We start from the raw sequence: 72,089 nt of genomic DNA on the forward strand, positions 1-72,089 counted from the left end.
GTGTGAGTAAGATTAGCGACCCTAGTGGCCGACACAAACACCGGGCCCATCTAGGAGTGGCACTGCAGTGTCACGTAGGATGTCCCTTCCAAAAAACCCTCCCCAAACAGCACATGACGCAAAGAAAAAAAGAGGCGCAATGAGGTAGCTGTGTGAGTAAGATTAGCGACCGTAGTGGCCGACACAAACACCGGGCCCATTTAGGAGTGGCACTGCAGTGTCACGTAGGATGTCCCTTCCAAAAAACCCTCCCCAAACAGCACATGACGCAAAGAAAAAGAGATAGTATACTCGTAACTAGTATGTATGTATAAAGAAAGAAAAAAAAACCACGGTTAGGTGGTATATACAATTATGGACGGGCTGCCGAGTGCCGACACAGAGGTAGCCACAGCCGTGAACTACCGCACTGTACTGTGTCTGCTGCTAATATATAGACTGGTTGATAAAGAGATAGTATACTCGTAACTAGTATGTATGTATAAAGAAAGAAAAAAAAACCACGGTTAGGTGGTATATACAATTATGGACGGGCTGCCGAGTGCCGACACAGAGGTAGCCACAGCCGTGAACTACCGCACTGTACTGTGTCTGCTGCTAATATATAGACTGGTTGATAAAGAGATAGTATACTCGTAACTAGTATGTATGTATAAAGAAAGAAAAAAAAACCACGGTTAGGTCACTGGTATATACAATTATGGACGGGCTGCCGAGTGCCGACACAGAGGTAGCCACAGCCGTGAACTACCGCACTGTACTGTGTCTGCTGCTAATATATAGACTGGTTGATAAAGAGATAGTATACTCGTAACTAGTATGTATGTATAAAGAAAGAAAAAAAAAACCACGGTTAGGTCACTGGTATATACAATTATGGACGGGCTGCTGAGTGCCGACACAGAGGTAGCCACAGCCGTGAACTACCGCACTGTACTGTGTCTGCTGCTAATATATAGACTGGTTGATAAAGAGATAGTATACTCGTAACTAGTATGTATGTATAAAGAAAGAAAAAAAAACCACGGTTAGGTCACTGGTATATACAATTATGGACGGGCTGCCGAGTGCCGACACAGAGGTAGCCACAGCCGTGAACTACCGCACTGTACTGTGTCTGCTGCTAATATATAGACTGGTTGATAAAGAGATAGTATACTCGTAACTAGTATGTATGTATAAAGAAAGAAAAAAAAACCACGGTTAGGTCACTGGTATATACAATTATGGACGGGCTGCCGAGTGCCGACACAGAGGTAGCCACAGCCGTGAACTACCGCACTGTACTGTGTCTGCTGCTAATATAGACTGGTTGATAAAGAGATAGTATACTACTAATATTATATACTGGTGGTCAGGTCACTGGTCACTAGTCACACTGGCAGTGGCACTCCTGCAGCAAAAGTGTGCACTGTTTAATTTTAATATAATATTATGTACTCCTGGCTCCTGCTATAACCTATAACTGGCACTGCAGTAGTGCTCCCCAGTCTCCCCCACAATTATAAGCTGTGTGAGCTGAGCAGTCAGACAGATATATAATATATATAGATGATGCAGCACACTGGCCTGAGCCTGAGCAGTGCACACAGATATGGTATGTATGTGACTGAGTCACTGTGTGCTGTGTATCGCTTTTTTCAGGCAGAGAACGGATTATAAATAAAAGTGGTGGTCACTGGTCACTATCAGCAAAACTCTGCACTGTACACTACTGAGTACTCCTAATGCTCCCCAAAATTAGTAAATCAAGTGTCTAAACGGAGAGGACGCCAGCCACGTCCTCTCCCTATCAATCTCAATGCACGTGTGAAAATGGCGGCGACGCGCGGCTCCTTATATAGAATCCGAGTCTCGCGATAGAATCCGAGCCTCGCGAGAATCCGACAGCGTCATGATGACGTTCGGGCGCGCTCGGGTTAACCGAGCAAGGCGGGAAGATCCGAGTCGCTCGGACTCGTGAAAAAAAACATGAAGTTCTGGCGGGTTCGGATTCAGAGAAACCGAACCCGCTCATCTCTACTACTTACATCTTAGTTGTATTATGTCTTCAGAATTGTGGTGCTCTTTGTTACCTGTACTCTATTTCTGTTATTTATTTACTGTAATGCTATGTTTTGTCTCCCTGTACTGTCCTTTGTACAGCGCTGCGAAACACTTGTCGCGCCTTATAAATAAAATGTAATAATAATAATAATAATGACCGATGGCTGCGATCTGAGATGTGATCGCCTCGCAAATGCAGGGAGGAGATGGTATGCACCGCTTCCTGCATTTGCATTGCTAAGCACTGCAATTGCAAGGCTACTGTGAGCAGCTTTGCATTTGCAATCCTTAGCGAATTCGGCCCCAAAATCACATTTCTTTGCTAGTAGTTTCAATCTTGCAATCATGTCCTCAATGGTCCAACCAATGCATTTTTAGGTGTATGTCTATTTTCTGGTCTTTGTAGACCAGGCCTGGCCAACCTGTGGCTCTCCAGCTGTTGTAAAACTACAAGTCCCATCATGCCTTGCCACAGGTTTGCTATTAGGGAATGCTAAAACTGTGGCAGGGCATGCTGGGATCTATAGTTTCACAACATCTGGAGAGCCACAGGTTGGCCAGGCCTGTTGTAGACGGTTCAATTAAACTAGATGTGCACCAAGGTTTTGGAGAAATGGAAAAAAGGGAATTCACTATAATTTTATTTCACTTAATTACACTTTTCTGGTTTGTTTTCCCCTCATTGATATACTGCTAGGTTATTGTTACGCACACCAGTGCTAACAGGAGTATACCGGTGTATGAACAGAGAGGGAATCGAAGCAAACGAACTCACAGACAGTATAACATAACATACACAGGAGGTGATGAAATAACTAATAAACACAAAGTGAACGGAGAAGCCCAAAGGTTCAGGAATTGGGTGTCTCCCTAGTGTCAGGAATTGCTCAGATGGAATAGAGCGGACAATGAAGCGATGTGTAGTGATTTAACATGTGGAGCACCTGAAATGATGTTGCTAAGAGCAACAGAAAAAAAACCAAAGGGTTACCAACGGGTGTGGGAATAAACTCCTTGGTCAGAGATAGAAATATAGACACAAGGAGAGTATCCACAATCCTAACCCCCACTTGCAGGGCACAGGTTCAGCTTACTGCCACTAAACTGACACCTGGACGCCCTGCACAGTGAGGGAGGATTAAGCAAGCAGGTCTGAGAGAACAGCCGCAAACCTGCTGGGTTCACAGAATAGCAAAAGAACCCCAGCAGGTCAAACAACTGACTCCAGTCTTATTGCTAGGTCCGGATTGGCAGAATGAAGTACCGAATCCCAAGGCCTATTCGCAGTAAGCAACAAGTAAATACAAAGTCACACAGTACTAGCTAACTCTCTGGAACTGACTAACAAACAAAGATTCAGCAGCATTTGCCTAGCCTGAGAGGATGGTTTATATAGCAGGTGCTGTCCACGCCCCACTCAGACCTCACAGACTGTGAGCACAAAACCAGCGCCGGATTCCCTGCCGTGCACAGAGCCTGTAACCACTACACAGTAAAAACCCGGACCGGAGTATCAGCTGCGCTCAGGTTACTTCGCTAACACTTGCCTCCCGGTTGCCATGGCGACGTGGCAGCACAGAGCAGGAGATCCTAACCGTTATGGCCTACGGCCTCAATTAATTAAAGGGGCAAACTTATTATTATTATTATTATTATTATTATATATATATATTTTATTTTTTTTAACAATTATTTTTATTGTAAGAGCATGAAAACAGAGAATCCAAAAGGTACCCAGTAGCAATTATGAACAGGACCAATGTCCAGGAAATAATAGGACATTGATGGATGCATAAAAAATATATTGAACACGGACACACATAAACACACAATAACAACAAGAAAGGAAAAATAAAACAGAAAATGAGAAAGAAAGAAAGGTAAGTCAGAAAGAAGAAGTGGAGGACAGGGAAGAAGGTAGGCCAAATTACTGGGAGATTACTGTAAACACTAAGTCAAAGCGAGAAATGGAGAGAAACTAGTACCGAGATGCAGTTCACAAAATATTTTTGTGCACTAAACAAAGCACAATCATATATAGGCACAGATCAAGAAGGTGTTTGCGCTCCATTAAACAAGTTGGTATTCTGAACAGGGGTAATGGAAATGAAAGAGTAATACATCTTAAGTGAAATATTAAAGATAGCTCTACAAGTAGCCCTAACCTAGATCTCTGAAGAGAAACTTCAGAAGCCAAAAGTACTATTAGGAGGATAAGAAAACCATCGACCCCAGATACAGGGGCAAACTTATTTTACATTACTCAAAGTACAACTGAAGGTGAGGAATTTGTCCATTTCCAAGTATTGGATGTGGGTGAGATCCAGTCCATGCCCGTTTAGAGTTAGTGTTAAATATGGTGTTTTGGCAGGCTGAACATGGATGTGTGCCTTTCTGCAAAGCCAGGAATGCCCCCACCCCCCCCACCAAAAAATAATAATTAAATACTGTACTGTAACCTCTTTTCAAGAATTCTGCCTTTAAAGTTAAATTTCACTTTTATACTGCCCAACCCAATTTGTTAGATCCAGGGTGTCATTGCTCCTATTGACTGGTCTATACTGGAAATCTAGAAGCAGCAGCAGAAATTGAAGTACATGACACCATTAAAAATGGTTTTGTTCTTTGCCTTAACCATTTTACACTTCATAACCGAGGCCGAGTATTTTTGGTAGAAAAAGCTTATGCTACTGCTATTAAATAAGCTATTTGATATCAACAGTGGAAGCAGTTAGAAAGAGAGCAGAAGGTCATGTGTTAAATGTGTGTCTGTCTATAAATGCCAGTCAGAGGAGACTCTAAGCTGGATAAAACATGGGACACTGAAGACAGGATCAAGGGGTTACGCCAAGTGTAGAAGAGACAAGTTGAAGTTTATACTGTACTACAAATGCCTGTATTTGAAATAAAGGTTTATTTGGAATAAATGTATTTAGACGGTTTTTAGATTTTATCATTTCTTGATGTTTTTATATTTTATCATTTCCTAGAATTTTTTTTAAAAGAATATTTTAAAATACTTTTTAGTAAATAAATTAGTTAACAATGTTTATTTTCTATCAAAAGTATGGTTGGTGCGCTACTTCCCTTTTTAACCAGTATAGTATATTCAGGAAATGTCTTAGAATTATCAAACTTGCACTCTGGTTCCACAGGATACCCTGCAGACGGCAGCTCAGTCCTTCGGGGTGTCACTAGGTTTAGTGGCAAAAGAATCTGGAAAAAAAAGGGGGAGGACAAGCGCCTAATAATGCAGTATCTTCATACCAATCTTGGTTATTTACGATAAAATGTCTATAGGTAATCTGCGTACCGGAAATTTGATTTTTAACAGGCACATCAAAATTATAGCGGCTGATTCCTCCAATTAGTTATCTGCACCACAACTGGTCACCAGGTTTAACGTAAGCGGGTGTCTCAAAGAGGATGTCTTCCAATCGGTCTATTCGCAGGACAGCGAGGTCTGTAATTAACCAGAACGAGAGATGCCTCTCATAGTGCAGAATTTACTTATCAAATATATTGGGGTTCACATAAATCGATAGGTATTCAGCGTACCATAATATAAACACCAAACAGCATTTCATTAAAGGTCTTTTTCAAGAGTGATCGTCCTCCGTGGGGATATAAAATACCGTAGTTCGTGATTCGCCGTGTGTAAATGAAAATCATAGGCTAAAAGACATAGATTTTAATTCATGTGCTAAGAGTGGTCATAAAAATAATTTTTAAAAAAAGAATAAAGTTCATAAAGCTTATCTGGATAATCCGATGTTTTTTAGGCAGTACGGGGTATGTCCACAGTGAATGCCCGGGTCAGGGGTGTTCAGAACAGGTCCTCAACGCGTTTCACCTATCAAGGCTTCCTCAGGAGTGTCTATGTAGATAGACACTCCTGAGGAAGCCTTGATAGGTGAAACGCGTTGAGGACCTGTTCTGAACACCCCTGACCCGGGCATTCACTGTGGACATACCCCGTACTGCCTAAAAAACATCGGATTATCCAGATAAGCTTTATGAACTTTATTCTTTTTTTAAAAATTATTTTTATGACCACTCTTAGCACATGAATTAAAATCTATGTCTTTTAGCCTGTGATTTTCATTTACACACGGCGAATCACGAACTACGGTATTTTATATCCCCACGGAGGACGATCACTCTTGAAAAAGACCTTTAATGAAATGCTGTTAGGTATTCAGAGTACCATAATATAAACACCAATCGATTTATGTGAACCCCAATATATTTGATAAGTAAATTCTGCACTATGAGAGGCATCTCTCGTTCTGGTTAATTACAGACCTCGCTGTCCTGCGAATAGACCGATTGGAAGACATCCTCTTTGAGACACCCGCTTACGTTAAACCTGGTGACCAGTTGTGGTGCAGATAACTAATTGGAGGAATCAGCCGCTATAATTTTGATGTGCCTGTTAAAAATCAAATTTCTGGTATGCAAATTACCTATAGACATTTTATCGTAAATAACCAAGATTGGTATGAAGATACTGCACTATTAGGCGCTTGTCCTCTCCCTTTTTTTTCCACAATGTTTATTTTCTGTTATTAATTTGGGCCTCATCCTCATCTATATGTCTCCAGTATTGATTTGGGCTAAGAATGAACTATCTGTCTATTACGATATTGTTCACAGCATCATCATATAAACTCAGTTAGTGATCTAGGGAGACCTTATAAGGCCATCAATGTCTTTAAGGTTTCCTTAACACTAAGAAAATGCTCTTAGATAAGTAACATCCTAATAACCCGGATTAGTCATTGTTTCAGCTTTAATCAAAACTTGAATAGAATAAAAGGTGATAAAAGTAATAAAACCTAATTGTTCTCTATAGTATTCAATTATGCAGCAGTTATACATAAACACATCTTGTTTATCAAATTGGATATTGATCTTTGATACATAAAAACAGGCAAATAAATAATTAATAAATAATATAACAACAAAACAAATGACACTTGAAAATACGAATGAGTTGAAATGAAATAATGAAAATGAAAAATATATACTGTAAAACAAGGACAAATATTGACATATGGTTAGCGTTACCGTAAAAATAGCTTGTTAACAATGTGACCATGTTGTGACTTCATGCTGAATGTCGACATGTTGTCTGTCAATATTTTCTCCATTATGAATGACGACGTGGTTACTGTTTATCTAATACATCAAACCCCATCATACAAGACATTTGGAGTGTCAGACCACACATGACTTTGAAGGCCACAGGAAAGAGTTCTTCAGCTCTGTGCGGTGACAGGAACATTACAGCCCTTCTCCCTGAATTGTCAGGTAGCACTTAAAGAGAAGGGAGAGGACATCAGTTCCACACATGCACAGAACTTACAGTGTTTATTAAGTAAACATAGATAATCAGTTCTGCATGTGTACAGGTTGTTGAGTAATGCCTTACTTCAGAGGTTTCCAAACTCCACCATTACAGTCCTAGTTTTTACCATATGCCTGGTTGTGCTCAGAAGGTTAAATCAATTTGATTGACGTACTAATTAAGGCACCTGTGCTCAAGCATGGATATCTTTAAAATATGGACTGTAATGGCAGAGTTTTGGAACCATGCCTTACTTAATGCCTTAAATAGCACACAAGTGCTAATTAAGGTTTAAGAAAGAGACCTTAAAGTACAGTAGCTAAGGTAGCTGATCTGTATAGTGCATGTACAATTGTATTTACTCATCTCTTAGTTAAATAGGGTGCACTTATAAACCTTTACTCAATGAAGAATAAGTATCTGTGGCTAAGTACTTCAAGAAAGCATACCACTGTTCTTGCACAGATATGAGGATTCAATATACCAGATAAGATTTGCACTACCAATAACAGAGATTCATAGACAAACGTATTGATGGTACACTAGTAACACAAATACAGATCCAAGAGGTTACACAAGGAGCAGGTTAGGAACAGACTGAGTTATATATGATTATCAGGGGACTAGGGGGTCATTTTTCTAAGCTCAGCAAACACGAGAGTGTTTGGTCAATTTTTAGAACATGTAAATTTACTTAAGAACAAACATGGGAGTGTGTAGTTAGGTATACGACACATGAGTGGACATGGACATGCAATCAAATACACCATCATCCAAGCTTGGATGTAATTTCCATAGACAATACTGGAAAGTTGAAATGGTTAAAAAAATAGAAAAAAAAAACTGTGTTATATACATTTATACAGTACATGGACAGGAAAAAGATTATCTTGTAAGTGCACTAGAGACCTTTTTATTTTATTACAATTATTATTTTATTGATATACATTAAATATCTCTACTGGATTTCTGTTTTCATTGGCGAAATATGTTAATATAAAGATAATGGCCCTCATTCCGAGTTGTTCGCTCGGTATTTTTCATCGCATCGCAGTGAAATTCTGCATAGTGCGCATGCGCAATATTCGCACTGCGACTGCGCCAAGTATCTTTGCTATGAAGATAGTATTTTTACTCACGGCTTTTTCCTCGCTCCGGCGATCGTAATGTGATTGACAGGAAATGGGTGTTACTGGGCGGAAACACGGCGTTTTATGGGCGTGTGGATGAAAACGCTACCGTTTCCGGAAAAAACGCAGGAGTGGCCGGAGAAACGGGGGAGTGGTTGGGCGAACGCTGGGTGTGTTTGTGACGTCAAACCAGGAACGACAAGCACTGAACTGATCGCACAGGCAGAGTAAGTGTGGAGCTACTCTAAAACTGCTAAGTAGTTTGTGATCGCAATATTGCGAATACATCGGTCGCAATTTTAAGATGCTAAGATACACTCCCAGTAGGCGGCGGCTTAGCGTGTGTAACTCTGCTAAATTCGCCTTGCGACCGATCAACTCGGAATGAGGGCCAATGTGTAAAGATATGGAAATTGTGCGCTGAAATTATTTTCAAACCTGTGACTGCAATCTTATTCCTCTGTTATTTAGTATAATGTAAAAGACTAAGGGGGTCATTCCGACCTGATCGCTGGGCTGCAAATTTTGCTAACCTGCGTTCACGTAGTCACCGCCTCTAGGGGGAGTGTATATTCGCCATGCAAGTGTGCGTTCCTATGTGTATGCCGAGCTGCTAAAATTAATTGTGTGCAGTCTCTGCGCAGCCCAGGACTTACTCCTCTAGTGCGATAGATTCAGGCTGATCGGGGTTGGAGCTGACGTCAGACACCCTACCTGAAAACGCTTGGGCACACCTGCGTTTCTCCGGACACTCTCTGTAAACGCTCAGTTGACACCCACAAATGGCCTCGGATTTTTTGCACCATCCCGTCACTAACCGGCGGTTCCCATTGTTGTCCGACACACGTGCACATTGCGGTGGATACGCATGTGCAGCAAGGACCTGATCGCCTGCTGTGCTAAAACGCACAGTAGCGATCAGGTCTGAATGGCCCCCTAATTGCCTTCATATGTAATATATTAATCCCTTACTGTATGTATTTATTTATTTATTTATTTTTAATCTAGGATCCACACTACCAATCTTTTATATAAATAATGTGAGTTCTGCTATCTCACAGTGAGCCAGAAGTACTAAGCTTGGAAAAGTGATAAAGTGGAGATTGATAAACTAGCAACCAATCAACTCATAATTGTCATTTTTCAAACAGGGCCTGTGACATGGCAGTTATGAGCTGATTGGTTGATAGTACTTTATCACTCTCCACTTTATCACTTTTTAAGGCTTAGGTACCAGTGGTCCTGTGACAATGGGGGTAATTCCAAGTTGATCGCAGCAGGATTTTTGTTAGCAGTTGGGCAAAATCATGTGCACTGCAGGGGAGGCAGATATAACATGTGCAGAAAGAGTTAGATTTGGGTGGGTTATTTTGTAGTGATGTGCACCGGACATTTTTCGGGTTTTGTGTTTTGGTTTTGGATTCGGTTCCGCGGCCGTGTTTTGGATTCGGACGCGTTTTGGCAAAACCTCACCGAAAAATTTTTGTCGAATACGGGTGTGTTTTGGATTCGGGTGTTTTTTTCAAAAAACCCTAAAAAACAGCTTAAATCATAGAATTTGGGGGTCATTTTGATCCCATAGTATTATTAACCTCAATAACCATAATTTCCACTCATTTCCAGTCTATTCTGAACACCTCACAATATAATTTTTAGTCCTAAAATTTGCACCGAGGTCGCTGGATGGCTAAGCTAAGCGACACAAGTGGCCGACACAAACACCTGGCCCATCTAGGAGTGGCACTGCAGTGTCAGGCAGGATGGCACTTCAAAACAATTGTCCCCAAACAGCATATGATGCAAAGAAAAAAAGAGGCGCACCAAGGTCGCTGTGTGACTAAGCTAAGCGACACAAGTGGCCGACACAAAGACCTGGCCCATCTAGGAGTGGCACTGCAGTGTCAGGCAGGATGGCACTTCAAAAAAAATTGTCCCCAAACAGCACATGATGCAAAGAAAAATGAAAGAAAAAAGAGGTGCAAGATGGAATTGTCCTTGGGCCCTCCCACCCACCCTTATGTTGTATAAACAGGACATGCTCACTTTAACGAACCCATCATTTCAGCGACAGGGTCTGCCACACGACTGTGACTGAAATGACTGGTTGGTTTGGGCCCCCACCAAAAAAAGAAGCAATCAATCTCTCCTTGCACAAACTGGCTCTACAGAGGCAAGATGTCCACCTCATCATCATCCTCCGATTCCTCACCCCTTTCACTGTGTACATCCTCCTCCTCACAGATTATTAATTCGTCCCCACTGGAATCCACCATCTCAGGTCCCTGTGTACTTTGTGGAGGCAATTGCTGCTGGTGAATGTCTCCACGGAGGAATTGATTATAATTAATTTTGATGAACATCATCTTCTCCACATTTTCTGGAAGTAACCTCGTACGCCGATTGCTGACAAGGTGAGCGGCTGCACTAAACACTCTTTCGGAGTACACACTGGAGGGAGGGCAACTTAGGTAGAATAAAGCCAGTTTGTGCAAGGGCCTCCAAATTGCCTCTTTTTCCTGCCAGTATACGTACGGACTGTCTGACGTGCCTACTTGGATGCGGTCACTCATATAATCCTCCACCATTCTTTCAATGGTAAGAGAATCATATGAAGTGACAGTAGACGACATGTCAGTAATCGTTGGCAGGTCCTTCAGTTCGGACCAGATGTCAGCACTCGCTCCAGACTGCCCTGCATCACCGCCAGCGGGTGGGCTTGGAATTCTTTGCCTTTACCTCGCACCCTCAGTTGCAGGAGAATGTGAAGGAGGAGATGTTGACGGGTCATGTTCCGCTTGACTTGACAATTTTCTCACCAGCAGGTCTTTGAACCTATGCAGACTTGTGTCTGCCGGAAAGAGAGATACAACGTAGGTTTTAAATCTAGGATCGAGCACGGTGGCCAAAATGTAGTGCTCTGATTTCAACAAATTGACCACCTGTGAATCCTGGTTAAGCGAATTAAGGGCTCCATCCACAAGTCCCACATGCCTAGCGGAATCGCTCTGTTTTAGCTCCTCCTTCAATGTCTCCAGCTTCTTCTGCAAAAGCCTGATGAGGGGAATGACCTGACTCAGGCTGGCAGTGTCTGAACTGACTTCACGTGTGGCAAGTTCAAAGGGTTGCAGAACCTTGCATAACGTTGAAATCATTCTCCACTGCGCTTGAGTCAGGTGCATTCCCTCTCCTTTGCCTATATCGTGGCCAGATGTATAGGCTTGAATGGCCTTTTGCTGCTCCTCCATCCTCTGAAGCATATAGAGAGTTGAATTCCACCTCGTTACCACCTCTTGCTTCAGATGATGGCAGGGCAGGTTCAGGATTGTTTGGTGGTGCTCCAGTCTTCTGTACGCGGTGGCTGAATGCCGAAAGTGGCCCGCAATTCTTCGGGCCACCGACAGCATCTCTGGCACGCCCCTGTAGTTTTTTAAATAATTCTGCACCACCAAATTCAATGTATGAGCAAAACATGGGACGTGCTGGAATTTGCCCAGATGTAATGCACGCACAATATTGCTAGCATTGTCCGATGTCACAAATCCCCAGGAGAGTCCAATTGGGGTAAGCCATTCTGCAATGATCTTCCTCAGTTTCCGTAAGAGGTTGTCAGCTGTGTGCCTCTTCTGGAAAGCGGTGATACAAAGCGTAGCCTGCCTAGGAACGAGTTGGCGTTTGCGAGATGCTGCTACTGGTGCTGCCGCTGCTGTTCTTGCTGCGGGAGGCAATACATCTACCCAGTGGGCTGTCACAGTCATATAGTCCTGAGTCTGCCCTGCTCCACTTGTCCACATGTCCGTGGTTAAGTGGACATTGGGTACAACTGCATTTTTTAGGACACTGGTGAGTCTTTTTCTGAGGTCTGTGTACATTTTCGGTATCGCCTGCCTAGAGAAATGGAACCTAGATGGTATTTGGTACCGGGGACACAGTACCTCAATCAAGTCTCTAGTTGCCTCTGAATTAACGGTGGATACCGGAACCACGTTTCTCACCGCCCAGGCTGCCAAGGCCTGAGTTATCTGCTTTGCAGCAGGATGACTGCTGTGATATTTCATCTTCCTCGCAAAGGACTGTTGGACAGTCAATTGCTTACTGGAAGTAGTACAAGTGGTCTTCCGACTTCCCCTCTGGTATGACGATCGACTCCCAGCAGCTACAACAGCAGCGCCAGCAGCAGTAGGCGTTACACTCAAGGATGCATCGGAGGAATCCCAGGCAGGAGAGGACTCGTCAGACTTGCCAGTGACATGGCCTGCAGGACTATTGGCTTTCCTGGGTATGGAGGAAATTGACACTGAGGGAGTTGGTGGTGTGGTTTGCAGGAGCTTGGTTACAAGAGGAAGGGATTTAGTGGTCAGTGGACTGCTTCCGCTGTCACCCAAAGTTTTTGAACTTGTCACTGACTTATGATGAATGCGCTGCAGGTGACGTATAAGGGAGGATGTTCCGAGGTGGTTAACGTCCTTACCCCTACTTATTACAGCTTGACAAAGGCAACACACGGCTTGACACCTGTTGTCCGCATTTGTGTTGGAATAATTCCACACCGAAGAGCAGATTTTTTTTGTATTTTGACCAGGCATGTCAATGGCCATATTCGTCCCACGGACAACAGGTGTCTCCCCGGGTGCCTGACTTAAACAAACCACCTCACCATCAGAATCCTCCTTGTCAATTTCCTCCCCAGCGCCAGCAACACCCATATCCTCATCTTGGTGTACTTCAACAGTGACATCTTCAATTTGACTATCAGGAACTGGACTGCGGGTGCTCCTTCCAGCACTTGCAGGGGGCATGCAAATGGTGGAAGGCGCAAGCTCTTCCCGTCCAGTGTTGGGAAGGTCAGGCATCGCAACCGACACAATTGGACTCTCCTTGGGGATTTGTGATTTAGAAGAAAGCACAGTTCTTTGCTGTGCTTTTGCCAGCTTAAGTCTTTTCATTTTTCTAGCGAGAGGATGAGTGCTTCCATCCTCATGTGAAGCTGAACCACTAGCCATGAACATAGGCCAGGGCCTCAGCCGTTCCTTGCCACTCCGTGTCGTAAATGGCATATTGGCAAGTTTACGCTTCTCCTCAGACGCTTTTAATTTTGATTTTTGGGTCATTTTACTGAACTTTTGTTTTTTGGATTTTACATGCTCTCTACTATGACATTGGGCATCGGCCTTGGCAGACGATGTTGATGGCATTTCATCGTCTCGGCCATGACTAGTGGCAGCAGCTTCAGCACGAGGTGGAAGTGGATCTTGATCTTTCCCTATTTTAACCTCCACATTTTTGTTCTCCATATTTTAATGTGTGGAATTATATGCCAGTATCAATAGCAATGGCCTACTACTATATATACTGCGCACAACCAAAATGCACCACAGGTATAGAATGTAGATGGATAGTATACTTAATGACGACACAGAGGTAGGTACAGCAGTGGCCTTCCGTACCGTACTGCTATATATAGTATACTGGTGGTCACTGTGTCAGCAAACTGCAAAACTAAAATGCCCCACAGGTATAGAATGTAGATGGATAGTATACTTAATGACGACACAGAGGTAGGTACAGCAGTGGCCTTCCATACCGTACTGCTATATATAGTATACTGGTGGTCTCTGTGTAAGCAAAACTCTGCACTGTACTCCTCCTATATAATATTATACTGGTGGTCCCGACTCCCCAGTCCCCACAATAAAGCAGCACACTGAGCACAGATATGGAGTGTTTTTCAGGCAGACAACGTATAATGGTGGTCACTGTCAGCAAAACTCTGCACTGTACTCCTCCTATATAATATTAATTATACTGGTGGTCCCCAGTCCCCACATTAAAATAAAGCAGCACACTGAGCACAGATATGGAGTGTTTTTCAGGCAGACAACGTATACTGGTGGTCACTATCAGCAAAACTCTGCACTGTACTCCTGCTATATAATACAGCTGCTCCCCAGTCCCCACAATTAAGCAGTGTGAGCACAGATATATATGCAGCACACTGAGCACAGATATGGAGCGTTTTTTTCAGGCAGAGAACGGATAACTGGTGGTCACTGATCAGCAAAACTCTGCACTGTACTCCTCCTATATTATACAGCTGCTCCCCAGTCCTCCCCACAATGAATTAAGCAATAATGCACAATCAAATTCAACAATAACGGAGAGGATGCCAGCCACGTCCTCTCCCTAACATTTGCAATGCACGAGTGAAAATGGCGGCGACGCGCGGCTGCTTATATAGAATCCGAATCTCGCGAGAATCCGACAGCAGGAAGATGACGTTCGGGTGCGCTCGGGTTACCCGAGCCATACGGGAGAATCCGAGTATGGCTCAAACCCGTGTAAAAAGGGTGAAGTTCGGGGGGGTTCGGTTTCCGAGAAACCGAACCCGCTCATCACTATTATTTTGTTTCTGTACAGGGTAAATACTGGCTGCTTTATTTTTACACTGCAAATTAGATTGCAGATTGAACACACCACACCCAAATCTAACTCTCTCTGCACATGTTAAATATGCCTCCCCTGCAGTGCACATGGTTTTGCCCAACTGCTAACAAAAATCCTGCTGCGATCAATTTGGAATTACCCCCCATGTGTGTTCAAAATGACCCAATTCCCAGGCTCTGATTCTCAAGTATTAATACAGCATTCTACTTTTATCAGATAACCCGTATACCTTTATACTGTCTGTGGCTAAAGGATTAGAATTATACTTATATGAACAAATATTAGGTGTATAGTGTTAATATATTAAACAACCATTCAACAATTAAGGTGTAATCAGAATGCTGTTCATCACAGTTATCCCTTTATGGGGGTCATTCCGAGTTGTTCGCTCGTTATTTTTTTCTCGCAGCGGAGCGATTAGTCGCTAATGCGCATGCGCAATGTCCGCAGTGCGACTGCGCCAAGTAAATTTGCTATTAAGTTAGGTATTTTACTCACGGCATTACGAGGTTTTTTTCTTCGTTCTGGCCGTTTTATGGGTGTGTGCGAAAAAACGCTACCGTTTCTGGGAAAAACGCGGGAGTGGCTGGAGAAACGGAGGAGTGTCTGGGCGAACGCTGGGTGTGTTTGTGACGTCAAACCAGGAACGACAAGCACTGAACTGATCGAACTGGCAGAGTAAGTCTCGAGCTACTCAGAAACTGCACAGAGAAGTCTTTTCGCAATATTGCGAATCTTTCGTTCGCAATTTTGATAAGCTAAAATTCACTCCCAGTAGGCGGCGGCTTAGCGTGTGCAAAGCTGCTAAAAGCAGCTTGCGAGCGAACAACTCGGAATGACCACCTATATTCAGAAACGTGTCTGATCTCATATAGTGTTCTCCTTTTTAGACCAGTCAGTACAGAAGTTAAATGATCAAGCGTTAGGAAATCATCTAGATTTTTATTAAATAGTGTGGTGGCATTCTGATAATCCAATATCTGCTCTAGATCTTCTGTATATGAAATCCTTTTATAACTTAATACAGATAGAGGACTAAGTAAAAATCTGTTTTTCACAGGGAATTTATACTATTATAGTTGGAAACAATATATATGAATCTATTCTATGCATATCTTTCATTAGTAGCAGTGTGATTTTTAGATACATTCAATTTGTATAAATTCACAGCTGTTCCTGGTTGATCAGCAAACAGGAGTGGGGACTTAAACCAATGGAAGGAGGAAATTGGGTTGATGCCTTGATAAATCAGCCCAGGGGAAATGTGATTCGGAGATTCTGTGGCTGCTGTCGGAAACCCAGTCTTAGTACCCACACATGTAGCAGGCACTAAAATACAGCACTGAGCTGATTAGAACAAATGCGTTCACAAAAGCATGGGGTTAACAAAAGTAAAACAAAGTTTAAAAAAATTAATAAATAAAATAAAGTAAAAAAAAAAGTAAAAAAAAAAAAATTATAATTTGTTTTTACTGTACTGTTCTGTATTGTACTGCACCCCAGTATGCTGTACCCAGTATGCTCTGTACCCCAGTGCACGTGTCTGACTTCATACAGTGTGAACCAAGCTGCCAGTTAAATAAAGGGAAAAAATATATTTTTGTATAATTTTGACATCTGGTCGGGTTTAAAAGAATTGCCTAAAATTAGTGACACCTCTGCCGTAACTTCATCTGATACTGTCACCATCCAAAGAATGGTGGAGGATTATTTCCATAACACCGCACAAATAGACATGTCACAGAGTCCCTTTGACTATTGGAAAGAAAAAAAGGCAATTTGGATGCCCTTGTACAAACTGGCTATGCATTACTTAAGCTGCCCACTCTCCAGTGTGTACCCAGAAAGAGTTTTCAGCATAGCCAGGAACTTTGAGTGATCGGCATTGAAGGCTACTTACTTAAAATATGGAAAAATTATGTTCATCAAAATGAACTACAAATTCCACAGGGAAGAGCTTTACCAGCAATTACATCAAAGTACAGAGGCTTCTGTAATGGTGGATTCCAGCGGAAATTATTTGATATTGTGTGAGAATGATGTACAAATAAGGGTGATAAGTAGATAAGGTCCTCCTTAATACCCAACATAGGGTGGGTGGAGAGACATGGTTTACTGTGTAAATGACTTGCCACATTAAAAATATGTGCAGACTCGCACAAAGGAGGTAATTCTGAGTTGATCGCAACAGGATTTTTGCTAGCAGTTGGGCAAAACCATGTGCACTGCAGGGGAGGCAGATATAACATGTGCACAGGGCCGTTTCTAGCCAATTTGGCTCCCAGTGCAAGATTTAAAAATGCGCCCCCCCCCCCATTCACATAAGAAAAAATGCGCCCCCCCCCATAGATATAAAAAGGAAACGTATGCAAGGGGGCGTGACCTCGTTAAAATGGGCATGGCTTTGTTAAGATGGGCGTGGCCTCATCTGATCTCATCATCACGGCCACCACAGGATCAAAAAAAAAAGTCCTCATTTTACACAGTACAGCAGGAAAGTGTCCCCATTTTACACATTGCGGCAGGCACGTGCCCCCATTTTACACATTGCGGCAGGAAAGTGTCCCCATTTTACACATTGCGGCAGGCACGTGCCCCCATTTTACACATTGCGGCACGAAAGTCTCCCCATTTTACACATTGCGGCAGGCACGTGCCCCATTTTACACAGTACAGCAGGCAAGTGTCCCCATTTTACACATTGCGGTAGGCACGTGCCCCCATTTTACACAGTACGGCAGGCACGTGCCCCCATTTTACACAGTATGGCTGGCAAGTGTCCCCATTTTACACATTGCGGCAGGAAAGTGTCCCCATTTTGCACATTGCGGCAGGCACGTGCCCCCATTTTACACATTGCGGCAGGAAAGTGTCCCCATTTTACACATTGCGGCAGGCACGTGTCCCCATTTTACACATTCCGGCAGGCAAGTGTTCCCATTTTACACATTGCGGCAGGTGGGGGGGGGGGGGGGGGAGAGAGGGAGAGGGGCTAACTTACATTTGAAGTGGTTCTTCCCGTTCTTCAGCCGCCTCTCCCTCGTCTGCGCAGCGTGGGCCGGCTTGGCTCCCCCTTCTCCCTCCTCCCGAGTGCCCAGCTGGGGGGCGGGGTTTCGCGGAATGATGCGATTGCGTCGTGACGTCACAACGCAAACGCGTCATTCCACGAAACCCCGCCCCCCGAGCTGGGCACTCGGAGGAGGTTTGAAAGTGCTCAGGAAGTGCCACGGCAGGCGCCCCGTGCGTTTGCACGGCTCGTCCGCCGCAAGAAACGGCACTGCATGTGCAGAGAGAGTTAGATTTGGGTGGGTTATTTTGTTTCTGCGCAGGGTAAATACTGGCTGCTTTATTTTTACACTGCAATTTAGATTGCAGATTGAACACACCACCCACACCCAAATCTAACTCTCTCTGCACATGTTAAATCTGCCTCCCCTGCAGTGCACATGGTTTTGCCCAACTGATAACAAAAATCCTGCTGCGAACAACTCAGAATTACCCCCAAAAGTCCCGTATCTCCTGCTGCTTGCAGGCCATTACATTTAGCCTGTCAGCCTTTTAAAACAGATAGCAATAATATCATGCTGGACATAGTGAGTTAATCATAATTCTCAAATCTGTAACTCTTAATTTGATTCCACTAAACCTCTAAAAGTGATGGCTATCAGAAATCTGAATTCTTTGAAAATATACATTTCAGTCCTCAATAAAAGATGTACGCTTGACTTAACCCTCATGTAGCAGATACAATAATACCCATGTGCTTTCCTGGAGAGAGCAGCATATACTAAAAGGGTTAAATTGTTCAGTTATTAATATTTTTGATTAGAATGACTTCACATTCAGCTGTGACAAGGGAATCATTTCCCACACCTCCTAGCTCTCCATCCGAACAATCATTCGGTGACAATAAAAGTAATCACGTTCACATCGTAATCTTTATCCACTGCCTGATGTAAATCTCATAGTAACCTGTCAGCTTTTCTGAAGCCTGTCAAAAATCAAGAATAAATTAATAACACTCGGCTAGTGGGGAGATGTCAGGACTATTTTGACTTTATCAAATGCTCTCAAAATATCCTGGGAAAGCTTCACTCAGTGTCCACGTGTAGATGTGAACTATTAACAGTTCAGATTTTCAGAACATTTTTTGTGGAATAAACCGACACCCATTTCATACAATAATAATTTTGCTAGTAGATACAGTATGCTGAACATTTTAATATTTTTTTTTCTTTGCTTTAAAACATTTTTCTCAATGTTGTCTCTATTTACCTGTTACCATTTTACTTATGGTCTTTTCCCTGCAACATTCATTCCAATAAATGTTCCGCTCCAGCGTTTTCTGGCATTTTGAAAAGAATGAAATGTCGTCATAGTAGAGCATTGCGGATGGCACGCATTTCTTCACTATAGTTCATTTTTAGGTTAATTGTCATCTGACCATGAAGCATCATACATGCCTACCCTCCCTGAAGCTGCTGGAGACTCCCACATTTTGGGGTAGTCCCATGGAGCCCTGGTAGAGTATGCGACTATCCGGCATCCTTGCCATTAACAGTGAAGTGGGCAGGATGTTGAAATAATCACTGGAAATCACAAGGCCATGAGAAGGGGGTGGGGCCAAATGTCAGGCATTATCATTTATCTCTGCCCCTTGCCGAAGACCCGCAAATCGAGGGTGTTTACCAGTGTTGGGACCTAATGATGAGGCCATTTGGCCCCACCCCTTGAAGTGACATCAGTATCTCCTCTCAGGGGCAGAACTGCCAGAGACAATGGAGTCAGTGTCACCAGGCTCCAGTCCTGAAGTAGGCACTTACTCCATTGTCCCACATTCCTCCATTGTCCTCTGTGTTCATCCCACAGATTGAGAGAATCCGCCGTGCAGAGCGCACATCCATCACGGCACTCCTCCCCCATCACCTGGTCTCACTGCTCTGATTGCGGACATCACCTGACACCTGACATGCGACCCACGACCTGAGCGAGTGAGCGGGGAGCTGGAAGAGTGTGTGGTGGGCGGGCTTGGCACACAGGGGGAGGGATGTATTAAAATACCGGGAGGTGACGTGTGCTGGGAGTCCCGGGGCTCCTCCTCCTCCCCCCTGCAGCTGGAAGCAGAAATGGCTGTGCTGCAGGGGAAGAAGGAGCTGGGGGATCGTGCAGCGGCACCTGGACATATGTGAGGGGGGGGGGGTTGGCGGGTGCGGCACCGGTCGGTGGGTGCGGCACGAGTTTGCGATTGCGGTGCTGGTCGGTGGGTGCGGCGCGATTATCAAAAGATAGGCTTCTATAGGGTATCACCATAAAAAGATGGCGATAACCTTGGCGGCAAAAACGGGGGTTTTACTGTATTTTCCCTTTAGTACATCCTACCCAGAGAGCAGCTGTCACTGTCAGGACTCGGAGGAGCCAGATGAGAAATACTGGAAGCACAAGGTAGCCAGCGTTCTTGTTAGTGCAATTCCTATGGAGCTGCGGTAGTTGGGGCAGGTTTTTTTTTTTTTTGTGTGTTTTTTTTTTTGGGGGGGGGGGGTACTGTGCATCCCAAAATGTTTCTTTTTTTTTGAGTTATGCTCATGATGCTCTACATTGCAAACACACAACAGTTAAATTAAAATGAAACATTTGTGTTCCCTACAGGAAAAGGCAGTCTGGTGGACAAAGGGGTATGGCCAGTATATATATATATATATATATATATATATATAATGTATTTACTTTGCTAGCACTGGCTGGAGGTGCATCTTTTATATCATTATATCATAAATATGTTATTACATTATATTTCTTTTTAAAGATATCATGACAAAGTCTACTGTATTTAAAGGGCAAGATAGTGTGATAAAGGGGCTGATGTATCAAAAATATGAGAAGTTTAAAAAAAATGTCACTTAAGTATGTATTATTTTTTTTTTATCTGGGATTACGATAAAAGCCCAAAAATGTGATAATTATCTCAATCTACTTTTCGCTCATTTTATCTCATTTTTAAAACATTTAATGAAGTGCGCATGCTCTGTTTCAGAGCCGGACATGCACGCTGAGTTCCTTGGTGGCATGCAGCACATACCTGACCTACAGTAGTAAAGAATACAGTAGCTAGTTTACTATGGGAACACTTATTAGAAAACTGAAAGGGGATTCTCTCATATATAATATATATCAGAGAATTTTTATATGTATATAATATAAATTTCAGCAAACAACATGTACAAAATATTAGTACATTTTTAGTATGCTTTAGAAAAAGGGAGATATTTTTAGCATATTCTTTTTGTCAAAAAAAGTACATTTTGAGGTGGAACTATAAGGACAATCATGGCCTATTGCTAAACTCGCCAGTGAAAGCTGACAAAAAAAGATATGAAAAGTTTATTTTCATGATAATCCTATGATAAATAAGATTCCCATTCATTTTCAATAGAAGTTGGAAAAGTTATAAAAAAAAAACCCGAAAAGTATAATTTAACGAAAACAAAAACGCTAAATAAAATCGAAAAATCTACATACAATCAGACGATACTTAAAAAATGCGAAAAGTATAGAAAAGTGAAATGTATGGATTTTCTTACGCAAATAACTTGATACATCAGGCCCAATGTCTTTATGACAGACAAGGCCTCCAGTGCTACTAAATGAAATATATATATTTTTATATATATATATATATATATATATATATATATATATATATATATGTATAAAAGTCAAGCAGTGCACTCCTCCTTAGTGAAAACAACTGCTCCTAGTGCCCAGAATAACAGTGGTGTCTTTTCTGGCAGTCACAATAATGCTCTCCGTATTGTCTGGTGGTCACAATAGCGCTCTCTGTCTGGCGGTCACACTAACACTCCCCGTATTGTCTGGCAGTCACAATAATGTTATTAATATTGTCTGGTGTGTATTGGTCACTAATATGCTCTAAGTGTTGTGTACCTGTCACTGATATGCTCTTAGTATTGTGCAGTGGCCACTAATATGCTCTAAGTATTGTATAATGGTCACTAATATGCTCTTAGTATTGTGTGGGAGTCACTAATATGCTCCTAGAATTGTGTAGCAGTCACTAATATGCTCTTAGCATCGTGTAGCAAACTGCTACACGATGCTCATAGTATTGTCAGGTAGTCACAAAAATCATCTCCGTATTGTCTGGTGGTCACAAAAATGCTCTCAGTACCCATGGGTTAATGCTTCATAGGTTAGCAGGGAAATTGTCTGTAACTTGACAGGGTGTGCAGAGTCACACAATACAGCTTATTTTCATAGGCAGTGCTTAAAGTGGTCCTAGAGAGGTGGTGGAACTCATCCCCCCTCCCCCCGGCGCCCATGCAATAAAAGTATTGTGCACGCCCCCCAAAAATGGGTGTGGTCTCAAAATGAAAGGGGCGTGGTCACACAATAGTAATAATGCCCACAGTAGTAGCATCCCTAATACACATAATGCCCACAGTAGTAGCACCCAGTAATACACAATGCCCACAGCAGTAGCATCCCTTTTACAATGACCACAGTAGTAGTGCTCCCTATGCAATGTCCACTGTACTGGTAGTGCCTCTTATATAGAGCCCATAGTAGTGGTGGCCCTTATGCAATGCCCCCAGTAGTAGTGCCCCTTATGTCCCCAGGAGTGATGCCTCTTATGAAGTGCCCCCTTTACAATGCCCTCATTAGTAGTGCCCCATTAGTAATGCCCTTAATGGTAATGCCCCTGTGTAGTATTGCCCCCAGTAGTAATGTTGCCTGTAGTAATGCCCCCAGTCGTTTAGCCCCCTGTAGTTTAGCCCCAGTAGTTATGCCCCAGTAGTTTAGCCCCCAGTAGTAATGCCCCTGCAGTTATGACCCCAGTAGTTTACCCCCACTTTAGTTTAGCCTCCCAGTGGTAATGCCCCCAGTAGTTTAGCCCCTGTAGTTTAGTCCTCATGTAGTTTGCCCCATGTAGTTTAGCCCCCAGTGTTAATGCCCCCTGTAGTATAGCCACTGCAGTTATGCCCCCAGTAGTTTAGTCCCCCAGTAGTAATGCCCCCAGTAGTTTAGCCCCATGTAGTTTAGCCCCCAGTGTTAATGTCCCCTGTAGTTTAGCCCCTGCAGTTATGCCCCCAGTAGTTTAGACCCCCCCCAGTAGTAATGCCCCCCAGTAGTTTAGCCCCATGTAGTTTGCCCCAAGTAGGAATGCCCCCAGTAGTTTGGCCCCTGTAGTTATGCACCCCTGTAGTTTGCCCCCTTGGAGTTTAGCCCCCCTGTAGTTATGCCCCCAGTAGTAATCTGCCCCTGTAGTTATGCCCCAGTAGTAATACACCCCTGTAGTTTGTCCCCAGTAGTTTGCCTCCTTGTAGTTTGCCCCCAGTAGTTAGCCCCATGTAGCTTGCCCCAAGTAGTAATGCCCCCTTGTAGTTTAGCCCTGCTGTAGTAATGCCCCTGTAGTTTGCCCCCAGTAGTAATGCCCCTGTAGTTATGCCCCCAGTAGTAATGCACGCCTGTAGTTATGCCCCCAGTAGTAATGCACCCCTGTAGTTTGCCCCCAGCCGTTAGCCCCATGTAGCTTCACCAAGTAGTAATGCCCCCAGTAGTAATGCCCTCTGTAGTTTGATTTGCCCCCTTGTAGTTTAGCCCCCCTGTAGTAATGCCCCCTGTAGTTTAGCCACCCTGTAGTTTAGCCCCCAGTAGTTTGCCCCCTTGTAGTTTAGCCCCCCTGTAGTTTAGTCCCCAAATAGTAATGCCCCCAGTAGTTTAGCCCCTGTAATTATGCCCCCAGTAGTGTACCCCAAATAGTAATGCCCCCAGTAGTAATGCACCCCTGTAGTTTGCCCCCAGTAGTTTACCCCTTGTAGTTTGCCCCTGTAGCTTGCCTCCAGTAGATGTGCCTTAAAAAAAAACATACTTACCAAGCCCTGCTCCCGCGTCCGACCGCTGTGATCTCCTGGAATCCAGCTCCCTGCACTATGAGAGAGACGTCATGACGTCTCTCTCATAGCGCACACTAGCGCCGGGAGCCAGAAGCAGGAGCTCAGTAGTGAGCTCCTGCCGCCGGGCATCCACTGTGCAGGGAGAGCCGGGCGCCGCTGGTAACAGTGGGCACCCGGCATCTCCCTGCGGCGCCGGTACACATTGGGTGAGGTGTGCCGGAGGAGGAGGAACTGCGTTCTGTCTCCAAGTGGAACTGACGGAACACAGTTCTGCCCCTTTCCGGCTCACTTTAACCCCTGTTCATAGGATTGTTACGGACATGTTCAATTTGTGAAGTCAAAGAGTTGGCATGGAGGGTGTGGTACACTGAATTTTTCTTGTGTCTGGGTGACTGGGATGAATTTACCCCATTGCCTCCTCTCCAGGCTTCTCCTGGAGATTAGATTCAAAAAGTAGGTGAGTATGTGAACGATGCATAATTGGAATGTAACAAGCTATTTCCCCCCCCAAAGTGCAGTTAAATACAGTACTTCAGGCATATGCAGGCCCAATGATTACGGTAAGCTACTTACGCGATTCTCTCTCTGGTGCGATGATTGAGCACTCAGATCCACAGACACACCTACCATCCTGGAAGCTGTGAGAGGCTACCGATTTTTTTGGGTAGTCCCTCGCAGCCCAGGAAGGGTAGGTGAGTCTCCCACATCCTACAGATTCCTGCCTGCTTCCTAGTAAAGCAGGCAGGATGGGTTAAAAATGAATAACCTCTCGGCAGCTGTGTGTAGAGGCGGGGCTATTCACATCATTTAGCCCCACACTATACCAACGGACCAGCGAAACGCGGAGATTTCCTCATCTTATGGGCGGGGCCTTATGACATTTTGCATTGGAAGATGAGAGGGTATATTAGACTAAAAATTGATTTTGGTCAATGTTTAGTCAGTTTTTGATCAATTTTGTGTTTAAGGGTCTAAATCACCCATTACTAACAGATGATTTTTGATATCGTTTAAAAATAAATGACAAAAATCATCTGTTAGTGAATGTGGACTTTAGACCCTGAAATCCAAAACTGACCAAACATCGACCAAGAATCGACCCAGATCGATTAGTAAATATACCTCTAAATCCCACATTTACTAAGCAGCAGACACGGCTTGGGAAAAAAACGTTGTGTGTGAAAGCTCCCCTTCACACACACGGTCCACTGCCATCAAAGACGGCATGGACTCGGCACGGCAGCCGGACCTTCCAGTGGATATTTCCGGCTGCAACCCGGCAGCCGGGCCGGGGCCGTGCAGTGTGAAAAGGACCCTACCCCTCACACTGTTAACTACAATACTGGCACGGGAAAAAGCCATCCGGCTTTTTCCCGGCCGATAAAAGCCTGCGCGTTTTTCAGCCCATACGCAAATCCGATGGTTTGCATACTACTCTGATTAGAAGATCGGCGTATGCACAGTATCTGTTCTGCTCATGCACCATTCTTCTACTGTGATATCGCTAGCAGTTACCCAAAGCAGCTGCAAATTTCCCACTAGGCAAGTGAGGCATGTGTCTAGGCACTTGCAGGGGGGCAGTACACCAGGCTAAAAAGGACCAGGTGATTCTTTTTTATCATCATTCTTTTTTATCATAATTTTTTTAATATATTTTATTTAGCAAATGTTGGGGGTGGGACAATGGGCAGCAAATTGTGGTCCAGGTGCTGGAAATAGGGTGAGGTTGGGGCTGGTTTGGTGGTCTCGAAGCATTTGGACTGGCGCCCAAAATGAAGGGGGCAGTGACGTAATGGAGGGGGGGTGCCAATAATGAGCCTAGGGGCGGCATGATCCTTAAATCGCCCCTGACCCAAACCCACAGCAGTTTGGCAGGGATAGCCAGGGTTCCAGAAAACAGGCGTGGGGAGGGGATGGGTGCCCCTGTTTTCTGGGAGTGCCAAGGCTGGGGTCTGCATATTCCACGGAGAGGCCAGGAGTTTAGCAGTGTCCCGCGGTGGGGGGGGGGGGCAATTGGTGGGCTCACTATCATGCGCTGCTCTGCTAAGTTCACAGCGCTGAATGTACCCCACTGTGTCGAAAATGGGAGGCAAGGCTCTCGATCGCGGCAGTCACACCCCCTTTTCAACAGGTCACACATCCCTTTTCGGCGGTGCACCGGGGGTCCCAACTTCAAACCTCCGGATGTTGGAAGGTATGACTTACCTGTTTAACTTACATTCACTGCTGCTTTAAACCATCTGCAATTAACCTAAGGCTAACTTGTATGACACACCCTGAGAGTCTATCTTATATTATTTAGTATTTTTTACTATTGTTACAGTATGTGAGTGATGCCATTTATGGCGTCCAGTGTTTTATAACACTGTTTTTTGTTTGTTTGTTTGTTTAATCGAGGTCATTAATAAAATACCTAGTATTAGTGCTTTCTTTTTCTCATTTATTTCTTGTCATGTAAGGGTTGTGTAATCCCTTTTTTGGAAAGCTGCAAAGTAATTAGGTGTTTGCACTGATTTAATAATCGCCAGGTCTTCCCTCTATCCCTCCCTTTTCCCTCCCCCCCTTTCTCTTTTATTGCTGGATCTATTACACAAACATTCAAATAAAGTTTTCTCATAACGACCTGAAAAAGAAACTGTAGACACATAAGAAAACATTAATATATCACATAACTGGGATTCATTCTTCATGATAGACACATCAGCAAAAGTTCCCTCACTGACAGCATGGACCACTACAACAGTCTCTTGGCTCACGAACTCAGGACTGCTGTCACTCTCCCGATTCTGGGTATTCCTTGCTTGTGACCTTTAAATTGTGCACAGTCCCTTTGTCTAAATGGGATGTTTATTCACACCAAGGGAAGTAGAGAAGGAGGTCTGGCCCAGGAAATACAGGAGGCATGGCCTAATAGCGGGAACCAGTGTGATCGCATCGTTATCCGTTCACATGGTCGACCATGTTATGGTCGACAGTCATTAGGTCGACCACTATTGGTCGACATTGACATGGTCGACATGGACACATGGTCTACACATGAAAATGGTCGACACATGAAAGGTCAACACATGAAAAGGTCGACATGAGTTTTTTAACTTTTTTTTCCTTTTGGGGAACTTTTCCATACTTTACGATCCACGTGGACTACGATTGGAACGGTAATCTGTGCCGAGCGAAGCGGTAGCGGAGCGAAGGCACCATGCCCGAAGCATGGCGAGCGAAGCGAGCCATGCTAGGGGACGCGGTGCACTAATTGGGGTTCCCAGTCACTTTACGCAAAAAACGACAGCCAAAAAAGTAAAAAAAAACATGTTGACCTTTTCATGTGTCGACCTTTCATGTGTCGACCATGTCAATGTCAACAAATAGTGGTCGACCTAATGACTGTCGACCATAACATGGTCGACCATTCATACCGGAACCGATCGCATCCCCCATGACCCAACCAAAGAAAAAGGAGCACTGCCGTAGCTCCTCCTCCGCAGCGTCCCCAGACTCATGCAGCTCACCAGCATGAGCTGCCTGCAGGGAAAAGAGATGCTTCTGCCAGATGGCACTTGAGGAATGAGGGGGGGGGGGGGGGGAAGCAGACCCGGCCCTTCCAGCAAGCTCAGGCGCAGGTAATTTTACCCACTCCCCCTCCTCTCAGCACCTCTGCTCACTCCAAATATATTTTTATTGTCAGTTTTGGATATCGTGATGCCTGCTGAATGCATTATTTGCAAATCACATAGGTGGTTTGCGATATTTGTTCTTTGGTTAAACTTCCAGCTTGGCGGTCTCTAGTTCAGATACATCTCCAGCTGTTGGCATGTCCAGTGACATGTATTGTTCTGTGTATCAAATTCCAGCTTTTCTGTGACTTGCGCTGTTTTCTTTGATTATGACATCTCTAGACTTGATGAGCTATTTGGTAATTGGGTTCCATAATCGGTAACCTTTCCATTCATGGCTGAAGCCAAGCATCATGCATTTTGCTGAGTTTGAATCCAGCTTGTGTCTTCTTTCTTTTGGTATATACATGTAAGCAATACTTCCAAAAGTTCTGAGTTTTTACACATGTTTTTTTTCTTCAATAGGTGTTATGTCCTTTAGGGCAACTACAGGAATTTTTGAAATAAACTGCTGCTTCCACCCAAAACTGTCTAGGCCTGGGATCGTTAGCATGCTGTTTTCTCCACTAGTATACAGTTTGCTCGTTCACTTACACATTTTTGCTCACGAGTATAGCCAATGGTCAGTTGATGCTCTATCCTAAATAATTCCACCTCTCTGTTTAGGTATTCTCCACCATTTTCAGATCTCAGAGTCTTGATTATGTGACCGGTTCTATTTCTAAAGTCTCTTTTAGTCTGCAATCTTTTTTGCTACTTCAGATTTCTCTCTGATAAAGTACACATGCATCATTCTTGTGAAGTCATCTATGTACGTCACAAAATATCTGTGGGCCTAATTCAGAGTTGATCGCAGCAGCAAATTTGTTAGCAGTTGGGCAAAACCATGTGCACTGCAGGGGGGGGGGGGGGGGGCAGATATAACATGTGCAGAGAGAGTTAGATTTTGGTGGGGTGTGTTCAAACTGAAATCTAAATTGCAGTGTAAATATAAAGCAGCCAGTATTTATCCTGCACAGAAACAAAATAACCCACCCAAATCTAACTCTCTCTGCAAATGTTATATTTGCTACACCTGCAGTGCACATGGGGGGTCATTCCGAGTTGATCGCTAGCTGCTTTCGGTCGCAGCGCAGCGATCAGGAAAAAAATCAGCACTTCTGCGCATGCGTATGCGGCGCAATGCGCACGCGCATCATACTCTTACAACGACCGATGTAGTTTCACACAAGGTCTAGCGAAGCATTTCAGTTGCACTGCTGACCGCAGTGTGCTTAACATGAAGTTGGCGTTTCTGGGTGTCAACTGACCTTTTTCAGGGAGTGTTCGGAAAAACGCAGGCGTGGCTGGGCGATCGTAGGGCGTGTTTGTGACGTCAAAACAGGAACTGAACAGTCTGAAGTGATCGCAATCGCTGAGTAGGTCTGGAGCTACTCTAAAAGTGCACAATTTTTTTTTGTAGCCGCTCTGCGATCCTTTCGTTCGCACTTCTGCTAAGCTAAAATACACTCCCAGAGGGCGGCGGCTTAGCGTTTGCACGACTGCTAAAAACTGCTAGCGAGCGATCAACTCGGAATGACCCTCATGGTTTGCCCAATTGCTAACAAATTTGCTGCTGCGATCAACTCTGAATTACCCCCTCTATCCATTGGTCCACACGCATATGTATGTATTATCTCATGGGTTTTGTAGCTCTACTTGCTGATTTGGGAAATGGCTGATGCTTTTATTTCCCAATATACAGCTCTAACATCTGGGTTTTTCTGTGTTAGTCATGGACATTCCTGTGACCATTACTGCAGCTGCAGCTGTCCCTCTCCTTCCACATAGGCTGCCCGCCGCCGCTGTGAATGCTGGAATGCGCTTCCCTCATCACAGTGGCGGCCAGCCTATGTGGAAGTAGAGGGACAGCTGCAGCGGCGCCTCCACCAATTACATTGCGCTGCTGCGGCTCCCTTAGTCCCGCTCCCTCCTCCTCCTTCTCCCCTGCCTGGGATCTGCCAGAAGCTGCACCGAGGAGCCTGACTGCCTGAGCCAGTGGAGACAGTAAGTACCATCCTTTCTTTCTTTCTTTCTTTCTTTCTTTCATTCTTTCTGTCTGCCGTAATGTGTAAAACTGGACGCAGTCTGCCATAATGTGTAAAAAAGGGGATGCTGTCTGCCGTAATGTGTAAAAAAGGGGGTGCTGTCTGCCGTAAAAGTGTAAAAAGGGGGACTGTCTGCCATAATGTGTAAAAAAGGGGGACTGTCTGCCGTAATGTGTAAATAGGGGACGCTGTCTGCCGTAATGTGTAAAAAGGGGACGCTGTCTGCCGTAATGTGTAAAAAGGGGACACTGCCTGCAATAATGTATAAAAAGGGGACAATGTCTGCCGTAATGTGTAAAAAGGGGACGCTGTCTGCCGTAATGTGTAAAAAGTAGAAGCTGTCTGCCACAATGTGTAAAAGATGGACTCTGTCTGCCGTAATGTTTAAAAGGTTGGCTTTGTCTGCCATAATATGTAAAAAGTGGACGCTGTCTGCCGTAATGTGTAAAAAGGGGATGCTGTCTGCCGTGATGTGTAAAAGGTGGACTTTGTCTGCCGTAATGTGTAAATAGGGGACACTGTCTGCCGTAATGTGTAAAAAGTAGACGCTGTCTGCCGTAATGTGTAAAAACGGTGACTGTCTGCCGTAATGTGAAAAAAGGAGACTCTGCTGTAATGTGTAAAAAGGGGACGCTGTCTGCCGTAATGTGTAAAAGGTGGACTCTGTCTGCCATAATGTGTAAAAGGTGGACTTTGCCGTAATGTGTAAAAGGTGGACTCTGTCTGCCGTAATGTGTAAAAAGGGACGCTGTCTGCCGTAATGTGTAAAAGGGGATGCTGTCTGCCGTGATGTGTAAAAGGTGGACTCTGTCTGCCGTAATGTGTAAAAAGGGGACACTGTCTGCTGTAATGTGTAAAAAGTAGATGCTGTCTACCGTAATGTGTAAAAAGGGGATGTTTTCTGCTGTAATGTGTAAAAAGGGGACGCCGTCTGCCGTAATGTGTAAAAGATGGACTCTGTCTGCCATAATGTGTAAAAGGTGGACTCTGTCTGCCGTAATGTGTGAAAAGGGGACGCTTTCTGCCGTAATGTGTAAAAGGTGGACTCTGTCTGCCGTAATGTGTAAAAGGTGGACTCTGTCTGCCGTAATGTTTAAAAGGTTGGCTTTGTCTGCCATAATGTGTAAAAAGTGGACGCTGTCTGCCGTAATGTGTAAAAAGGGGATGCTGTCTGCCGTGATGTGTAAAAGGTGGACTCTGTCTGCCGTAATGTGTAAATAGGGGACACTGTCTGCCGTAATGTGTAAAAAGTAGACGCTGTCTGCCATAATGTGTAAAAAGGGTGACTGTCTGCCGTAATGTGAAAAAAGGAGACTCTGCTGTAATGTGTAAAAAGGGGACGCTGTCTGCCGTAATGTGTAAAAGGTGGACTCTGTCTGCCATAATGTGTAAAAGGTGGACTTTGCCGTAATGTGTAAAAGGTGGACTCTGTCTGCCGTAATGTGTAAAAAGGGACGCTGTCTGCCGTAATGTGTAAAAGGGGATGCTGTCTGCCGTGATGTGTAAAAGGTGGACTCTGTCTGCCGTAATGTGTAAAAAGGGGACACTGTCTGCTGTAATGTGTAAAAAGTAGATGCTGTCTGCCGTAATGTGTAAAAAGGGGATGCTTTCTGCTGTAATGTGTAAAAAGGGGACGCCGTCTGCCGTAATGTGTAAAAGATGGAATCTGTCTGCCATAATGTGTAAAAGGTGGACTCTGTCTGCCGTAATGTGTGAAAAGGGGACGCTTTCTGCCGTAATGTGTAAAAGGTGGACTCTGTCTGCCGTAATGTGTAAAAGGTGGACTCTGCCATAATGTGTAAAAAGTGGACGCTGTCTGCCGTAATGTGTAAAAAGGGGATGCTGTCTGCCGTGATGTGTAAAAGGTGGACTCTGTCTGCCGTAATGTGTAAATAGGGGACACTGTCTGCCGTAATGTGTAAAAAGTAGACGCTGTCTGCCGTAATGTGTAAAAAGGGTGACTGTCTGCCGTAATGTGAAAAAAGGGGACTCTGCTGTAATGTGTAAAAAGGGGACGCTGTCTGCCGTAATGTGTAAAAGGTGGACTTTATCTGCCGTAATGTGTAAAAAGAGGACGCTATCTGCCGTAATGTGTAAAAAAAGGCTTTACCTGGTGTAGTGGCCCTACTGTGTGGCGTAATCTGAATAATGGAGACTACTGTGCACAGTAATATGAATTGGTATTATTTTGTGGCCACACCCCTTCCCCATGCAGCCATGCCCCTATATTTTTTGCACGTGCCTACGGCGCGCTCTGCCCCTATTTTACATAAAGGGGGGCACTGATGCCGTTTCTTGCACACAGCGCTAAAATATCTAGTTACGGCACTGTTGCTAGGTATCCATTTCCCTGGCTCTAAGCAGGTCACCCTCACCAGATTCTATCCAGCACAGTGCCCCCATTGCATCCAAATAATCACCCCCCCTCTCCACATCCTAAATCTAGGACACATTCACATCCTAAACCTGAACGTATCCCATCTGTATGTGTATCTCTACCCTGTTATGTCATACTTTGCATCCCTGAGTGCCGCTGAATATTGTATATGTGTGTGTGTGTGTGTGTGTGTGTGTGTGTGTGTGTGTATATATATATATATAGACAGACAGTCCCGGCACTCTTTTAGCAAAGTATAGTTACTGCGGTGCCTTCCCAGAAGGGTTACCTCATGCAGATATGTAAGAAATGAAGGTGGCACTCACGCAGATTCTTGCAGAAGTAAAAATAGTCAGTTTTATTTTACCGACATGTTTCGGGGACTTGCCCCGTCCTCAGGGCATATATATGGTAATGGGGTGACAAACGGCGCTCAACCTAACTCCTACGTTTGAAGCAAAATATGGTATTAATTTTTAGATACATTCCCCCGATGTGTCCGTCTTTATTCTTTCGTCGGGGTGGCTGCCCTTTTTCCCAATGGTCTTGCTGTTCCAAAAGACCCAATAATATGAAATCACAAGTGGAAAAACAGGCGCCTCCTAGAGTGTATAATCAATAGTAATAAGGTACCCTCCACTAATTTACAACACCCTTATAAATGGGAGGTGTACTGTGCAAGGTGGCATTCCGACCACCTTTAGACCCAGCGTATACTGTATCACAAACCAACATGCCAAATATCAATGGAGAAAATTTTCGGAAATCCCTCATATGTGTTCCACAATGCATAGGGGAGAGACCAAAAAAATACTGATAGTGTAATATAGTTTTTTACACATTTATTATACACAAAATATGGTCCACAGGTATAGAAATGCCCGTACAATATAAAATATTAAAAACAGCTTATCTGTTGTGTGGCTTTTTGCAACCACACTGTCCGTCTCATTCAACGCGTTTCGTCCTCTGCTACAGGTGCTGGACTTCTTCAGGAGTGTAATTGTGCCAGTGAACTGGACTTTTATTTATACCCCTAATGATTTATCTCATTCTGGAGCGTGTGGATTGATTGCAAATGAACAGGAAGTGGTGTCACTTCCGGCCGGAAATAATAATAATAAAAAATATTCCTTAATGGAGTATTGAATGAAGTCGCATGCGAGCCGGGCATATATTCCGCCCACACTGTTTGAGGACTCACCGTGCCCAGAGCACATGCGCGGACTAGGCTGGTCACAGCGCCGCCCGTCCCAGCCGCATCTGGACACTGCTGCCCGGAGACTCATCCCTGTCATGCGCATTGTAGCACCACCTTTATGGCAGCCAGGCATAGCAAACTATTCCCTTACTTGTCTTCATATATTAAAAAATGGGGGTTAAGATACATTATCTAAGGGCTGACATGATGTTATATTAAAAAAATTGATTTATATTAAATCACACAAGGTACAATAAAAAAAATAATACTTCTTGTCACATCAGTACAATAAAATAAAATAAAAAGGATGGTAGATATCATTCTAAATTCCTTTGGTGTCTCCAATCACAGAACAACATTGATTCATACATATTAATTAATTAAAGTTCATACCACTTAAGAAGGTGTACATATAGATATAACATGGGTGTTACTACAAATGAAAATAAAATTGGATGAATTAATTTCAATAGATGTAGAAATATTTAAAAATACAGTAGATAAAAATGATGACATGACTATTTAAAGGAATGGAGCTATTTCAAAGTTATCATTCAGTCCTTTCGGTGTTAATGTTTTTAATTCGTGTATCCAATACATCTCGCGTTGGGATAATGTCTTTTCTCTGTCCCCTCTTCTGGGTCCAATTTTAACAGATTCCAAAGTCCTAGCTGTAAGTCCTTTCGGATCAGAGCCATGAGTCACATTAAAATGTCGGGGGACACTGTGATTTTCCAATTTATTTTTAATACCCCTAATGTGCTCCTGAATACGTATTTTTAATTGTCTTTTAGTTTTCCCAATGTATTTAAAATTGCATGGACACTCAATCATATAAATAACCCACTGTGTATTGCAAGTGGGGGGTAATTCCAAGTTGATCGCAGCAGGAAATTTTTTAGCAGTTGGGCAAAACCATGTGCACTGCAGGGAAGGCAGATATAACATGCTATGCATTGTGGGTCAAATAATAATTAAAGTTTTACTCACATTGGGTGGATATAAGAGTGGTTATTTTTAAAGTAAATCAACACTAATAAAGAGATGATAAATTCTATAGGTCGGTTAGTGTGTACCATTAATAACCAGGCTGTTATTAATCTTTATTTGTGCACCAATCAAATAGGACATGTGATGACATCATCACCTTTTCCCTTTATAAGGGGCAACACCCAGTCCAGTGCCTCATTGCACAGGTACTGAGCGTCCATTGCAGACATACAGAAGGTGAGATAATATGGCACTATTCTGAACAAAGCTCTGTTTAAAGGTGTAAATATTACTTTGTATATTTTATGTACATCTGCAACATTGTATTCTAGTGCTTTCAATATTCGGATACATTTGTCTTCACACCTTTCTTTAATATTGTGATAATGTGGAGTCTATGTAATGAAGTGCCTATTTCTGATAGTTTATTCCAGCACTCTTAGTGTCTGGGTTTAGAGATCTGCACTGTTATTATGTTAATTTATGAAGCAGTTTGACCCATTAGAGCAGGGGTGTGGAACCTTTTTTCTACCAAGGGCCATTTGGATATTTATAAAATCCTTCGGGGGCCATACAAAAATTATCAACTTAAAAATTAGCCTGCCCCCAGTAGATATGCCCCCATTAGATATGACCCCTAGTAGCGCCGCTTACACACACACACACACATTAAAAGAAAGAAAAAACGCAATACTCACCAGCCACGCTCCTGCTTCCGGACCCTTGCCCTCTGCCTGGCTGCCCGCTCCTCAGAACTATAGGAGAGATGTCATGACATCTCTCCCATAGCACCACACAGGCACACACGCACACTGCCAGAGCAGGAAGCCGGAGCTCAGGAGTGGGAAAAAGCCGGGCGCCCGCTAGTAACAAAGTCTCAGTGGGCGCCTGGCATCTCCCTTGGTTTGGTGAGCCTGGGAGGGCCGGATCAAGTGGCTTTGCGGGCCTTATACGGCCCGCGGGCCTGAGGTTCCCCACCCCTGCATTAGAGTATTTAATTGCTATGGGTTAAAATGGTAGTTATGACCAGCAACACAGTTTCTTGCATTAAAAACCTCCAATATATATCATACCCGAAAGGGGAGGTTGTTTATTAAATGAGGTCCCATTGTAAGATGTATTAATCATCTTTAGCTAGAATTGATACCATTGATTAATTAAACATCTAATGATGCTCATTCATTAATTTGCCCTAAATATGAATTTATTAGGTTTCCTATCTAAGTGACCTTTCAGTACCTGGGTTTCCGAATTTTTGTACAAGTTATCTCACCATAAGGTATGTGAGGGGACATTTTGACATTTTTTTTTACTATATGTATAGTATGAACATTCAGTATATGTGATGAGATCAATATTTTCCCAATTAGGCCACACTGATTGTTCATCAGAAAGCCTCTGTGTTATATAGGAGTTTCCATCATGCACGTATGAACAAGTTTTTTCGTATTATACTTTTTGTATAAACAACTATACGTCCCAGTCGCTTGAGGTAGGACCCAAGATACAATTGTAATATCCTTCTCTTCCTTTTTACTCTGTCTGCTCGGATATATCCATGTTCTTTTGCAACGATATGTTCCTCATATGTTTTAATCGAATATATTATTTTTGAAAAATGTATTCTTTATTAAAGAATGTCTGTGTTTAGTTCTGATAAGATCTTTTACAATTATAGATACACCCCTGATGAAGTCTTTTGTATAAGATGAAACGCGTTGGGTTGTCTGTGTTGTGACGTTATCTCCGAACCAACTTTAAGGAGGAGATTGTTGTGATCCTTCAACATTTGTATTCAGCGCTAAGAGTCATACAACTTTAAGTGTGGAATAATACATCTCCTCTGTACTAATTTGAATATGTTTTTAATAAATGTTTTATGATGGAACATGTCATTATCTTATGTTAAAAAGTGTTAACCATTTAAGGGTTAGAAAATTGGGAGTTGATGCGACTCCTTGGCGCCAATTCTTCTATTGCTGTATATTCCTTATCTCCAGTTCCTTCTAACAGGGAACTTAGTTGAATTAGGCTGCCTATATCAAATATTTTTTGTTTTATTCAGGATAACAGTTTTAACAAATTAGCGCAGAGGGAGAGTATTTGTTTTATATATATATATATATATATATATATATATATAAAATACGGGAGCATGCAAAGAATCCCTAATTTGGAGTTGGGGGTGAGGGGCTGGACTTGGATAGGATGAGAGTGTGGGGGGGCAAAACATTTTGTTGCACCTGGGCCCATCGCTCGCTAGTTCCGCCACTGGCTCGGAGCACTACTACAGCAGGAGGCGTCTGCTTGTAGTAGACACCTCCTACTGCATCACCATACAGCGCTATCACTGCTGCTTCAAAGGAAGTTACAGCAACCAACCACATCTGAATGACCAGCCTTGTGCACAAGTGGCGCACACAGGAGGGCTTTCTGAGTACCTGGAAACCCCCCCTGATGAGATAAACGTTTTATTTTTGAGATGGAGGCAGCAGGCCTGCTCATGCAACAGAGAGCTACGTACAGTAGCTCTCTGCATAGAGAATGTCCGGGGGGAGCTGCTGGCTGCACATGCTCAGCCATAGCAGCTCCCTCCGTCCTCACAGTGACTGCCGCTAGTGTGCTCCTGCCTCCCAGACCCTGGTGCCTGGTATGTATAACATATACAGTATGTAAACTGTATATGAAGTTTGTGTGTTTGTATGTATTTTTAGGTAGTATTTATGTAAGTGTGTTTGTTTGTGTGCCTGTGTATGTCTGTATGTTTCTGTATGTATGAACTTGTGTGCTGTATATATATATATACATATATATATATATATATATATATATATATATATATAAAATCATACATCTACAGTATATCTAGATATATATATGTTTATTTATACACATATATATATATATATATATATATATATACATACATACACACAGTATATACATATATATATATATATATTACAAAAAAACCTGCACTTGCATCTATAATGAACAACGGTGGGGTGCTCCTAGTGAAGATCTGCCTCACCAGGCAGGTTCACAATATATACAGAGTCCAATAGTGTGGAGGTGCACTCATCCAATAAGGCGGCCTTCAACAGCTTCAATTTCACAATAACTTTATTTCAGTAGAAGTCAGGCTTATTGTTGTCGACGTTTCGATCCACTATTAGGGATCTTTATCAAGACAAGTTTCCGTGTGCAAAATATCATTTCCAAATATCATATACTGATCACTATAACAAACAAAAAACAAATAAATAAACATAATAATATAAATGACACAGAGAAAAACACAAACATAGTCTCCCAGGTCCCAACAACAGTATAATAAATGTATAAGAGGTAGAAATTCACACCCTATGCTAAATAGATGAAGGTATGAGAAAAAGATATAAAGCTGCCGACACACCAAGATTAAACCGCATTCACCATAGGTGCATATGAGTTTAGAATAGGTAACACTAGGGGTTATATACAGAGTCATAGAAGATGAACATCATAAGGTTTACATCATAAGGTTCACCACACTGAAAAGTTCAAAACACCAACACCAGTGTAACCATAGGTGTATATGGGACATCCACTTACTAAGATAATACAGTATGTCATATTCAGACAATATGGTGGCCGTGTAGTATCCATTCATGGTGCATATAACAAATTAGCTGCAATAAAGAGAAAATCACTTCATGTGTCTGGTGGAAAAAAGACTTAGCAACAAATGACCCAAGGGTTTGTATACAATGTATTACTCACAGCATAATAGATCCACTTTCAGCAAAAAAAGGTCAACCAGACACATGGACACCAAACATCACTGTAGGTTAAGATCACATAAAGGAATTTTGTATGATCAAAATAATGCTATATGCGCAACCCATGGCCAAAAGAGGTCTCAATAATCCTGCCCAGTACTCACCGTTTGATGTCACATCGGGGTCACAATACTGCTACAGCCACACAAGGAGCCAACATGTGTAATGGCCTTAAATACCCCCTAGAAGGAAGTATGCCATGCACCAGATAAACGTGACCCCCAATGCATCAAAACAATTATTCCAAATACTAAAAACGGCACAACCTTCAATGTTCCCATAACTAGAAAACCACCTATAGGGACAACAGAAATCCACACATCCTACACTACACGGCCCACAGTCACTACGTGCTTGGGCTCAGGGGGATCGGATACCGGAAGTGCCATGTATACCATGCACCAGCTAGGGAACAACATGTAAAGTGAAATAGAACCTAAAAACCATGATACCCTAAGTCAGCTGGAAAAACCACATCAGTAAGGTAAAGGGAATAGATTCTACAGCGGAAAAATACCGCCGATGAAGCGATGCTGGCCGCGGGTGCTATGCGTTCCAGCGCCCGGAAGTGGGAGGTGCCAAGCGTTCTGGGGGCCGGCTGGTGAATGGTGCGCAATACACAGCGGGGAAGACAGCCGCTGCCGGACCCAAGCCACTGCTGCAATGCGTTCCAGCATCACGAAGTAGAAGGCAATATACATGCCACACATAGTCAACTGTCAGCTAACGCTGCAATACACCATGGTGCGCTCGAGTTGATCACACTACAAATCTGTACAGATTACAGCTAGGTGGTGGTCAAACATAAAATAATAAAGGATAAATAAATGCAAACTATAGTTATACTAAGTCTGCAACTAATATCTATCAATATGCTCTATAAAAGAGACACATATTACTATACTGGGGACCCAGGAGAATATGTATACAAGACAATACTTAATAATACAACATACATACAAACATAATATACTAATATAAAGGCATTTCACAAAAAATTATGTCCAACACATGACCTATACAGTATAATAAATTAAACATATCACCAACAAGGTGATTAATCAGACACACAGCATATAGCATATTTATAATGGTGTGTGTAAAGAAGAAGGACATATGTCTAGTGTTGTGCCTATTAGGTAAACAAAAACATGGTCAGTCCAATAGCGACATAGTTACAGTGTAATTATACCAAGTACAATTCTAACCTAGTCATCACTTCCAGGATATCAAGCCCTTTAGGGGAGACTGTATTGAGGTGCGAGATCCAGTAGCTCTCGCGTTTGCGCAACTCTAAGGTTCGATCCCCCCATTAGGTAATGGTGGGACCCAATCAATTAGTTTACATTTCAAGTTTGCAACCTGGTGCCCTCTCTGTAAATAGTGTCGAGCTACAGGCTAGTCTGTGGTACCAGTTTGGATTGCAGTTCTAATGGACAGGCGGTGGTTGGCCATTCTTTCCCTAAAACACCTGGTAGTGAGCCCGACATAATACAGCCCACACGGACACGTGAGAATGTAGATCACAAAATCGAGATTACAATGAAGGTGGAATTTGATTTTTATATTCCTACCAGTGTGGGGATGAGGGAATGTCTGGCCAGTAAGTAGAAATCTGCACGTCGTGCACTTACCATATGAGAAACAATCTGGTTTTCTACGCATAATCTGAAGAAAATTCAACTTGGTTTCAGGGACCATAGTAGGCCTCATCAACATTTGTCTCAAATTGGGTCCCCTTTTATACGCCATCATGGGTGGATCCATACGGGTAAAAGGTAACCCCTGATCTGATTTCAGAATGGACCAGCGTTTGCGTAATGATTTACTTGTAAAGTGTGCATAATTGTCAAACTTGGTTGTGTAAACCATTCGGTTTTCCTTCATGGTGGCCTTAGGTGCAGTCTCTAAAAAATATTCCTAGCCTTCTGGAGGCTGTTCCTGATGACGCTAGAGCACAGGTTCTCAAACTCGGTCCTCAGGACCCCACACAGTGCATGTTTTGCAGGTCTCCTCACAGAATCCCAAGTGAAATAATTAGCTCCACCTGTGGACCTTTTAAAATGTGTCAGTGAGTAATGAATACACCTGTGCACCTGCTGGGTTACCTGCAAAACTTGCACTGTGTGGGGTCCTGAGGACCGAGTTTGAGAACCACTGCGCTAGAGGAATAGCCTCGCTCGCTAAACCTTAACTTCATTTCATTCAATTGTTTCTCCCTGATTGATTCATCATTATTAATAAGCATTACTCGCAAAAATTGCGAGATCGGCAGATTATCTTTCAACGACGGGGGGTGAAAGCTGCTGGTTAATAGAGTAGTATTCCTGTCAGTGGGTTTTCTAAACATGGAGGTTACCAATTTACCTTCCTGGATGGCAATTGTTACATCAAGAAAATGGATAGAGCTATAGGAGCTCTCACATGTGAATGTAACAGGACTATTAAGTGCATTGATGTTATTTACCATCTCGGAGAATGCTTCCTGTGTGCCTTCCCAAATCAAAAAGACATCGTCGATGAATCGTCCATAGAAAGGAATCTTAGAGCCATAGATGGGCAAAATGTGGGTATCTTCGAACCTCGACATATAGATATTAGCGTACGCGGGCGCTAGGTTAGAACCCATAGCTATACCCGATTGCTGTAAAAAATAGGAATCCTTATACTTGAAGTGATTGAGGCTCAAAACAAGGTTAGTCAACTCCAAGACATATTGAGTAGGTACCTGACTATCAGGATTTCTAGTAAGTACTACCTTAATAGCTTCCAAGCCATCACAATGTGGTATAATGGTGTACAGTGATTGTACATCCATCGTTGACAAAAGGCAATTCCCACTGGGCATAACAACTGGTCCAAGTTGATTAAGGAAGTCACTCGTATCACGAATGTAGCTACCACTTTTGCTTACATGTGGTTTCAGTATGAAATCCACAAACTGGGCAATGGGTTGTAGTAGTGATCCTTCGGCGGCGATTAAGGGTCGCCCTGGGGGCTTAATCAGAGTTTTGTGGATTTTTGGGAGCGTGTATTTGATGGGACATTTAGGTTCCTCCGCACTCAAAAATTCAAAGACATCCTGATCAATCCAACGGCTATCTAATCCTCTCCTCAAACTTAGATCAATGTTTTTTTGATAGAGGGGATAGGATTGTTGTTAACCTTACGATATGTATTGGTGTCTGCCAATTGGCGACAGATCTCAGCATCGTACTCCGTCCAATCCTGGACCACTACAGCCCCACCTTTGTCTGCAGGTCGTATTACAAGGGAAGTATCATCCCTAAGTTTTATAAGTGCCATCCTTTCGCCAACGGTTAAGTTGTCAAAAAGACGTGGGGGTGTAAAATTCTGTATATCATTATTAACCAGCCGTAGAAAGGTCTTCATGCTGGAATTGTGTGAGATAGGATCAAATTTAGAACTTTTTTAAAAGGTTTTTTGTCTACAGATTTTGACTGACCGGCAAAGAATTCTTTCAGTCGGAGATTTCTCCCAAAGCGGTATTGATTAACGGTTCCTTGGAATTTCTGGTGTGGGAACGTGGGGACAAAGGATAATCCTCTAGCTAGAGGATTTAACTCTGACTGATCAAGTGATCGTCCAGATAAGTTAAATACCAGATCTAATTTTGCTTCTTGCGGCCCCTTTGTTTTATACCCACCCTGCATCGTGCAAGTTCGATGCTTTTTGGGTCCCCGTGTGACGGGTGAAGACCTGCCGGTCCAGTAGTTGTTTCTAAAAAATGAGTGGAACCGCCCCGATGGGTATCAGATTGGTCTGTATCGGATGTGGATATAGAAGAAGCAATTTCACGCGAAAATTGTGCTTGTCTGTGTTTCCTATAAGGCCGTCCCTGTCTATCACGGGGTTGTGAATTGTTGTTACCTAACAACCATCGGTATACCGTATGATTTTGATAATCTGCCGTAACTGTAACAAGTTTTTTTCTTTTAAATGAGGTAAGTTCTTTCCTATACACCTCAACCTGTGTCTGAAGTCTATCAAGACAATTGGTGCTCTTGTCATCACGTAACGTAGGCACTGAAGTTATTTCAAGTTGTTCTATTTCCACTTTGACTTTCTTAAGCTCACTGCCTGCTTCCTCGATCACGAGGATCAATAAGTCAAGTGAACATTTATTTAAAACAGAACACCACCTGCTACAAAAAACGGGATTATTCCTTCCCAGTGTGGGTACATTATTTACCCTAAAACCACGGGGTATCAATTTTCGTCTATGATATTCGGATAAAAACTAACCGTGAAGTAGAAGATCCACTTCACAGCGTTTTAATTTTAATATCCTATAGAATATGTCAGCGGATGATTCAGCAGGTAGGGCGTCAAAATCTAGTTTACCAAATAAGACTTTTTCAATCTCATCATCGGTGAATGATATAGTTCCTTGTTCGGCCTGAGACAGAAGACCTTCATCAAATAAACATGAACCTCCTTGGGCCATGTCCTGTGTAATGTCTACTATATATATGGAACTGAACCAATACACAAATATATAAACAATACAAAAAACAGATTTAAAAGAACTTAAAATTCTTGTCTAAATACAAAAGTGCTCTGCTATGCCTATAGAGCTAATGTATTTTACAGGGTATGGGTGTCAGGAAATATGGAATGAACCATACAATGTATATTACAAATAATCCTGCACTCGCATTTATAATGAACAACGGTGGGTTGCTCCTAGTGAAGATCAGCCTCACCGGGCAGGCTCACAATATATACAGAGTCCAATAGTGTGGAGGTGCACTCATCCAATAAGGCGGTCTTCAACAGCTTCAATTTCACAATAACTTTATTTCAGTAGAAGTCAGGCTTATTGCTGTCTACGTTTTGATCCACTATTAGGGATCTTTATCAAGACAAGCTTCCGTGTGCAAAAGATCATTTCAAAACATCATATACTGATCACTATAACAAACAAAAAACAAATAAATAAACATAATAATATAAATGACACAGACAAAAACTTAGGGATGATACTTCCCTTGTAATACGACCTGCAGACAAAGGTGGGGCTGTAGTGGTCCAGGATTGGACGGAGTACGATGCTGAGATCTGTCGCCAATTGGCAGACACCAATACATATCGTAAGGTTAACAACAATCCTATCCCCTCTATCAAAAAAACCATTGATCTAAGTTTGAGGAGAGGATTAGATAGCAGTTGGATTGATCAGGATGCCTTTGAATTTTTGAGTGTGGAGGAACCTAAATGTCCCATCATATACACGCTCCCAAAAATCCACAAAACTCTGATTAAGCCCCCGGGCGACCCATAATCGCCGCTGAAGGATCACTACTACAACCCATTGCCCAGTTTGTGGATTTCATACTGAAACCACATGTAAGCAAAAGTGGTAGCTACATTCGTGATATGAGTGACTTCCTTAATCAACTTGGACGAGTTGTTATGCCCAGTGGGAATTGCCTTTTGGCAACGATGGATGTACAATCATTGTACACCATTATACCACATTGTGATGGCTTGGAAGCTATTAAGGAAGTACTTACTAGAAATCCTGATAGTCAGGTACCTACTCAATATGTCTTGGAGTTGACTAACCTTGTTTTGAGCCTTAATCACTTCAAGTATAAGGATTCCTATTTTTTATAGCAATCGGGTACGGCTATGGGTTCTAACCTAGCGTCCGCGTACGCTAATATCTGTATGTCGAGGTTCGAAGATACCCACATTTTGCCCATCTATGGCTCTAAGATTCCTTTCTATAGACGATTCATCGACGATGTCTTCTTGATTTGGGAAGGCACACAGGAAGCATTCTCCGAGATGGTAAATAACATCAATGCACTTAATAGTCCTGTTACATTCACATGTGAGAGCTCCTATAGCTCTATCCATTTTCTTGATGTAACAATTGCCATCCAGGAAGGTAAATTGGTAACCTCCATGTTTAGAAAACCCACTGACAGGAATACTACTCTATTAACCAGCAGCTTTCACCCCCCGGCGTTGAAAGATAATCTGCCGATCTCGCAATTTTTACGAGTAATGCGTATTAATAATGATGAATCAATCAGGGACAAACAATTGAGTGAAATGAAGTTAAGGTTTAGCGAGCGAGGCTATTCCTCTAGAGTCATCAGGAACAGCCTCTAGAAGTCTAGGAATATTTTTTTAGAGACTGCACCTAAGGCCACCATGAAGGAAAACCGAATGGTTTACACAACCAAGTTTGACAATTATGCACACTTTACGAATAAATCATTATGCAAACATTGGTCCATTCTGAAATCAGATCCGGGGTTACCTTCTACCCGTATGGATCCACCCATGATGGCGTATAAAAGGGGACCCAATTTGAGACAAATGTTGATGATGCCTACTATGGTCCCTGAAACCAAGTTGAATTTTCTTCAGATTATGCGTAGGAAACCAGGTTGTTTCTCATGTGGTAAGTGCACGACGTGCAGATCTCTACTTACTGGCCAGACATTCCCTCATCCCCACACTGGTAGGAATATAAAAATCAAATTCCACCTTCATTGTAAACTCGATTTTGTGATCTACTTTCTCACGTGTCCATCTGGGCTGTATTATGTCGGGCTCACTACCAGGTGTTTTAGGGAAAGAATGGCCAACCACCGCCTGTCCATTAGAACTGCTATCCAAACTGGTACCACAGACTAGCCTGTAGCTCGACACTATTTACAGAGAGGGCACCAGATTGCAAACTTGAAATGTAAACTAATTGATTGGGTCCCACCATTACCTAATGGGGAGATCGAACCATGGAGTTGCGCAAACGCGAGAGCTACTGGATCTCGCACCTCAATACAGTCTCCGCTAAAGGGCTAAATGAACATTCTGCCTTGAATGTCTTTTTATGAATTAGTGTCTATCCGATGACCACCAGGGAGCTTGATTTCCCGGAAGTGATGACAAGGTTAGAATTGTACTTGGTATAATTACACTGTAACTATGTTGCTATTGGAATGACCATGTTTTTGTTTACCTAATAGGCACAACACTAGACATATGTCCTTCTTCTTTACACACACTATTATAAATATGCTATATGCTGTGTGTCTGATTAATAACCTTGTTGGTGATATGTTTAATTTATTATACTGTATAGGTCATGTGTTGGACATAATTTTTTGTGAAATGCCTATATATTAGTGTATTATGTTTGTATGTTGTATTATTAAGTATTGTCTTGTATACATATACTCCTGGGTCCCCAGTATAGTAATATGTGTCTCTTTTATAGAGCATATTGATAGATATTAGTTGCAGACTTAGTATAACTATAGTTTGCACTTATTTATCCTTTATTATTTTATGTTTGACCACCACCTAGCTGTAATCTGTACTGATTTGTAGTGTGATCAACTCGAGCACACCATGGTGTATTGCAGCGTTAGCTGACAGCTGACTATGTGTGGCATGTGTATTGCCTTCTACTTCGTGATGCTGGAACGCATTGCAGCGGTGGCTTGGGTCCGGCCAGCGGCTGTCTTCCCCGCTGTGTATTGCGCACCATTCACCAGCCGGCCCCTGGAACGCATGGCACCTCCCACTTCCAGGCGCTGGAACACATAGCACCCGCGGCCAGCATCGCTTCATCGGCGGTATTTTTCTGCTGTAGAATCTATTCCCTTTACCTTACTGATGTGGTTTTTCCAGCTGACTTATGGTATCATGGTTTTTAGGTTCTATTTCACTTTACATGTTGTTCCCTAGCTGGTGCATGGTATACATGGCACTTCCGGTATCCGATCCCCCTGAGCCCAAGCACGTAGTGACTGTGGGCCGTGTAGTGTAGGATGTGTGGATTTCTGTTGTCCCTATAGGTGGTTTTCTAGTTATGGGAACATTGAAGGTTGTGCCGTTTTTAGTATTTGGAATAATTGTTTTGATGCATTGGGGGTTCACGTTTATCTGGTGCACGGCATACTTCCTGCTAGGGGGTATTTAAGGCCATTACACATGTTGGCTCATTGTGTGACTGTAGCAGTATTGTGACCCTGATGTGACATCAAACGGTGAGTACTGGGCAGGATTATTGAGACCTCTTTTGGCCATGGGTTGCGCATATAGCATTATTTTGATCATACAAAATTCCTTTATGTGATCTTAACCTACAGTGATGTTTGGTGTCCATGTGTCTGGTTGACCTTTTTTTGATAAAAGTGGATCTATTACGCTGTAATACATTGTATACAAACCCTTGGGTCATTTATGCTAAGTCTTTTTTCCACCAGACACATGAAGTGATTTTCTCTTTATTGCAGCTAATTTGTTATATGCACCATGAATGGATACTACACGGCCACCATATTGTCTGAATATGACATACTGTATTATCTTAGTAAGTGGATGTCCCATATACACCTATGGTCACACTGGTGTTGGTGTTTTGAACTTTTCAGTGTGGTGAACCTTATGATGTAAACCTTATGATGTTCATCTTCTATGACTCTGTATATAACCCCTAGTGTTACCTATTCTAAACTCATATGCACCTATGGTGAATGCGGTTTAATCTTGGTGTGTCGGCAGCTTTATATCTTTTTCTCATACCTTCATCTATTTAGCATAGGGTGTGAATTTCTACCTCTTATACATTTATTATACTGTTGTTGGGACCTAGGAGACTATGTTTGTGTTTTTGTCTGTGTCATTTATATTATTATGTTTATTTTTTGTTTTTTGTTTGTTATAGTGATCAGTATATGATATCTTGAAATGATCTTTTGCACACGGAAGCTTGTCTTGATAAAGATCCCTAATAGTGGATCGAAACGTCGACAACAATAAGCCTGACTTCTACTGAAATAAAGTTATTGTAAAATTGAAGCTGTTGAAGACCGCCTTATTGGATGAGTGCACCTCCACACTATTGGACTCTGTATATATATATATATATATATATATATATACATACAGTATATATATATATATATATATATATATATATACGTACATACACACATGGAAACCCCCCTGACTAAATCCTGCGTTTGCCCCTGTGCACAATGCACTGCCTTCCATTTCTGGTGTATGGTTGAGAAATTTTAATACTGACCACTCATCCTAAACTTGAAATTTTTAAATAATTAAATAAATACAAAATATACCTGTTGTGACAGATTACGTTCTATTGTGTCTATGGAAGATACTCAATCACGTGTGAGTTGCCTCACACTATTACAGCAGATAAAGTGCCAGCAATTGCCCCATTCAGTGATAGGTATTGTGCCTGGAAAACAGGTGTGGCAGGGTTGTCGGGAGATCTATCAGGCCCCGGTTCTTGAGCTTGCGTGGGCATTGCTGTGCCCCATTGTGAATAGAGCTGCTGAATGGGGCATTGTCATATCATCTTTGGAGTATAGCTGTGACTTCCTGGCAGAACCTCAGAGAGAGGGTACTTTGTATCTTTCCCCACCCATCTCTGTGCCCCTTAGTATCGGATATCACAAACAAGATATCCATGGCACTATAGGTGTCAGAATTTTTAGTCTGTGGCTGCTCTGGTGGGAGATACTGTAGTGCAAGCATTTGACACACATGCACCACAGTATCACACAGTAAATGATGTAAGTACTGCTGCTGCACATAATTGACTGATAGAATCACTCACATCTCCTAAAGTCATCTCATCACGTTAGCACATAACCACCCTACTGTATATTGTGAATGCCAAATTGCTTTCTCACAAATATTTAAAATGCCCACTCTAATATATACTGCAGACGCCAGGCGCATCTTATTACCATATACGATAAAAGTGCGCTGTACATCGCAAAACACTGCATCCCATAAGAGAAAACAATACACCCACACATTATCTGAGTTCCAAAGCTCATTGATGTATATATTTGTTAATAAAAGGATATGGATTCAATATATTACAATGTACAGTATACCTATAGTTACAACTCATACAGTAAGCAGTTAATACATACAGTTACATACAGTTACAGTTACATACAGTTACAGGCCAGCGATACAATTACCATATCTTTCAATGCATCCTCCTTTTAATATCTCTCTCAGCAAATAAATACAGGAACTGATCTGGCAATAACTCCATCATCGTCTAGTCCAAAACAGCAACTGACCTCCTGTGTGATCAGCAATGTGTTATCTAGTTTTTGGGGGGAGGGGACTCTCATTCATGATGAGTCACTGGTTTGTTCATGTGCTGATCAGGTTCAGCCTTGGGGATGTCTGAGGGGGCTGGCCTGAGCTTCCTCTCCACTACCTGTTTGGAATATCTATTGTTGTAACAAAAGTGATTTTAGCTTTTATACATTTAATCATAATGATTTGTTGCAATGTCCTACAACTTAATAACAAGTATCAAATTAATCTACACATTAATCTGCTTGCTTTAATGCCAAATATGACAGGTGTATTTGGTTTCGTTCAAATAATACACATACATGACATTACTTCATTATATAATTTTAAATCATCATGATGTCTGGCGCTTGATATTATTATAATTATGTACTGCATGAAATAAGTGTTGAATCCATCTCTGTGGCATGTCCGGGTAAATGCATGTGTTACCATATTTTGCTGTACTCGCTGCGCGTATTTGCAAGTATAGCGACTCATAATGTGTGTAGTTTGTATGTTCTCTTTATGTAATATTTTTGACTTTGACAGTCCACCCTTTGGCAGCAAACAATAACTGCCATCAATTATTAACATAAGAAAAAAAATATTTCATACAATAATCGGTGACCTCGACACAAGTATGTATTCATTTTGCAAATCAGACACTTGTCTATATTTGGGGAAGACAGGGAGGAGGACGAGACATCCTCTATATGCACTCGGCGGTCACGGGACCACTGGTTGGGTGTGGGACAACATTCAACCTATAGAGTATGCTGGGACAGTGCTTTGGCCTATAATGTCTGATTTACAACGAACATTTCACACATACATGTACCTACGTCTTTGTACACTGATGTTTGGATTCGATTGAGGTTCTGCTGGGTAGATGAAGAAGACACAAACAAATCTTGACAGTGACATATAAAATTTTCATGATCTACATATTCCTATCATTTTCTGAACATTGTTTCCATTTCTGGAACGTGTGCTAGGTCTGTTTAATCATTGAACAAGGGTTATAAGTAGTGTCCTTCCTAAATAACATAAACCTTCGGAGTTCGGGGAGAGCCACTCATAAACCTTTCTTCCACATATATTAATGAGCTCTTTATATGTAATGTGTGAATAGCCATTGTCTGATTGTTCCTGATTACCTCTGAACTCCATAACTACTAGACCTTTGATTTTCTTTGATTTTAACAAACTGATCGGCTAATCCTGGGATCCTATAAGGAAATCACTCCTTCCTCCAGAACCAGTTCCAGTCCCACACTCGACTCCTCATAAAAAAACCTCGCAAAAATAGAATATCCTGAAAGAAAATGTTTGTCAGTGGGAAAGAGAGAAAAGAGAAATAGAACAAACAACTCTTGTTCATAACAAATCAATTACAGTGACTGGTCTTTCTGCAATCCTTTAGTACGATCAGGTAGTGTTCAACAGTGCGGCCTCTCAGTCTTCACGGAACAGAGTCTCTGGTGATACTTTTGCGATCTCACTCCATTTACGAGTTCCTTCCGGACTACCGACTTTCCTGCAATGGGAATCGTGTACCCAAGTCTCTCTCTAGGCTACTTTCACTGGGATAGTGCTGTCAACAAAACTTGGTATGGTCCTTCCCACCTGTCTATTAGGCAACCTGAACGTAAGAACAATCACACAGTCTCTTTGTTCACAATCAAGACAGTTAGCATTTGGCTTACCAGCAATCAACAGTTTCAAGTTCTTTTGTCAAGTTCTCAAATGCTGGCTCATCTCAATTAGGTACTGTACTGTCACCTCATTGGTGTGTTTCTGATCATTGTGCGGATCAATCATGACATGAGGTTGTCTTCCAAAAACAACCCAAAAAAGACACAAATACCAAAACAAAAACAAATTTCGAAGGGGGTGATTCGTTGAGTGAAGATCTGGGAGTGGTTCCGAAGCTACATAATACTAGTGGCAGTATATATGATCACAATAGTACAATTTCAAGCTTTGCTCCTACTTCTAGGGGTACCATTATCTACACACAAATTTCTGCGCAATTTTTTTTGCGGTAAACACAGCAGCATCCGTGGCGGCAGGAAATGCCTCTACCCAGTTTGAGAAAACATCAGTGCACACCAATACATAACAATAATTCCTAAAGGGTGTTAACTGTACGAAGTAGATTTGTATTTCCTGAAAAGATCCGTCTGCAGGAGGGATATGGGATGGCTCTGTTGGTATTGCTTTACCAATATTCTTCCTCAAGCAAGCAAGACAGGTCATTGCTCTCTTACCTGCATGAGAATAGAATTCTGGCGCACACCAGTAGGCTCTCATCAGCCTGCACATAACCTCTTTGCCTAGATGAGTCAGACCATGTGCCACCTCAGCTAGACTTGGAAGGTATGCTCTGGGGGCTACTGGCTTACCGTGTCTACCTGTCCACAGTCCTGAGGACTCCTGGCCATACCCCTTTGTCCTCCAGACTGCCTTTTCCTGTAGGGAACACAATTTTTTTCATTTTAATTTACTATCGTGTGTTTGCAATGTAGAGTACCATGAGCATAACTCAAAAAAGAAAAAAGAAAAAAAAAACATCTCTAGAGGAGAGAAAGAAGAAAATGAAAAAGAAAATGTCAGGTTTGCCATTCACCAACAGGCATATCAGTGTCTATACAAAATTTCCCTTCACCAGTATTCCCATCCTCCACCCTTTGTGCATGACAAGGCACACTGCAGTAATACTGGTGTTATCGTGTTGTTGAGATATACTGGGTTTGGGCAGAACTCTGAAGGACCTAGGCATGTGGAGTTTGAACTGTACTTGGGTCCATGTATTGTACCACCCTGTGTGAACGCAAAAGATGAAGAGGAAACTGTAGAGAAACAGAATAGAGGTTGGTGACAGATGAGTTTGTAGAGGATTTTATAAAAATTTGACAACTGGATTGGGCACTACGGGGAAGTGATTCTCTACTTGGTCTACTCCCCTTAAAAAAATGTCTGTGTTTATCATATCGCTTTTGGGACTATCCCAGCCATCAATCCAGTGTCCTGTCCATCCTAAGTTCATAGGGAACCCGGTATCTGTGAGATCATTTCCTCTACCTGTGATGGACATGCATCTAGAACAGTAGAATGCGACATTAGTCTTCGTGGGTGTCTAACATACTTTGTACTTCCTGAGCGGGAGCACAGTATATGTATATCATATCTAACAAAATTAAGTTAATCAGGGGCCTTTTCTGCTAGGAAAAAGAAGCAAAAGTTTAGAGTCCCCATCTTAACCCCAGCAAGTTTTGTCAAAGGGTAATGTTGCATTTATTTTGTTCTTCCCATTAGCCGAATCTGTGTTTTCTATATGGCTTATGGTTCCTTACTATATGTCCCTTGGTCCCGTCTATGTGTTTAATAATGTGGCTTGTGTTTTCTGTCTAGGGGATCTATATTGACTATGTGTCCTACTACTCCTACAATCTCTGGCAAAATACCCTTCCTTCCTACAAGTGTAACATATTATTGACCATTAGGGATCTGGGGTTTGGACTGATGGGTCTTTCCTGTATGTGCCAGTATACTTACCGTCCTCAACCTCTCCACCTGTTGTTCTCTGCGCCTAGCACTATGCTTGTGATGTTCAGTAGCACACTATCTAAGATTAGCTACTGTGACCCCTTTCCAATTTTGCAAAGAAGTCTGCACCGACACTCAATGCCTTATTGAGCCCGTCCATTTGCACAGAGACAGCCACCTCCCATTTGCCGAATTAGTGTTTACCAGTGATCTTATCCAGATGGAGAGTTTTCTATTACTGCAAGAGACAAAAAAAAAAAAAAGTTTAACAAGCTTCTAGGTCATGCAAAGTTTTCATTCAATCCTTCTCGTCCCGTATTAAGGGTCTGTACATGGTCCAACAAACATTTCCGAGCTCATCTTTACTAGGGGATTACTAGGAATGAATACTTCTTATATGGTAACTGAAAGAAATACCCTGGGGTTACCTTGTCTCTGTCCGCTTTCCTGCTGGCAAATACTAATGTGCGGACAAGTTTTTCTCCATTTCTGATGTTACTTTCTTGATTTTTATTTTATTTTTTTTACTATATATGTACACGAATGATACCATACTTACCTGTTCCACTGGTCTCAGCCACTTCCCCCACAGGCTACTGCTCTTCTTTTACCGGTTGGATACTCCTCTGGGTACATGAGAAATGGCTGAAAACAATCAGGTCACCTTCTCCTCCTAAATAAAACTTCAACATTCATTAGTACATATATAGGTTACAGTCATATTTTTCATATTTTTATTATTTTCTATAGTTTGTATGCTGGCCGTAACTGCTTCCACATCTACATATGGCGGTGTACTTGCATTATCTTTTTTTTTCTTCCTACTTGTTTATTGTTGCTACAAGTTCAAACAGTTCTTATATTTCCATTCTTGTCTTATATGACTTTGGTTAGACATACCACCTGCAATACCTTAGGATCAAACTCACCAACCCCTCTTGCTGCCACAGGTTTAAACAATTTGTATGTCTGACCCTTTGTTTTCTGGATTTTATCAGACATATCCTTATCCTTAAGTTCTGCAATACCTCTGGTTCAAAGCTGCCCACCTTAGGGAATGGTCCCCTAACCATTCATTGCAAAAAGCCTCCGTGTGTGAACCATACTTTTCACACATAATAAACCTTGCTGACCCTCTCGGTCGCAATTCTGACCTTCTCAGTCCCGAGTCTGACCTTCTCGGTCCCAACTCTTCTTCAGCCTAAACCCTAGCTACCAAACGCCCACTGCTTGTGCAATTGGATCCCATCGCAGACTTTTTGCCAATAAACGCAATCCCCAATGCACACCGCAGATAGACGGTGAAAGACACCTAGCGCTTTCACTCGCTCCTTCTCCGCTGAGTACCACTACTCACTCCAATAGTGAACACCGCGTACCCAGTGAGGCCCTATTGGTTTCTATTTACTGGAAGTGTTTGGAGTGAGTTACCTTTTCCAGTAAATATCCGCAGCTGGAGATTTTCCTGAGACCAGCGAAAACTCCCTATACACTTATACACAAATCACGCTTGCGTATGCTCTATACAGCGCTGATACCGCGATTCTACGCAAAAAGCTTGTAAAAAGGGTATCAAGTTGCGCTATTTATCGTACCCACAAATGCGCGGTCCAATCGCACAGCGTATAGGTACTTGTTACCTATCTGCCGTACAACCACGGGTCAATGTACAAACTGTGACCCTCAGCTCGGAGCGTAACAAAAAACCTTTTTACTTCAATACTACACAATGCACAATTCCCTATTACGCTCCTCTGCAAATCTCACGATTTGCGTATTAAACCTTATACTAACGTGAGTCAGCCGCCTCACGCCACCAAGCCTCCACTTACTTGATGTACCACACTACGGGATCCCGAATTCCCTGGGTTCAATATCCACTCACTCCTACGTTCGCTCACTCAAATACACTTTGTTTTTTTCTGTACAGAAAATTTCAGTTCATTCAGATAGGCAGCTTTACCCCAGAGGCAATACAGTTTAAACAAAAGTTTTATACTAATCTGCTTTAAAAACCGGGTAGTTTTGTGCTATTGTATTAAATGTCTACTATCCCACCTTTGAACTAAACGACACTATTGTATAATTTGTACTTAGCGCCCGCATTCTTACGCACTTTGCATACACACGCGACTGTGCGTGTCTCTTACGCTGCGTGCGCAGTAGAGATGAGCGGGTTCGGTTCCTCGGAATCCGAACCCGCCCGAACTTCAGGTTTTTTTACACGGGGCCGAGCGACTCGGATCTTCCCGCCTTGCTCGGTTAACCCGAGCGCGCCCGAACGTCATCATCCCGCTGTCGGATTCTCGCGAGGCTCGGATTCTATCGCGAGACTCGGATTCTATATAAGGAGCCGCGCGTCGCCGCCATTTTCACACGTGCATTGAGATTGATAGGGAGAGGACGTGGCTGACGTCCTTTCCGTTTAGACTAGAGTACTAGAGAGAGACACAAATTTTGGGGAGCATATTATTAGGAGGAGTACTACTTGCTGCTGATAGTGTGACCAGTGACCACCAGTTTAATTAATCCATTCTCTGCCTGATAAAAAACGATACACAGTGTGACACAGTCACATACCATATCTGTGCTCAGCCCAGTGTGCTGCATCATATGTAATACTGTATATCATTATCTGACTGTGCTGAGTGCTCACTGCTCACACAGCTTAATTGTGGGGGAGACTGGGGAGCAGTTATAGCAGGAGTACATATTTTAAGTACAGTGCACACTTTTGCTGCCAGAGTGCCACTGCCAGTGTGACTGACCAGTGACCACTGACCACCAGTATTGTGATTGTCTGCTGACCACCAGTATAATTGTGATTGTCTGCCTGAAAAAGTTAAACACTCGTCGTGTGGTGTTTTTATGAACGCATTCTGCAGACAGTGTCCAGCAGGTCCGTCATTACATAATATATACCTGTCCGGCTGCAGTACTAGTGTGATATATATATATTTTAATTTTATCTCATTATCATCCAGTCTATATTAGCAGCAGACACAGTACGGTAGTCCACGGCTGTAGCTACCTGTTATGCACACCAGTGCCTGCAGGAATGTACTGGTGTTTGAACTGTTATGCAAAACAAATGGACTCACAGACAGACTGGGGAATATGACATAACGTACACAGAAGGTGATAGGGTAACAAAATACACACAAGGTGAACAGAGAAGCCCAGAGGCTAAGGAACTGGGTATCTCCCTTGTATTAGAACTGCTCAGATGGGAAAAGCAAGATGTTGTGTTTTAATACGTAGAGAACCCGAAATGCTGTTGCTAAGGGCAACAGCAAAACCCTAAAGGGTTACCAACGGGTGTGGCAGTAAACTCCTTGGTCAGAGATGGAATGATAGACACAAGGAGAGTCTCCACAATCCTAATTCTCACTTGCAGTGCACAGGTTCAGCTTACTGCCACTAAACTGACCCCTGACACCTAGCACAGTGAGACAGGATTAGACAGGCAAGTCTTAGAATACAGCCGCAAACTTGCTAAGTTCACAGAGTAGTAACAGAACCCCAGCAAGCTAAACGACTGACTCCAGTCTTACTGCTAGGTCTGGATTGGCAGAGTGTAATACCAAATCCCCATGCCTATTTGCAGTAAGCAACAAACAAATACAAAGCTACACAGTACTGGTTAACTTTCAGGAACTGACTAACCAACAAAGATTCAGCAGCATCTGCTTACCCTGAGAAGAGGCCTTATAAAGCAGGTGCTGTCCACGCCCCACTCAGACCTCACAGACTGTTAGCACAAAAACCAGCACCGGATCCCCTGCCGTGCACAGAGCCTATAACCACTGCACAGCAAAAGACCCGAACCGGAGTATCAGCTGCGCTCAGGTTACTCTGCTAGCACTTGTCTCCCGGTTGCCATGATGACGTGGCAGCACAGGGCAGGAGACCCTAACAGTACCCCCCCTCTGACGAGGGGTCAAAGAACCCCTACCACCGGGTTTATCGGGGAACTGCGAGAAGAAAGAGCGTATCAGTCTGGGGGCATGAAGATCACAACTGCGCACCCACGACCGCTCCTCCGGGCCATACCCCTTCCAGTGCACCAAAAATGACAGCCGACCCCGAACCACCTTGGAGTCAAGAATCCTTTAAACAACAAACTCCCTCTGGCCACGTATCAGAAGAGGGGAAGGTCTTCCACTGGAAGAAGGATTACTAATCGCCCGTTTTAAAAGGGAACAATGAAATGTTTTATTGATACCCAAAGAACGGGGCAGATCTAACTGAAATGACACCGGATTGATAACCCTGGTGATCTTATAAGGGCCGATGAACCGGGGGCCTAACTTATGAGATGGCTGTCTCAACTTCAAATTCTTGGTAGACAACCAGACGAAGTCTCCTAATTTGAAGCTGCAGGGTCTTTTCCGCTTATCAAAAACCCTTTTGGTCACTAATAACACAGACACAAGGGCTTTCTTCACTTTCCGCCAAATACCTCTAAGGACCGAAACCACAGAGGAACCACCAGGCGTGGAGTCCAGGTGGTCAAAAGAATTGGCCTTAGGATGATGCCCATACACACAAAGGAAGGGAGAGATCCCTGTAGCAGAGTGAGCCACGTTGTTATAGGCAAACTCCGCCATGGACAGATGAGCAACCCAGTCAGTCTGACACTTGGAGACATAACACCTGAGGAACTGCTCCAAGGACTGGTTCACCCTTTCAGTCTGCCCATTAGACTGCGGATGGTAGCCTGACGACAAGCTGACAGAAATCTGGAGATCGGAACAAAATGCCCTCCAGAATTTGGCCACAAACTGGGATCCGCGGTCAGAGACCACATCAAGTGGCAACCCGTGGAGACGTACAACATGCAGCATAAATAATTCAGACAGGCGTCTGGCCGATGGCAGCCCAACCAGTGGAACGAAGTGCGCCATCTTCGAAAACCTGTCAACGACAACCCAGATGGCTGTCATCCCCGAGGATTTGGGCAAGTCCACCACAAAATCCATTGAAATGTGGGTCCATGGCTTAGATGGGATAGAGAGTGGATGTAATGGGCCAACAGGAACCGCTCTAGGAGTCTTATTTCGGGCACAGATGTCACATGCCCGAACCCACTGATCCACATCCTTAGCCACCGAGGGCCACCACACCGCCCTAGATAGCAACTCCCGAGTTCTGGCAATACCCGGGTGACCTGCCGACTTCTTGGCATGGAATTCCAGGAACACTCGCTGTCTTAACCTAGGAGGCACAAACAAAAGACCTACCGGAAGGTCTGGAGGAGCCTGCTCCTGTGCTCTAAGGACTAATGATAAGAGGTCCTGGGTAATGCCCACTTTAATACATGATGGGGAAACAATGGGCAACGGCTCCTCGGTGGTCTCCTGGATTGGAGCAAAACTCTGCGAGAGCGCATCAGCCTTGATGTTTTTTGACCCAGGGCGATATGTTATCAAAAAATTAAAGCGAGCAAAAAACAAAGCCCATCGTGCCTGCCTGGCATTGAGACGCTTTGCTGACTCTAAATATGCCAGATTCTTATGGTCAGTGAGAATTGAGACCACAAACTTAGCCCCCTCAAGCCAGTGTCTCCACTCCTCGAGTGCATCCTTAATAGCCAACAATTCCCGGTTACCCACGTCATAATTCATCTCGGCAGGCGAAAATTTACGGGAAAAGTAAGCACAGGGATGAAGGCGATTATCAGACACTCCCATCTGAGAAAGCACTGCCCCAATACCCATCTCAGAGGCATCCACCTCCACCACAAAAGGACGCTCTGGATCTGGGTGTCGCAGCACCTTGGCCTAAACAAATGCCCTTTTGAGACGGGCAAAAGCCGCTTTAGCCTCACAAGACCAGTGAGCAACATCCGCCCCTTCTTAGTGAGTGCCACCAAGGGCGCCACTATAGACGAAAATCCAGCGATAAATCGTCTATAAAAATTCGCAAAGCCCAGGAAACGCTGAAGCGCCTTCAAACTAGTGGGCTGCACCCAATCCAGGACTGCCTGTACCTTGGAACCCTCCATTTGGAAACCTTCTGGGGAGATAATATATCCTAGAAATGCGATTTGCTGAACTTCAAATTCGCACTTCTCCAGCTTCGCCCCAAGCCGGTGGTCTCTGAGTTTCTGGAGGACTAAGCGTACATGCTTCCGATGTTCCTCCAGGGAATGGGAGAAGATTAGGATGTCATCTAAGTATACAACTAAGAATCTATCCAAATATTCCCTGAGCACATCATTCATGAAATCCTGGAAGACTGCCGGGGCATTACAGAGCCCAAAAGGCATCACCAAATATTCATAATGCCCTGAGTGGGTATTAAAGGCAGTCTTCCATTCATCCCCCTCTCTTATTCGGATTAGATTGTACGCACCGCGTAGGTCAATCTTAGAAAAAATGGTGGCAGTACAAAGCTGGTCAAACAAGACCGAAATGAGAGGCAGTGGGTATAAGTTTTTAATCGTGATACGGTTCAATTCCCTGAAGTCGATGCAGGGTCGCAACGAACCGTCCTTTTTACCCACGAAGAAGAACCCCGACCCAACTGGAGACTGTGAAGGTCTGATAAATCCCTTAGCCAAGTTCTCCTGAATGTACTCTGCCATAGCCTGAGTCTCAGGACGTGACAGGGAGTACAACCTGCTCTTGGGAAGCTTAGCATTTGGCAACAAATCAATGGCACAGTCATAGGGGCGATGGGGAGGTAGTACCTCTGCAACTTTTTTGGAGAACACGTCCGCAAAATCTGCATAACACCCTGGCAATCCTGGCAAACTTAGCTGCGAGAGCCTGACTGGAAGGCTCAAGCAACTCCTGAAACAATCAGTACCCCAACTAAGAATCTCCCCAGAGACCCAGTCAAATTGAGGATTGTGGGCCCTTAACCAGGGTAACCCCAACACCAATGGGGCAAAAGTACAGACAGTCACATAAAAGGACAATTTTTCAGAGTGTGTGGCTCCAATAAACAAAGAAATCTGGCTAGTGCAAGAGGTAATTTTACCTTGGGATAATGGTTCCCCGTTTAACCCACAAATCTCAATTTCCGATGCCAAGGGTACTAAGGGAACAGAGTGTTTCAGGGCGAATTGGCGGTCCATAAAAACCCCGTCGGCCCCACTGTCCACAAAGGCCTCAGTCTTGACAGTTTGACCGAGGATCTTCAAGGTCACCGGAATGATAAAAGTCTTCTTGGGAAATTCTGACTTCTGGCCTGACAGGATATTTCCCATCACCCTCAGGCCCTGAAGTTTTCCGGCTTTTCTGGGCATGATACTACCACATGACCTTTATTCCCACAGTACAAACACAACCCCTGCTGTCTCCTCCGCGTCTTCTCACGCGAGGAGAGGCGGGTAGCCCCAATCTGCATAGGCTCCTCGGAAAATTCCTCAGAGTCTGAGGTTCCCTTGGGAAGGAAGGAAATCTCAGTCTCCCTTTCAAGCCTACGCTCTCTCAGCCGTCTATCCACCCGGATGGATAACTGCATGAGCTGATCCAAGCTATCAGGCAAGGGATATTGTACCAGTTGGTCCTTTATCTGGTTAGAAAGACCTCTTCGGTACTGGTGTCTCAGGGCTGGGTCATTCCACTGGGTATCATGGGCCAACCTCCGAAACTCCGTACAGTAAACCTCAACTGGCCTTCGCCCTTGCTTAAGGATCGAAATCTGAGCCTCGGCTGAGGCCGTCTTGTCAGGGTCATCATACAACATGCCCAGTGCCGTAAAAAAAGCATCAACACTTTTAAGCGACGGACAGTCAGGCTGCAACCCATATGCCCAGACCTGTGGGTCTCCTTGTAGCAAGGAAATCACTATGCCCACCCGCTGAATCTCCGACCCAGAAGACTGAGGTCTAAGCCGGAAGTATAGCTTGCAGCTCTCCTTGAAACAAAAGAACTGCGAGCGATCTCCAGAAAAACGATCCGGGAGATTTACTTTCGGCTCCTTAACCCCTGCAGGTGCTGCTGCTGCGGGAGCTCCGCCAGCAGCCTGGGAGGTGTGCATTTTAATGGACAAATCATTAAATTGTCGAGTCAGGACCTGCACCTGATCGACCACCTGTTGCAACGTATTTTGAGGGGTATGCTCCATATTCCCACAAAATTTCAACAGGAGTATTAGGCTGCTGAATATGTTATGCACACCAGTGCCTGCAGGAATGTACTGGTGTTTGAACTGTTATGCAAAACAAATGGACTCACAGACAGACTGGGGAATATGACATAACGTACACAGAAGGTGATAGGGTAACAAAATACACACAAGGTGAACAGAGAAGCCCAGAGGCTAAGGAACTGGGTATCTCCCTTGTATTAGAACTGCTCAGATGGGAAAAGCAAGATGTTGTGTTTTAATACGTAGAGAACCCGAAATGCTGTTGCTAAGGGCAACAGCAAAACCCTAAAGGGTTACCAACGGGTGTGGCAGTAAACTCCTTGGTCAGAGATGGAATGATAGACACAAGGAGAGTCTCCACAATCCTAATTCTCACTTGCAGTGCACAGGTTCAGCTTACTGCCACTAAACTGACCCCTGACACCTAGCACAGTGAGACAGGATTAGACAGGCAAGTCTTAGAATACAGCCGCAAACTTGCTAAGTTCACAGAGTAGTAACAGAACCCCAGCAAGCTAAACGACTGACTCCAGTCTTACTGCTAGGTCTGGATTGGCAGAGTGTAATACCAAATCCCCATGCCTATTTGCAGTAAGCAACAAACAAATACAAAGCTACACAGTACTGGTTAACTTTCAGGAACTGACTAACCAACAAAGATTCAGCAGCATCTGCTTACCCTGAGAAGAGGCCTTATAAAGCAGGTGCTGTCCACGCCCCACTCAGACCTCACAGACTGTTAGCACAAAAACCAGCACCGGATCCCCTGCCGTGCACAGAGCCTATAACCACTGCACAGCAAAAGACCCGAACCGGAGTATCAGCTGCGCTCAGGTTACTCCGCTAGCACTTGTCTCCCGGTTGCCATGATGACATGGCAGCACAGGGCAGGAGACCCTAACACTACCTCTGTGTCGGCAGTCGCTCGTCCATCCATAATTGTATACCACCTACCCGTGGTTTTTTTTCTATCTTCTTGATACTAGTAGCTTACTTTAGGAGTCTGCAGTGCTGACAGACAGTGTCCAGCAGGTCCGTCATTACATAATATATACCTGTCCGGCTGCAGTACTAGTGTGATATATATATATATTTTAATTTTATCTCATTATCATCCAGTCTATATTAGCAGCAGACACAGTACGGTAGTCCACGGCTGTAGCTACCTCTGTGTCGGCAGTCGCTCGTCCATCCATAATTGTATACCACCTACCCGTGTTTTTTTTTTTTTTTCTATCTTCTTGATACTAGTAGCTTACTTTAGGAGTCTGCAGTGCTGACAGACAGTGTCCAGCAGGTCCGTCATTACATAATATATACCTGTCCGGCTGCAGTACTAGTGTGATATATATATATATTTTAATTTTATCTCATTATCATCCAGTCTATATTAGCAGCAGACACAGTACGGTAGTCCACGGCTGTAGCTACCTCTGTGTCGGCAGTCGCTCGTCCATCCATAATTGTATACCACCTACCCGTGGTTTTTTTTTTTCTATCTTCTTGATACTAGTAGCTTACTTTAGGAGTCTGCAGTGCTGACAGACAGTGTCCAGCAGGTCCGTCATTACATAATATATACCTGTCCGGCTGCAGTACTAGTGTGATATATATATATATTTTTTAATTTTATCTCATTATCATCCAGTCTATATTAGCAGCAGACACAGTACGGTAGTCCACGGCTGTAGCTACCTCTGTGTCAGCAGTCGCTCGTCCATCCATAATTGTATACCACCTACCCGTGTTTTTTTTTTTTTTCTATCTTCTTGATACTAGTAGCTTACTTTAGGAGTCTGCAGTGCTGACAGACAGTGTCCAGCAGGTCCGTCATTACATAATATATACCTGTCCGGCTGCAGTACTAGTGTGATATATATATATATTTTTTAATTTTATCTCATTATCATCCAGTCTATATTAGCAGCAGACACAGTACGGTAGTCCATGGCTGTAGCTACCTCTGTGTCGGCAGTCGCTCGTCATCCATAAGTATACTAGTATCCATCCATCTCCATTGTTTACCTGAGGTGCCTTTTAGTTGTGCCTATTAAAATATGGAGAACAAAAATGTTGAGGTTCCAAAAATAGGGAAAGATCAAGATCGACTTCCACCTCGTGCTGAAGCTGCTGCCACTAGTCATGGCCGAGACGATGAAATGCCAGCAACGTCGTCTGCCAAGGCCGATGCCCAATGTCATAGTACAGAGCATGTAAAATCCAAAACACCAAATATCAGTAAAAAAAGGACTCAAAAATCTAAAATAAAATTGTCGGAGGAGAAGCGTAAACTTGCCAATATGCAATTTACCACACGGAGTGGCAAGGAACGGCTGAGGCCCTGGCCTATGTTCATGGCTAGTGGTTCAGCTTCACATGAGGATGGAAGCACTCAGCCTCTCGCTAGAAAAATGAAAAGACTCAAGCTGGCAAAAGCACAGCAAAGAACTGTGCGTTCTTCGAAATCCCAAATCCACAAGGAGAGTCCAATTGTGTCGGTTGCGATGCCTGACCTTCCCAACACTGGACGTGAAGAGCATGCGCCTTCCACCATTTGCACGCCCCCTGCAAGTGCTGGAAGGAGCACCCGCAGTCCAGTTCCAGATAGTCAGATTGAAGATGTCAGTGTTGAAGTACACCAGGATGAGGAGGATATGGGTGTTGCTGGCGCTGGGGAGGAAATTGACAAGGAGGATTCTGATGGTGAGGTGGTTTGTTTAAGTCAGGCACCCAGGGAGACACCTGTTGTCCGTGGGAGGAATATGGCCATTGACATGCCTGGTGAAAATACCAAAAAAATCAGCTCTTCGGTGTGGAAGTATTTCAACAGAAATGCGGACAACATTTGTCAAGCCGTGTGTTGCCTTTGTCAAGCTGTAATAAGTAGGGGTAAGGACGTTAACCACCTCGGAACATCCTCCCTTATACGTCACCTGCAGCGCATTCATAATAAGTCAGTGACAAGTTCAAAAACTTTGGGCGAAAGCGGAAGCAGTCCACTGACCAGTAAATCCCTTCCTCTTGTAACCAAGCTCACGCAAACCACCCCACCAACTCCCTCAGTGTCAATTTCCTCCTTCCCCAGGAATGCCAATAGTCCTGCAGGCCATGTCACTGGCAATTCTGACGAGTCCTCTCCTGCCTGGGATTCCTCCGATGCATCCTTGCGTGTAACGCCTACTGCTGCTGGCGCTGCTGTTGTTGCTGCTGGGAGTCGATGGTCATCCCAGAGGGGAAGTCGGAAGACCACTTGTACTACTTCCAGTAAGCAATTGACTGTCCAACAGTCCTTTGCGAGGAAGATGAAATATCACAGCAGTCATCCTGTTGCAAAGCGGATAACTGAGGCCTTGACAACTATGTTGGTGTTAGACGTGCGTCCGGTATCCGCCGTTAGTTCACAGGGAACTAGACAATTTCTTGAGGTAGTGTGCCCCCATTACCAAATACCATCTAGGTTCCACTTCTCTAGGCAGGCGATACCGAGAATGTACACGGACGTCAGAAAAAGACTCACCAGTGTCCTAAAAAATGCAGTTGTACCCAATGTCCACTTAACCACGGACATGTGGACAAGTGGAGCAGGGCAGGGTCAGGACTATATGACTGTGACAGCCCACTGGGTAGATGTATGGACTCCCGCCGCAAGAACAGCAGCGGCGGCACCAGTAGCAGCATCTCGCAAACGCCAACTCTTTCCTAGGCAGGCTACGCTTTGTATCACCGGTTTCCAGAATACGCACACAGCTGAAAACCTCTTACGGCAACTGAGGAAGATCATCGCGGAATGGCTTACCCCAATTGGACTCTCCTGTGGATTTGTGGCATCGGACAACGCCAGCAATATTGTGTGTGCATTAAATATGGGCAAATTCCAGCACGTCCCATGTTTTGCACATACCTTGAATTTGGTGGTGCAGAATTATTTAAAAAACGAGAGGGGCGTGCAAGAGATGCTGTCGGTGGCCAGAAGAATTGTGGGACACTTTCGGCGTACAGGCACCACGTACAGAAGACTGGAGCACCACCAAAAACGCCTGAACCTGCCCTGCCATCATCTGAAGCAAGAAGTGGTAACGAGGTGGAATTCAACCCTATATATGCTTCAGAGGTTGGAGGAGCAGCAAAAGGCCATTCAAGCCTATACAATTGAGCACGATATAGGAGTTGGAATGCACCTGTCTCAAGCGCAGTGGAGAATGATTTCAACGTTGTGCAAGGTTCTGCTGCCTTTTGAACTTGCCACACGTGAAGTCAGTTCAGACACTGCCAGCCTGAGTCAGGTCATTCCCCTCATCAGGCTTTTGCAGAAGAAGCTGGAGACATTGAAGGAGGAGCTAACACAGAGCGATTCCGCTAGGCATGTGGGACTTGTGGATGGAGCCCTTAATTCGCTTAACAAGGATTCACGGGTGGTCAATCTGTTGAAATCAGAGCACTACATTTTGGCCACCGTGCTCGATCCTAGATTTAAAACCTACCTTGGATCTCTCTTTCCGGCAGACACAAGTCTGCTGGGGTTCAAAGACCTGCTGGTGAGAAAATTGTCAAGTCAAGCGGAACGCGACCTGTCAACATCTCCTCCTTCACATTCTCCCGCAACTGGGGGTGCGAGGAAAAGGCTCAGAATTCCGAGCCCACCCGCTGGCGGTGATGCAGGGCAGTCTGGAGCGACTGCTGATGCTGACATCTGGTCCGGACTGAAGGACCTGCCAACGATTACGGATACGGACATGTCGTCTACTGGCACTGCATATGATTCTCTCAACATTGATAGAATGGTGGAGGATTATATGAGTGACCGCATCCAAGTAGGCACGTCACACAGTCCGTACTTATACTGGCAGGAAAAAGAGGCAATTTGGAGGCCCTTGCACAAACTGGCTTTATTCTACCTAAGTTGCCCTCCCACAAGTGTGTACTCCGAAAGAGTGTTTAGTGCCGCCGCTCACCTTGTCAGCAATCGGCGTACGAGGTTACTTCCAGAAAATGTGGAGAAGATGATGTTCATTAAAATGAATTATAATCAATTCCTCCGTGGAGACATTGACCAGCAGCAATTGCCTCCACAAAGTACACAGGGAGCTGAGATGGTGGATTCCAGTGGGGACGAATTGATAATCTGTGAGGAGGGGGATGTACACGGTGATATATCGGAGGATGATGATGAGGTGGACATCTTGCCTCTGTAGAGCCAGTTTGTGCAAGGAGAGATTAATTGCTTCTTTTTTGGTGGGGGTCCAAACCAACCCATCATTTCAGTCACAGTCGTGTCGCAGACCCTGTCACTGAAATGATGGGTTGGTTAAAGTGTGCATGTCCTGTTTATACAACATAAGGGTGGGTGGGAGGGCCCAAGGACAATTCCATCTTGCACCTCTTTTTTCTTTCATTTTTCTTTGCGTCATGTGCTGTTTGGGGAGTATTTTTTTGAAGGGCCATCCTGCGTGACACTGCAGTGCCACTCCTAGATGGGCCAGGTGTTTGTGTCGGCCACTAGGGTCGCTTAGCTTACTCACACAGCTACCTCATTGCGCCTCTTTTTTTCTTTGCGTCATGTGCTGTTTGGGGAGTGTTTTTTGGAAGGGCCATCCTGCGTGACACTGCAGTGCCACTCCTAGATGGGCCAGGTGTTTGTGTCGGCCACTAGGGTCGCTTAGCTTACTCACACAGCTACCTCATTGCGCCTCTTTTTTTCTTTGCGTCATGTGCTGTTTGGGGAGTGTTTTTTGGAAGGGCCATCCTGCGTGACACTGCAGTGCCACTCCTAGATGGGCCAGGTGTTTGTGTCGGCCACTAGGGTCGCTTAGCTTACTCACACAGCTACCTCATTGCGCCTCTTTTTTTCTTTGCGTCATGTGCTGTTTGGGGAGTGTTTTTTGGAAGGGCCATCCTGCGTGACACTGCAGTGCCACTCCTAGATGGGCCAGGTGTTTGTATCGGCCACTAGGGTCGCTTAGCTTAGTCATCCAGCGACCTCGGTGCAAATTTTAGGACTAAAAATAATATTGTGAGGTGTGAGGTGTTCAGAATAGACTGAAAATGAGTGGAAATTATGGTTTTTGAGGTTAATAATACTTTGGGATCAAAATGACCCCAAATTCTATGATTTAAGCTGTTTTTTAGTGTTTTTTGAAAAAAACACCCGAATCCAAAACACACCCGAATCCGACAAAAAAAATTCGGTGAAGTTTTGCCAAAACGCGGTCGAACCCAAAACACGGCCGCGGAACCGAACCCAAAACCAAAACACAAAACCCGAAAAATTTCAAGTGCACATCTCTAGTGCGCAGTCCTTTACTTTGTCCAAGACACGTGTACAAAACCCTGCGTCCACAATAAAACAAATCACGCAGCTCTATAAATGTGAACAATACTAATTACTATTGCCCACTAGACACAACTTGTTCTGTATAAACTTTTATGCAGACCTGCGTTTGTGTATTTACACTTACTTCCTTAAAATACTGTTATTTCAAATTTACCTATAATTTAAATGATATGATTCAGATTGGATAGCTATCTTGCAGAACATACACTGATATAAATATACACATAATTATAATAATATTATATATATGTACCATTCACTGGTCTCCTATGAGACACCTTACCTCTTATTTGCATATCAAAGCTATTTGGTTTTCACTGCTAAGAAAAAGCAGTTACACAGGTTAATTTGCATTTCAGTGGCTATCCTATAGCAAACAGAGAGTTAACTAAATCCTGGGAAAGAAGAAGAAAAAAAATATTTTTCTTTTTTTTCTCCTTTTTTGTGTGCAATTTTTTTTTACACCAAGCCAAGCATTTATCTCACCATTTACTCTCACTAGGCCCAATTGAAACTATTTGTAATTGACTATGGCATGGGTTAAATAAATGCATTGGTAACTCATAAATGGTGTTTGATGTGACCAAGGAAACTGATTGTTCTGAGCAAACTGAGAATCAGCTATTTAGAAAATGACCTTCCTAAAATGGCCACTGCTCCTCCCCCTTCCACATCCATGAGGTTTACACAAAATGGTGGACAGGCCATGTGGTTAGTCCAAAATGGAGGACAGACCATGCGGCTTCCTTTGTCACAAAGAAATCACACATTATACAAGCACCAGAAGTTATTTTAGGCCTGAGTTGAAAAAAAACTATATCAAGGCTATGCAGCAACTTTTAAATGTACTTTTAAACCTACTTAACAGATAAACAATCCAATCTGAGTCAAACACAATATGATTTATTTAAACTTTGTTTTGCAACAATAAAAATACATTTTAGCATCTTAAATATTATGAGAAACGCATTGTCCCTTGAAATTTCATATCATTGGCTTACTGATATCACAAAAATACACGTGGATGTTATTTTCATCAGCGTCGCGATGCGTCCATCGGAGCTGGTCGATCACAGCCGCCTTTGTAATGTACAGTGCATCATTAAGACCCTGATATCGCGGACCAGCCCCCATCTGTGAATGCCAAATTGCTTTCTCACAAATATTTAAAATGCCCATTCTAATATATACTGCAGACGCCAGGCGCATCTTATAACCATATACGATAAAAGTGCGCTGTACATCGCAAAACACTGCATCCCATAAGAGAAAACAATACACCCACACATTATCTGAGTTCCAAAGCTCATTGATGTATATATTTGTGATTAAAAGGATATGAATTCAATATATTACAATGTACAGTATACCTATAGTTACAACTCATACAGTAAGCAGTTAATACATACAGTTACATACAGTTACATACAGTTACAGTTACATACAGTTACAGGCCAGCGATACAATTACCATATCTTTCAATGCATCCTCCTCTTAATATCTCTCTCTCAGCAAATAAATACAGGAACTGATCTGGCAATAACTCCATCGTCTAGTCCAAAACAGCAACTGACCTCCTGTGTGATCAGCAATGTGTTATCTAGTTTTTTGGGGGAGGGGACTCTCATTCATGATGAGTCACTGGTTTGTTCATGTGCTGATCAGGTTCAGCCTTGGGGATGTCTGAGGGGGCTGGCCTGAGCTTCCTGTCCACTACCTGTTTGGAATATCTATTGTTCTAACAAAAGTGATTTTAGCTTTTATACATTTAATCATAATGATTTGTTGCAATGTCCTACAACTTAATAACAAGTATCAAATGAATCTACACATTAATCTGCTTGCTTTAATACCAAATATGACAGGTGTATCTGGTTTCGTTCAAACAATACACATACATGACAGTACTTCATTATATAATTTTAAATCATCATGATGTCTGGCGCTTGATATTATTATAATTATGTACTACATGAAATAAGTGTTGAATCCATCTCTGTGGCATTTCCGTGTAAATGCATGTGTTACCATATTTTGCTGTGCTCGCTGCGCATATTTGCAAGTATAGCGACTCATAATGTGTGTAGTTTGTATGTTCTTTTTATGTAATATTTTTGACTTCGACAATATGGGGCCTAATTCAAGGTACACTGAAGAAGCCACTGAAACTGGAGGGTAGGCGGAGAAACGCGTTTGGAGACTCATCTGCTGGCTAGACACCACACTTTGCTGCTTATTTGAAGTGTTGGAGAATCGGCTGTCAATTGCACTTTGGAGCTTCACTTGCTGGCTAAACACCATACTTTGCTGCCTGCTGAAGTGTTTGGAGAGTTGCCCGTTGTTGCACTAAAGAAAGGCACCTTATATCTATAAAAAGGAATACTTCAGAGGTTTCCTGTTGTCCACCATACCCTATGGATGAGGCTGCCATGCCTACAGCCATCTAAGGAAAGGTAACAAATCTGGGTACATAGTATACTGTACTCTAGGTGGACTACTGGACTGTGGTAACTGCTATTGCCTTTTACTAGTGATATTTGGAAAATCAGCTGAGTCCAGATAGCCAGCTGTATTGCTAATTATATACTAACTGCACTACAAATCAACCTATTTAAAGCTGCTGGACTGTTAACATCCATACCGGCCTCATTCTGCTTGATTAATATCTTGTGCTGTTCTGCATGCGGACATATTAAATACTTACCTGCTATTTGCTGGACTAACATCTAGAGTTGCCTGCTTGTGGACTTACTAACAACCTAATACTGCACTATGCTAAATAGGAGATATTGAAAGTATAATTAATTATCTATAAAGTATTATGTGCTCCTTTTAGATTTATTTATGTGGAATTGTTTTATTGTTGTATATTTTAGTTAATTGGTACTGGCCGGTATCTTATTGTGATATTTGTGTGTATATATTTTTATGTTATAAAGTGAAAATATTCTTATACAAAGTGAGAAGCGCTGTCTTATTCTTTGTTTGTTTGTTTTTTCTTTGTGGGGAAATTGGGATCAGTTCCCCAAGATCAGCTGCTCTCACTTTGTAGGTGACAGCGCTAAGTGTATACACCTGTATTAATTCAAGGTTGATTGCAAAACAAAATTTTCCTCTAATGGGCAAAACCATGTGCACTGCAGGTGGGGCAGATATAATATGTGCAGAGACAGTTAGATTTGGGTGGGTTATTTTGTTTCTGTGCAGGTAAATACTGGCTGCTTTATTTTTATGCTGCAATTTAGATTTCAGTTTGAACACACCCCACCCAAATCTAACTCTCATTGGACATGTTATATCTACACCACCTGCAGTGCACATGGTTTTGCCCATTAGAGGAAAATGTTGTTTTGCAATCGACCTTGAATTAGGCCCATGAAGCCGTAAGGCTCTGTTCATGTTTAGTATATTGGCCCTGCCAGAGAAATTCAGAAGAAACACAATAACGCCACTGTGTAAAAAATCTAGAGATGAGCGGGTTCGGTTCCTCGGAATCCGAACCCGCCCGAACTTCATGTTTTTTTACACGGGTCCGAGCGACTCGGATCTTCCCGCCTTGCTCGGTTAACCCGAGCGCGCCCGAACGTCATCATGACGCTGTCGGATTCTCGCGAGGCTCGGATTCTATCGCGAGACTCGGATTCTATATAAGGAGCCGCGCGTCGCCGCCATTTTCACACGTGCATTGAGATTGATAGGGAGAGGACGTGGCTGGCGTCCTCTCCATTTAGATTAGAAGAGAGAGAGTGAGATTGAGACAGAGACACTTGATTTACTGGAGCTTAGGAGTACTAGAGAGTGCAGAGTTTACTAGTGACTGACCACTGACCAGTGACCACCAGTGCAGTTTTATTTAATATAATCCGTTCTCTGCCTGAAAAAAACGATACACAGTGACTCAGTCACATACCATATCTGTGCTCAGCCCAGTGTGCTGCATCATCTATGTATAATATCTGACTGTGCTCACACAGCTTAATTGTGGGGGAGACTGGGGAGCAGTTATAGGTTATAGCAGGAGCCAGGAGTACATACATATTATTAAAATTAAACAGTGCACACTTTTGCTGCAGGCAGGAGTGCCACTGCCAGTGTGACTGACCAGTGACCTGACCACACTGACCACCAGTATAGTATACTATATTGTGATTGCCTGAAAAAGTTAAACACTCGTCGTGTGACTTGTGTGGTGTTTTTTTTTTTATTCTATAAAAAACTCATTCTGCTGACAGACAGTGTCCAGCAGGTCCGTCATTATATAATATATACCTGTCCGGCTGCAGTAGTGATATATATATATTTTTTATATCATTATTTATCATCCAGTCGCAGCAGACACAGTACGGTAGTTCACGGCTGTAGCTACCTCTGTGTCGGCACTCGGCAGTCCATCCATAATTGTATACCACCTACCCGTGTTTTTTTTTTCTTTCTTCTTTATACATACTACATCTCATTATCATCCAGTCTATATTAGCAGCAGACACAGTACAGTACGGTAGTCCACGGCTGTAGCTACCTCTGTGTCGGCACTCGGCAGTCCATCCATAATTGTATACCACCTACCCGTGGTTTTTTTTTCTTTCTTCTTTATACATACTACATCTCATTATCATCCAGTCTATATTAGCAGCAGACACAGTACAGTACGGTAGTCCATGGCTGTAGCTACCTCTGTGTCGGCACTCGGCAGTCCGTCCATAATTGTATACCACCTACCCGTGGTTTTTTTTCTTTCTTCTTTATACATACATACTACATCTCATTATCAACCAGTCTATATTAGCAGCAGACACAGTACAGTACGGTAGTCCACGGCTGTAGCTACCTCTGTGTCGGCACTCGGCAGTCCATCCATAATTGTATACCACCTACCCGTGTTTTTTTTTTCTTTCTTCTTTATACATACTACATCTCATTATCATCCAGTCTATATTAGCAGCAGACACAGTACAGTACGGTAGTCCACGGCTGTAGTTACCTCTGTGTCGGCACTCGGCAGTCCGTCCATAATTGTATACCACCTACCCGTGGTTTTTTTTTCTTTCTTCTTTATACATACATACTACATCTCATTATCATCCAGTCTATATTAGCAGCAGACACAGTACAGTACGGTAGTCCACGGCTGTAGCTACCTCTGTGTCGGCACTCGGCAGTCCATCCATAATTGTATACCACCTCCTCGTGGTTTTTTTTTTCTTTCTTCTTTACACATACTACATCTCATTATCAACCAGTCTATATTAGCAGCAGACACAGTACAGTACGGTAGTCCACGGCTGTAGCTACCTCTGTGTCGGCACTCGGCAGTCCGTCCATAATTGTATACCACCTACCCGTGGTTTTTTTTTCTTTCTTCTTTATACATACATACTACATCTCATTATCATCCAGTCTATATTAGCAGCAGACACAGTACAGTACGGTAGTCCACGGCTGTAGCTACCTCTGTGTCGGCACTCGGCAGTCCATCCATAATTGTATACCACCTACCCGTGGTTTTTTTTTCTTTCTTCTTTATACATACTACATCTCATTATCAACCAGTCTATATTAGCAGCAGACACAGTACAGTACGGTAGTCCACGGCTGTAGCTACCTCTGTGTCGGCACTCGGCAGTCCATCCATAATTGTATACCACCTACCCGTGGTTTTTTTTTCTTTCTTCTTTATACATACATACTACATCTCATTATCATCCAGTCTATATTAGCAGCAGACACAGTACAGTACGGTAGTCCACGGCTGTAGCTACCTCTGTGTCGGCACTCGGCAGTCCGTCCATAATTGTATACCACCTACCCGTGGTTTTTTTTTCTTTCTTCTTTATACATACATACTACATCTCATTATCATCCAGTCTATATTAGCAGCAGACACAGTACAGTATGGTAGTTCACGGCTGTAGCTACATCTGTGTCGGCACTCGGCAGTCCATCCATAATTGTATACCACCTACCCGTGGTTTTTTTTTCTTTCTTCTTTATACATACTACATCTCATTATCAACCAGTCTA

At 43.3% G+C, this 72,089-nt stretch overlaps 2 long non-coding RNA genes across 2 annotated transcripts; one reads left to right on the top strand and one right to left on the bottom strand.

Moving 5' to 3' along the window:
• Positions 1–34,344: 34,344 nt before the first annotated feature.
• On the top strand, positions 34,345–36,036 carry LOC135051260 (uncharacterized). Its single transcript, XR_010242141.1, has 4 exons — positions 34,345–34,385; positions 35,360–35,427; positions 35,519–35,640; positions 35,827–36,036. It is a non-coding gene; the product is annotated as an uncharacterized LOC135051260 (long non-coding RNA).
• A 1,217-nt stretch (positions 36,037–37,253) lies between these two features.
• LOC135051261 (uncharacterized) lies at positions 37,254–38,342 on the bottom strand. Its single transcript, XR_010242142.1, has 4 exons — positions 38,074–38,342; positions 37,911–37,971; positions 37,743–37,819; positions 37,254–37,387 (listed from the first exon to the last, which is right to left on the bottom strand). It is a non-coding gene; the product is annotated as an uncharacterized LOC135051261 (long non-coding RNA).
• Between the last annotated feature and the right edge of the window lie 33,747 nt (positions 38,343–72,089).

The sequence above is a fragment of the Pseudophryne corroboree genome, chromosome 2, assembly GCF_028390025.1.
Source record: "Pseudophryne corroboree isolate aPseCor3 chromosome 2, aPseCor3.hap2, whole genome shotgun sequence".
Taxonomy (NCBI): Eukaryota; Metazoa; Chordata; class Amphibia; order Anura; family Myobatrachidae; genus Pseudophryne; species Pseudophryne corroboree.